Source organism: Seriola dumerili, unplaced genomic scaffold, assembly GCF_002260705.1.
Source record: "Seriola dumerili isolate Sdu_G_001 unplaced genomic scaffold, Sdu_1.0 BDQW01000073.1, whole genome shotgun sequence".
Taxonomy (NCBI): domain Eukaryota; kingdom Metazoa; phylum Chordata; class Actinopteri; order Carangiformes; family Carangidae; genus Seriola; species Seriola dumerili.
In genome coordinates, this window is record NW_019174328.1 from 3,851,827 (window position 1) to 3,923,915 (window position 72,089).

A 72,089-nucleotide genomic window follows, 5' to 3' on the forward strand; every position below is an offset into this window, starting at 1 on the left:
TGCTGCAAGGCATTTTGCACTGTGGTTTCTTATCATAAAAAGCCTCTGTTTTCAAATGCATCCTGCATAGAAATGTAGATACCACTATCACTCTATCACTTTATTTCTTTATCTTTAGAGATGACACAAGCAGCTTTTATCAGGATCTTGTTTGACTGGACAGATAGACTGTACAGCAGGCTCTGACAGCTGAGAACTACTAGATTTGCTCTGCTCCTACTTCACTGGTGCCTGGAGAATGATTAACAGAGCAGAATGTGTTGCTTTATCTCTCCTGCTTTGGATCTAAACTCCTTTTTATTCTATCTTTCCTGTCCAGGTGTGGTTTCAGAACAGAAGAGCTCGCACCCTGAAGTGCAAAGGAGCCAAGAAAGCTCTGTGGCAGTCTGATACCCCAGTCCAAGAGGCTCTCCCTCCACCTCATGCTGTTGCCAACAGGAGACCACAACTTGGCCCCATCCCTCTGCCACCTCAGGGACCCCCACCAGCCTATCCAACCCAGGTGAAGGAGGAGATGGAGGAAGCCTGCTACTATGGACAGTATCCTCCTGCCTACTCCACCATTGAGGAGCATGGACATTACGGCTCCATGTATGGCCTCCAGCAGGGCAGAGCGCTGGGCAGCAGCTCAAGCCCACCCCTGGGGGGATACTGGTCCCAGCCAGGCAGCCAAACCTCCCCTCACTCGCCGCTGTGGTGCCACTCTCCCATGGGGATGAGAAACTACAGCTCAAGCTCCAGCCAGGCCGCATCCTTCATGTATCCAGGATCAGCAGAGCAGCAGACGTACATGACTTCATCAACCTCCCACTCCTCCACCCCAGACACCCCCGATTCTGGATACTGGGATGCCAGTCTGGAGAACAGCCCACCACTGGAGGGTCAGTACTTGCAAGTGGAGGACTCAGGGAGCGGGGTTGCTGTGGAAGGCTGCGGGGAGTCCAGGCATCCGAGGCTGATCCAACACCACACCCCTTTGCCCGAGCTGTCCCTGCAGGAGATTCTAGGGGAGTTGAACGAGGACTGGCTGGGAGGAGAAGGACTGGATAACCATGCCACTGTGGAGAAAATGGCTTTCTGCTGATGACTGTTACAAGGATTTACAATGGACATTTAGAAATCATATGTATTACTTTGATTTTAGCCATTTGTGTATTGCTTCTGAGATATGTACATAGAAAAAATACCAAGAGCCTGAAACTGGATCCATGTTTTCAAAATCCTGCAATCCTAAATGTTTTTTTATTTATTCCATACTGACTACAGCCTGTTTTGGTTAATGTATTTATTCATCTATTCACTATTTATAACTTGTATTTATGATTTTCTGCACTTTTATACAAATAAATCAGTAGTAATAAAGCTTTGTACAGTTTTCTTTGCTTTTTTTCCATCCAGGGATTTTGTGTTAATTTACTACAAATAAGATTCAGCTCCATTTGTTAATGTCAACAGAGTGTAATCCATTGCATGAAATCTTCTGGTATCCAGATGTGACAGATTTTCTATCAAGCTGGAAGAAAAAGTAGGTCACACACTACAACCAGTAGATGGTGCATGTGAGTTGGGAAAAGAAGGAGAGGGCAACTGATTTCTCTCTGACTCTGACGTTGTGGGGATATGAGACCCAAAATGAAGGCTTTTGTTGCAGATTAATGAATTCTCATTTGAAAAATGTGATTATTTTTAGCTGGTTAAAAACAAATTTCCTCTTATCTTCTTATCATACAGTATGATGAAGTTTTTGATATGAAACAGTGCCCATTTGAATGTTTTTTTTCCCCCTAAAAAGTGTTTTAGGTATTTCATAGGTTGATATTTGACATTTGAAGCCTTAAAAGTGACAAAATATATTAAAAGATTCTCAGAAAGTGAAGAACATGGCTGAACACATCAATAAACTGTAGTCCTAGGTGAACACAAGAAACATGCACTTGAAGAAGCAGATAATGTTATAAAGATAGAAACAGGGTTTCTGTGAACCTGCATGGGGCGTTAGGTAGCTATTTTTGTTGGCGTTAGTCTGCCAACTAAAATGCTCTAGCTACCATAGCTAGAGTTTGTACAGAGATGCTGCAGCAGGTCAGGATGTGGATGATCAGCAATACATGCACCAGCTGCTGTAGTTTTATGACAAGAGTTAGCTTCAGCTAAGCAGCTGGCTAGCTACAAAGTCTCTTAATTGCTCCACTAATGTTAGACACACACACACACACACACACACACACATACACACACACACACTTGTACAGCTCTACATCTTTGTGGTCCCCACAAAGCTCTTTGGATCCCAAAAGCATAGTGGGCTCTCAGTTTTCAGACCCCACGAATATAGTAAAACAAGCCCATACCCACATACTACACACACACTTGTGAGGAAAAGATGTGTGTCAGAAATTGTGAATAGATTTGCAGAGAAAAAGGAAAATTAGGGAGCTGAAAAACAAAATGAGCTAGTCACAGATGACTGAAAGATAAACAGAAGAATAAATAATTTAAGTTTTAATTTATTTATTTTATGAACTGATGGTGGTGTATTTCTTTTCCTGCAATAACTGATTTGAATTTGACCACTTGTGGGTAGCAGGAATAAGTTGTGCAAATTTGTTACCAATTAAAATTTGTAGCAAACGCAGAGCAACATTATCATTCATTTAGAGTTGTTTGTGTCCATGTGATGAATGGTGTTGGATATTTACTCTCTTTTAGCTCTATTTTTGGTCTCTACAGCTCCAGAGGGAAATATCAGGCACTTTAGCCAATAAATATTCCACTATGGTAACCAGCTAGTCTCTAACTGTGTCTACCTGCTGTTTGATACTGAGCAGGTTTTGTACAATGAGTTTTAAGAGCTTTTTCATTGAAAACAGTTGCCCTGAAAATGAGAGCAGTGAGAGTGAACCAAAACAGTATAGTTGCAGGCCAGACAGTTAAACAATCCCATACACAAATGTAATAAATGTACATTTATTGAATTTCCGTATGTGAAATATATGTACATATAAAATAAAAGCATATGTGCAAAAATTATGAATGAAACCAATTAGAAATTGGAACAATTTCATATTCATACTTTATATTTCACATTATATCTCTAGCCCATACAAATATGTATGTTTATGTATGTATACTTACATTGTAGACATATGTTATATAAATATATAGCCATCCCGAAGCCTGTCAATATATGTTGATATTATATACAGTGGGTTTCAAAGTCTGAGACCACTTTCCCAGAATGGGAAGATGAATGAAGAAATTACTGAGAAAAAAATTCTAGAACTTTAATATGTAAGTTGTCTTAATAAAGTTTTTCTCTCCTTTTGTAATACAAGACTTTATGGAAAAGACCATTCTCCGTTTGGTTCTTTTTACTGAACATCAGTTGGTCCGCCATAAGGTACTGAGGGTTAAATTGTCAGGTCAAGATGAAAGAAATATCATCTTTTTACCATTTGCCAAAGCCCCCTGTGTGTATCAGCCCTCTGTTTTCCCCTGACCTGATGACCCCAGCACACATTTCTTTATCAAACATGCAATGGAAAAACCCAGGACAGTTCACAGGATGTTAGGCTTGAGGCTTCACACTGTTTCCCACAAGAGTGAAATGTGCTCAAGTTGTTTATACTGTTTTGGCCTCCTGCCTTCATCCTCAAGATGCAAGGAAGGGTGTTGTCCTTTTGTTAGTGTCTGGCGTGGGTTCCTGTTCCCAGAAAAAACACACAATAGGCAGGAGGGAACGTGACTCTTCGGCCTGCTGTAGCCACTAAAGACAGAGGATATTTTGCAGACTGTCGGCGTCTGACGTGTGTTGGGCAGGTGTTCGCCTGCACAATGCTCAACAAACAAGATGCGGACAGCTGAGGGAAGAGAAAACCACCAAGAAACCAAAGTAGGATTTCAGTAGGGACTTTCTAATGTTGATGCCAGTAGTTTTGGACTAAAGCTGCAAATCATATTTTCTTTTCTGAAAATGTGACCACTCATGTATTCAGAAACTGAGCCTTAAAACAAGCCATCAGTACTTCTGTAACTTTGTGATGTCACAACAAAACCGTCACCACCCTCAGCCATGCCCCAAGCCCCGCCCACGTGGACCCACCATCCAATTTCTTGTGAATACCTGAAATCTGCTATATTTTTTTATTGGATCTCACAAATAAACTGTGAGCCAATCAGAAGAGAGACTCAGAGATATCAAAACTTCAAATTAAACGCCAGAAAAGTGTAAAATATGGGACCTTTTAAGACAGTGAAAGACATGGGTTGATCAATCTTCTGGTAAAAGCCACACACACACAAAACTGAAACAGATGACAGTCAGTGAAGACAACTGTGAACTGTTTCATAATTCCTCTTCAAGCTGTCAGCAATTCTTGGAATAATGTTGTTAGTGAACAGACTTTCCCAGAATTGTAATGGTTCTCATTACGTTCTTTTTGAAACACAAGTGGGACATATCGTTGATCGTTCGTTTACCTACATGAGAAAAGTAAGATGACGTGATCCTTTGACAGCTCCCACAGTTATTAAACGAGTCAACCGTGAAAACACTATTATCCATCAGACCTTCAGAGGTCGGTGTAAACGGGATCTTCCCAATTAAACATGCTTCAAAGAAATATTTATGGTGCTAATCAGCTGCCTCTGTTTACTGTAAGTCATTTAGCTCGTTCCTCCTCATCTTGACCGTGTTACAGTCGGCTGTGATTGCATAACAGAGCCATTTCCTCTACAGCTACAATTCAACACGTAGAGTGTAGGATCATGCGGCTTATCATGTGTTTCAGGGTTACTAAATAATACAAAGGTCCATCCTCTTTACCTATTAGCCTACATCCAGACATGTTGTCGTTGATTCAGCTGAGCAGTTGATGTGATGTGTGGTTGTGTATGTGTGTGTCTGTGTTTGGATGTGTCTAGTGATGTTTTTGCATGACCAACATGTCTGACATGACCCACATTCTGCTGCAGACGTCTACATACTCCCCCTCTCTGCCTCTCAGCCTTGTCTGTGACTGTTACACACACATGAACCCAAAGAATGGTTATCAGACTCCTCAGCCAGAACACTGGCGGTGAATTATTATTTACAATTACATGCAAACCTACGCGCACGCTGACACCCACATAAAGTAACGAAACAGCATAAACTGTTTCTGAGGAATGGTCTCATTTTGTACCTGCTCGCCAAACACACACACACACACACACACACACACACACACACACACACACACAAGTGTTAACAGCTCCGGTGTTGAGCAAACTGGGGGCAGACAGGCGTGTGAGTGATGGTCCTCAGCTGTTGGCAGACACAGGGATGAAGCCTAGCCTTCACTAAAAATATGGCCTGTAATTTAACCAAACCCTCCCAGGGAGTCCACGTTGGCCACACGGTCTAATTTAGGAGCTCATCTGAGAGCTTTGTGATTGCACTGCGCCACTCTCTGCCGTCTACCGCCTCATCTTCAGTTTGCAAGACCGTGATTGATGGTGATCAGTGACAGGGAACAGGGAGGACGTGTGTGTGTGTGTGTGTGTGTGTGTGTGTGTGCGAGTCTGCATGTGTGTTCGTATGTGCGTACTATACAATCGACAAGATAGAATCTGGAAACTGGATAGGAGACATGGGAGTGAAGAGCTCTTGCATTTGTTTGCCTTTCCTAAAATAGAACCACTCACCGGCCAGACTGCAGTCATCTGCAAATAGACTGATGTAATACTATACTATTGAATATTTGTATTTTCATTCATATTCATTCACCGTGCATAAAATACATAATAAACACACTTTTATTTCAGCTGAAACACCGTTGTCTATGATGAGAACACACACAGTGAGTAGGCATGTCTTGTGTTTACAACTCAGCATATTGACAGGTGAATATGCTGAAATGCACAATGCTGAAAAACCAACATATATTTTATTGAAGCCTCCACCTTTAAATTTAGCTCCATACAGAAATAGACAGTTGATATTAAATGTCAAGCACATGGGAAATAAGGTCAGCAGCTCACTAATGAACTCCTGGGCAGCAGTGTCTTCTGGTACCTGCCAGCGCTAACCTACAGTATAGCAACCTAATAAACCAGATACACCGCATGAACGCAAGATGTGCCCTTCACAATCTGTCCTTATAAAATAATGGAGCTTTACATGGATAACTCCTCACAAGAATATAACAGGGATGTTCGGGTGATAGCACAGGAGATAAAAATGTGTGGATGGGTAAGGTGACATTAGAAACTTATTTTTAACAACCACAGAAACAGTATATGAGTACCATCATGAAACTCTCAGTATTAACACAAGGGAATAAAAAACATAAAATATAATAGGATCACGAGTATAGTATCAAATGTAAGTAATGTGTCATTGCCTCTTTAAGAAACTGGTTGGCTTCATGGTCTTAATGGAAAAAAAAGACTGTATTTGTTATGTGATTTAGACTTAAGACTAAGTACATTAGTGTGCTCATTATATGATGATTTAGGGGCCACCCTTTAGTAAAATGTCTCTCAGCTCTTTTGGTTGGATGATTATAAACAAGGCTCAGAGTCTATGGCCTGTGAGGCTGTAATAATTATTTGAAGGAAAACCAGGCTGTTGCATCGATAAACCAAATTATTAATCAAAAGGAAATGTTTGACACAATGATGGTACTAGATGAAAAGTCAGAGGATCATTAAAGTTTACAGAAAACATGAATTGCTGCATCGATCCATCCGCCACCCTGAACCATCCTCGTGCTGGCACTAGAGGAAAAGCCTGGGGATCACCAAAGTCATTGGGATTCATTATTTTTGGGCCATTAATGGCTGTACCAAAATTTGTGCCTTTCCATCTTTTAGATATTAAGACATTTCAGTCTGGAGTAAAGCCATGAGCCATGAATATAGAGTCCCACTGCCTGCTAAAAAAAATGTTTTTTAGGTAAGGAACCTATTTTGTGGCTGAATTTATCTTATTTGTAGTTTATTTGTTTGAATTGCAATGTTACATATAAAACGTTTCTAACTTCTAGGTGCCTCATAAATTCCTGTGATGGACACTCATATCTGCACGACACAATCGATAACATAACGAATTACATACACTATAAATCCCTGTACGAATATAATATGTGTCAATACTCAAAAATATAATTTACAGCTGTAGTGATGTGAGAACCAAAGTAACTCTGGCACAAAAAACAGTCACTATCAGCAAAAATGTAGATGAGGCAAAATCCATCCGAACTCAATATAATCTGCTTCAGATAAGAATAATTTACCCACCTTTTAATAGCTAAAATTCCTCTCATAAATAACTTTAAGTGGTGTCACAGATATTTTTCTGTTCTGTTCTGTTCTGTTCTGTTTGATGACACATGCTGTCTCCAGTGACGCACTCCAGCAACATTATTATTATTACCACAACTACTGAAATATTGACATCCTGGATATGATTTTTATGGATGCATTATCACATCCGATGACAAAATCTGGATTATCAATCATTATAAAAACATCTCTTTATGGAATTATTATAAAATATTTAGAGCTTGACTAGAATTTAAAATTAAGCTGTTTAGGTTTGCATGGGGCTGCATCAGAAGCTCATCTGGCTAAGTGTGTACCATGACCTGAGTCCTTAATTCAGTGGCCCGGGTTCAGATCCACCGTGGGCTCTGTCTCTTTTTTATTATTATTATCATAATAATAACGGAAGAAAATACCAGAAAAAATAACTTAAAACAGGTTCGCATGATGATGAATACAGATGTGTAACACCAAATAAATAGTATATAATATATGAAACATGGGCAGTAAAACCGTACAATGTAAAGTTGTGTTTAGATGAGGATACACAGCAGACTGGTGCTTGCTTGCCTTGTGTTGAGCTGGACTGGAGCTTAAAGCTTACCCACCTTTACCTATGGGAATGTAGTAGTATCGCAGTGATTGATGTTAGGAGTCTTTATAGCATCAGTGTGAGGTGCGTCTATCAGAGATCATCCCAGCAGGCTGAGATGTGTTATTCCACCTAGAAGCCCCCTTGTTGCTCGCCTGCCCAGCCCAGCACAGGGAGCCATGTCTCCGATGCAACACCTTCAGCAGGAGTACTACATGTATGAGGTAATTGTTGTTTGGTCATGTGAGCTGCTGCAGCAGCTGTCAAATGTGATGATAGCAGGAGAATCCTCGACCCCGCCCCCTGCAGATGATTGGACAGACCACAGCCGCCTAGGGACCATCAACCAAGAGATAAAGCTATAGAGGGACACACGGTTCATTTTCAACCAGAAAACACAGAGAAAGAGAGAGAGAGAGAGAGAGAGAGAGAGAGAGAGAGAGTTAAAAACCAAAATATTAATGCTGTGTTTATGCCAACACAAACTATAGCACATTTTATTTAAGAATATATAATAGTATTCAACACATTCAGCATGTGAATGTAAAAGTGTATGTTCATAGTATTTTTCAACTTTTTACCTGTTGGCAATCAGTTGTTATTGTGCGATTTCTCATAATGCTGCTGCATCCTCCCACAGAATCAGATACCAGTAATAGGAAGAAGTTGTGTTTCCTGTCGACTGTGACTCAGTTGATTATCGTGTAGTTTGTGTTTCAGTGAAGTGTGTAATACGATACAGGTTGTACTGCTGATGTATTTTGCTGCTTCCTCAATTGCACAATTTAAACTCTGACTGATTAACGGCCACACGACTCTACCAGGCACAGGACTTGTGCAGCATTTGTACAGACCTCTCAACACATGCTGACAAATGCTGTAGTCTAAACATGCCAAACTCTCAAAAACAGGCTCATACATTTACGCTGGAGTGATGTGACTTGACTTCTTAGATCTTTATGAATTTGGCATTTTAAGACAGGATGATTTTCATGATTATGCAATAGCTTGTCAGGGATTGCATCTTTATACATAATATGACTATGGCGGTTGGTGAATCAGCAATAAACAAATCTCATGGCAAATTACATGTTCTTTCAGAGTTGGAGGAGAAGTACATACTTTATTTTGTATAAAGGACCTGTAAACAGATGTGTGTTAAGAAGCTGATTGGTGAGATTTACCCCTGTATCCTTATTATCCTTGTAGAATTCAATAATTTGTTAGCTGACTTTGGGATCTCCCAGAGCTTTCAGACTTCCCCACATGCACTTGAGGAACATTTGGCCTAAAGAGCAGAGGGATGAAGACACACAAAAAAAAAAACATAGCCACGTGTGCAGGCGCACGCTCATTCCTTTTCCATTTGTAGAGAGACATGCTTTATTAAGATGGTTATGAGTGCGCTAATTCAAGGAGACAGCCCACACCTGGCCAACTGCTCCACAGAGGTCACATCTCTGTACCTCCCCTCCTTTCATAAACACATACCTCCTCCTGTGGCGTCTCCATCTGCAGCTCCCCACTCCCATCTCACATATCCCATCCATCCTACACACCCACATGCACACACACACACACACACACACACACACACGTAGATGGGCTACACATTAGCACAGTAAGGATAGATCATCTGTTCATCTCCTCAACCACAAAGTCATGTGAAAAGCAGACAGAGACTTCCCTAAATTTAGAAGCTAAAAGTTTATGACTTGGAGTTAGACTTCAGTTACAACATTTTGGTATCTAAATAAACAGGTGGCACATATTCTTGTATTTTAGGCTTAGACTTTATGACAGATGCATGTCTAGCCAAAGTGAAATCAATATCATATCAGCAGGCTTATTGTCTTTACTTGGGGAGTGGATGAGACTCACAGTGGGCTTATCATAATGTTCCTGGGCCATGTTTTCAATGTGACACCCTTACAATGTTCCAAGGATATTCCTAGGTATGTGGACTTATTGTATCTTTAGGTTATTAGTAAACTATAGGCTAATGGTACCACTGAGCCCTGTGGTGTGTGTGGTAGTCCTAAACACTGGCAAATTTATTATCTTATACTTCAGGATATTGTTTTATTTCCTCTGGCCCTAATATTCGTTAAGTTTATAGAGGGACTAACAGAATTCCTATGTATGTCTAATACCTTCCTAATATTTATGATGGTATTTCTTACAGTCCTTGGTCCACACGTCCCCACCAGGCGGAGTGTACTTTATCCAGAGCCCCTTGGTTTCAAATCCAAGCCCCGCCTCTCCACCAAGCGCACCCACCTTGTCCACCAGCAGCACAGTGCGCCAGGGAGCAAGAGCACAGGCGTGGGGTACACCGGGGAGCGGACACGGCAGACCGGCAGCAGCGCAGAGTGGCAGCGGTGGTACTCACCGGTTGTTACTTGTTTAGGAGAAACCGTATTGAGACCTCTTAGGACCGAGGGGTCCTGCTCATTTTGTCAGCCGTGAGAAGGGAACTCCTTCACGGCCAAATTTGGGAGTACCTTAACCGGTGGTGGGGAGGAGGGGAGAAAGATGCAGTTCGAGTCCGACTCCGTGCGCCGCGGAGTCCGCCTCCGACGCTGGTGATGCCCGCCGCGCGGGGATCACCGCCCAGCAGCAGCACCAGCAGCAGGAGCAGCAGGAGCAGCAGGAGGAGAAGGTCGGGACAACAGGGCGTCTGGGGCCGATGATGATGATGGTAAGGTCGGGATCATGGCTAACGGAACCGGCACTATCATGTTAAAATGCGTCGTGGTCGGAGACGGTGCAGTGGGAAAAACGTGTCTTCTGATGAGCTATGCCAATGACGCCTTTCCAGAGGAGTATGTACCCACAGTCTTTGATCATTATGCAGGTATGAACACAATTCTTCTATTTTGAGCGTCTAATAATAACGTCGTGACATGCTGAACTGCGGCTGTTCTATGTTTTATAAAGATTTATCGGAATAAATCCTAATAAGACATGATTATTGATGGTAAATTGTAATAAGAGGGAAGATTAAACATTATGATAAACATTGCCTGTTTCCTCTGCCTCTCTTTCTCCGACTGCATTGGCTTGCATCTGTTGCTATAATCAAAACCACTTGTTTGCCTTCTTCATAGCAGGGAGGGGTTGGGGGCCCCAGAGCCCCCCCCCCCCTTCCTTCCCCTTTTACACCCCCACCCCACCACCACCACCACCACCTCCCCTCCTCTTTTTCTTCTTCCTTCTCTCAACTGCTCTTTGTCATTTTTCTTGCAGTGAGTGTCAACGTCGGTGGAAAACAGTACTTGCTGGGACTGTATGACACAGCTGGTCAGGTACAGTTTATTTTTTACTCTGGCCAAGTGCCAAGCATGTCAAGGACACACACACACACACACACACACACACACACACACACATACATACATACGGTCTCACTCTCCCTGTCTCTCACTGTATCTCTATCTCGGTCTTCCAACGTGCTCCTGGGACCAATAACTATCCAACAGTGCCTCCAACACGCCCACAGGCTTCATATTCAGGCCAGACACTAAGCTGCAACAGGTGATGGTTTTCGCACATGGGTTTACTGCCAGAGTCTGGTGTGCCATGGACAGTGATGGCAGTGAAGGGGTTTCAATAGTTCTATTATGTGGAGAACAGGGCTCCTATGTCCAGTAGTGATGTCACAGGTTTGTTAATAGGGTTGCCTAATGCCTGGGCTTTTTCTTTACAATGTGCCATTCAGAGGGCAAGAGTTAAAACTGAACTGAAAATGCACTGCCCTACAAACACACACACACACACACACACACACACACACACAGAGGTAAGCATATGGACATACATGACAGACACACCTCACTGAGGGTGACAGCACCAGGACATGAGAAAGAGTCATTTCATCATTTGCCACCTGAACTTCCACACTAAAGTTTTAGGGAAAACATTTGTATTTGGTCTGAATGATAAATCAGACAGTAAAGACAAGAGTTATGATAAGTCAAATAACCAATTGACACAATTTTGATAGTTGATTGATTATAGATGTCATTCTTTAAACAAAAATGACATAAATGGACATTGTTCAGGCTTCAGGTGGGAATATTTGCGGTTTTCTTGGCCATATATGATAGTTAACTGAATATCTTTGGGATTGGGACTTTTGGTTGCACAAATCAAACAATTTAGATACACTAACATGTGTCTTTTCTGACATTTTAGAGACAAAAAATTGATCATGTGAGAAAAAAATCAGCAGATTAATTGATAATGAAAAGCATCCCTATATTGGACATACACTTTAATTGTTAATATGCACATTTTAGATGGCAGATCAGTCTTGAATGGGCATTCAAGACTAGTGTGTCTTGAATGTTCCAGTATTAAGATTAAAGGGACCCTGTGGAGTTTTTGGGCCAGTAGTAGTGCTATGGAGCAGTTGGTTTGTTTCGTGCGCATGCACAAAGACACCAGATAGATACTATTTTGTTGATTGACATTTGTAACATGCAAAAAAACATAGCTATTTACCAACAGACGAGCTGTAGAAGGTGAAAGACAGCCGGATGTAAACATTGTGCAGCTCCAGTTTTTTTGCCTTCAAGGATACACACCATGTGTTTGGGTGAGAAACACAGAATGTAAAGATGACTTTGTTTACAAGAAAACTCCACATAGCACCTTTAAGTTTGGACTCTGCAAGTTTGGAGACTGCAAGACCCATTCTGCACCCTAAGACCTCTAACCTGTCTATGCAGCAACCTAAAACTGAATGTCAAATGTTGAATAGTAAACACTTTCCACAGGACTGGATTTAACTGTGTGAAATCAGAATGAGTCACAATCTGAAACGTGAGCCGCTCTAAAAAACCGAGCACAGAAAGGTCAACCGGGGAATATTCAGCCGTTTCGCTCATCTGTTCATTCATGAATGCTAAATGCACAAGTCCATGAATAGCAAATCACAACCGCCCTCCCTCCTCCTTCCCACCCAAACAGCTACCTGTGGCTGTGTTATATTTTTTCCCTCAAGAAAGCAGATGGCAAAAGTGTTACTACTCGCTTGTAAAAAGAGGAACACAACCTTATTGTCTATTCTGGCGTGTTTGATAGGGTGTGTGTGTGTGTGTGTGTGTGTCAGAGGAGGGTTTGTTTTTAGCTGATTCAGAGTGTCTCTGAAATGGAGAAGTTCTCCCAGATGTCTGCTGTGGGTGCTGCTGGCCGCCAAGGCTAGAGTTACTGCTCTTGAAAATGCAGCCCCCCCCCCCAACTCGGCTGACCTCTTTATGTGGAGCACAAGGCCAGCTGGTAATGTTTATAGCTTCAGCATCTGATCAAAGACCCGGCGCCCCAAAGAGAGAGGGGGAGAGAGAAAGTGAGAGGAAGACAGAAAGAGGAAGAGAGAGAGACAGATGGGGGGAGGCAAATAGAGTGAGGGAGGAGGAGGAGGGGGGTGGGGGTGGAATTGCTCAGAAATTGGATAAATACGGTCTCTTAGTTTCATTTTCCTTTCCCTCTCTTTCTCTCTCTTTCTTAATTTAAACCTCTTGCTACATCATCATCCACCTCTGGCCTGTCCTACACATGTTTGATTGGCTTCATGCTCCCTGTAATATTTATATTCCTTGCATGGCTGGAGCTCCCACAATGCTTTGCTGTTCCACAAGGGTATCAGCAGCATTACAGATACATGCCGCCGTCGTGCCCTCATCAGACGTGGCTCCATGCTGTCACATTGGTGTTACATGTCAGGCCACATAATCACGACTCGGCACTGAGCTGAGTGCCACTGTGCTTTGTCTGCTGTTGATACCGCTTCCCCTCCTGCTTTTGTCTGCGCGCTGCCACGTCGCTCCCCCAGGCGCGTGCCTATTGAATTATTCCATATGGAAGGTCTGCAAAGTCTGTTTTGCTGAATGTGATGAGGGAACAGAGGGGAAAGTCTTTACTTATTCATTCATTCTCCTGCTGCTGCTCCCGCTGCACTCAAGAAAATCTAGCATCGCCGCCCGAGGAGGAGCAGGAGGAAACAGGAAGTGGATGCTAAGTGCTGTGGTACGCCATGTGCCATGGAAACGCTTTAGGGAGAGGAACTCCTGAGTTTAGACCCTGTGGGATCCGTGTCCTCCTGCCCTATTAACCCCCACTTTGTTGTTGGACTGTTCCTCATTTGCTCAGCCCTTCAAATGCACTCATAGTCAACTACACATCCTGTAATCACTTTTACCACTTCAGTTCACCCATTACCCCCTCCCTCCTCACTGTTTGGTACAGTCTGATCACCTCTTTCTGTGACTCAGCAACCCATAGTGGCCCAGTGACCCTCAGACGTCCCAGTGGGGGATGACAGGGTGGCAGGTGGAGATTGGGGGGTGAGGGTTGGAGGGTGGGGACTGGAAACGGTTTTTCCCAGCTGGGAGCCTGTCACCACTCAGCTGCTTAGACACAGAGAAACAAGAATCTTATAGACATGCCTCATCTCCCACTCTCAACTGGAGATTTTAGACTTCAGAGAAGCCATCGTACCCACAGTTCTCTTGAATGGAGAGAACCCTTTCAGTGCTGTGAGGAAGGATTGTGATTAATTAATGAGGGTAACAAGAAACTGATTTGTCATTTTAACTAAAACAAGTGTCAGGATCGTGAAAAATGCCAATCACAGTTTCAGAGAGCCCAAAGCAAAGCAGCCAAACGCTCAGCCGGGCCGCAGGCTCCAGCCTCACTTTGTGGCACTTAACTTGACCAAGAACCCAATATAAACGTATAAATTATAAATACCTACCTTATTTACAGTAAGTTATACTATGCTTACATGGTTCATATCTCAAAATAAAATGTGCTTAATTAACAGAATCGTTTCACATTATGGGAACTAGACTTAGCTGCCAGGGGTTGTTTAACAGTAAATATAAGACTACAGCCTGCGGCCAGTTAGCTTAGCACACAGGCTGGAGGTACACTTGTACTGTTGTACACAGCGAGCCTCTTACTCCTACTGCCGGCACCTCTAAAGCTCACTGATCAACATGTTATATCTTGTTTGTTTAATCTGTACAAAAACAAAAGTGTATCAACATTTTTAGATATTAAAAAGGTGGTTTACAAATACGTAGTTTCATTTTTTTTTTAAAGGCTACATATACATATTCATAAAAAAAGCTGGGCACTGTAGTTTTCAACTAATCTCACTCAAACAGGAGTAATTACAGCATTTGTTGGGAACCTACTTTCGGCGGCGGGTTAATACACATTTGGTGATGTAGTGAGTGTTTACATCAGCTGGACAGTGCAGGACTGAGTCAAAATAAACTGCAGTGTGCCTGTTCATAATAATGTCATGGTGATACTTGTGTTTTTGGACAACAGTGGAGCTCTGTGGCACAGAGGGAATAAGATATGTCAGGCTTTAGCCACACATACTACACTTGCCAGTAGGATCAATTAATTGTTGTTGTTTTTGGTCTTGTCATAAGAAAAACATAGCACATTCCCAGCCTTATCCTTTAATGACTTGTAGTCTCCAGGCTGAAGCTGAGATAAGCCCTAATGACATCATCAGGGACTTGACAAAGCTCATCCAGAGTCACAGAAGACATTATACAGCTGTTTTCACAAGCTGAATAGCGCTTATCATGGTGAGTAAACTAACCTCCCTAACTAATCTCCTTTAAATATGTCTGGACAGGTTAAGATCAAGCAACAATAACTTCAGCATCACACTCTTTTGAAATCTCCTGGATCATCTCCACCACCTCGAGCAGTGTATTTTAATACTGGAACATTCTGAGATAAAGAGTTGAGCCAGTGTTAAAAGTAGAAGTATATGATATTAGATACTTAAACTGCTTCTAATGAAGGTCTCCATTTATGTTGTACCATGTAGTATATATGTCACTGCCCCTTAAAGGCAACATTAAGCTGTCAGATTTTTAATTGACTGAGTGTATCAGTGCTCGAGCTAAGATTAATAATCGTTAATCACCATTAAACAGTCAAAAATAGCAACAAACATAAATCTTTTTTTGTTTTGTTACTCCCCAGGTTAACCCACTTCTGCAAAATGTGCAGATTCCAGATCAGAGACAGAACTTTGCAAACAGAAGCGTCTATTTCTGGGCTCTCGTTCCCACCCGGCGGCCATGTTAGAGCAGGCGGCTCTGACTCTGTTGACATAGCCAGTTGATAGAGCCCTGAGGAGGAGATAGGAGTAGCAAAGGAGAAAGATGGAAGAAAGAGAGAGCGGCTGGAAGGGGGTGGGGGGGTGGGTGGGTGACGAAGGAGGGAATGACTCACTGATATCATAGCACTCATATGTCACTGAGTCAACAGAGCGCAGTCACACAGCAGAGCTCACACAGTGGCCAAATGAAGACACTGGTGGGAATGTATGGACATGTATGGAGAGGGCTTAGCGTTAAGATTTCATCATGCACACACTAACGCCTTCTCACTCCCTTTTTGTCCATGTTCAGGCGATCATAATGTTTACCAGACACCCCTGACTACCTCGGAAAAACTGTTATGCAATGTCTCTTTGATGTACACATAAACTGTTGAACTGCAGCTAATAACACTGTTGCAGAGTGACAGACCTCTGGTGGAAACGTTCATCTAAAGCTCTCTAACAGCAGCATGAGTGTAAACATTTCTGGAGTCCTAATGAAACCATAGACTGAGCACTGGAAGATGCACTCAGTCTGTGCCTCACTGTATCCACACTGAGTTAGGGGAGCGGGACACTGTCTTTGGTAATGTGTCAGGGGGTGCACTGAGGAAACAGTGTGAGAGGCCAGCATGGTCTCAGAGAAGCTCCAGGCCTGTTTACAGTAAACTGCTGAGTGGCTTACACTGTGTTCCTTTATGTGTGTGGCTCGCCGGGGGATCAGAAGATTCACTTGTGCAAGCAAAGGTCACGAACACACGGAGACACATGAACACACAGTGTGCTTGATCCCGTGTGACAGATATCGTGTGTATATGGGGTCAGAGGAAAGCACATGGTGTATGTGAAGGCGTATATGCTTGCGGTATGTGCTGATACAAAGGGACATTAATATCTGATAAGGTTATATGTTTGATAATACGATGTTATGCTGAGAAAATGTAAATTTGCTAACTGACTGTCAGTGTAGCAAATCTTTGAGTGGAAAAACCTTTGTTGCTGTATTGCATTTATTTCAAAAGATATATTTAGGGTGGGTAAATTTAATAAAATCCACTCTCACAGTATATGGGGCTATTTGTCTCTACTTTTCCCAACTTGTAAGAACTCAGGTTTTTTTTCCCTGATACCCCGCTCTGATTTACTACCTTGACAGTGTGGCTGGTATTGTTTTCACCGTCTGTGTGTGCGTGTGTGGGTGTGTGTGTGTGTGTGTGTGTGTGTGTGTGTGTGTGTGTGTGTGTGTGTATGTGTGTGTGTGTGTGTGTGTGTGTGTGTGTGTGTGTGTGTTTATGTGCATGTCATGGAAAAATGTGGCCCTGGAGACGCCTGCTGTAGCGGTGGTAGCGGTGGTTTTGAGGACTTTGGTAGTTGGCCAAATGTTTGCCAGCGTGATAGTGTCTCAACCTGAAAGATAAAGTCACAAAACTTTAGTAGTTGAGATCACAGTGACGGCTGAGTTATGTTGTGGTCTGACCCATGAGTACTTATGTAATAATGTAGTTATGACTATTGAGTACTCATGGGTCAGATTGTCAGGATATTAACGGGTGTCACAGCGGGTGTGATCCCATAGTAACATGGTCTCTACTAGTTCATTACTGTGAAGCAAACGTAAAATCAAACAGTCGCCCGCTGAGCTGAATGAAACAGATCCTGATGCATTTTTATCTTGCTATCAATGTAGTTACTAGATGACAATCTGCAGCCTTTGCTGTGTGATGTAACATGACTGCTTGCTTTCCTCACTGAAGCTTCATAAACCGAATAATATATTTCATATGAATGTAATATTTTCTTTGATGTAGTCAGAGGCGCTCTTTAACTCAGATGAGACGTGGAGCCTCAACTATAAAGTGCTGCGGGTAACCATAGTATATATAATTTTACATTGCAATATTGGAATGTATCATGATACATTTTCAGGAAAATCTAGTTAATTCAAATGAGTAATTGTTAATGGATAACATAACCAGACAGGAGTGTCTGTGTTTTGGCTAATCCAGTGAATGAAACACCTGACCAGTCAGGGCTCTTCATCATATTGATGCCAAACATCATGATGTAAAATTCCAATACTGCTGTGTCAGTCCTGCTTATTGATTTGTAACATTGCCCACAATGACCTTCTCCCTGAGACATAATAAAAAGCTACTCATTCTGTCCAGTGTTAGACTTCCATAAGGCTGGGCCACTCACTCACTTTTTTTAAATAGTCTGAGTCATTGTAGCAGAGGCTGAAATATCTTGACTTCATTCCTTAGCATGGGTCAGGCTCCTGAAACCCTGGATCCTACAATTCCCATAATGCAACTAAGTTGTGTTTTTAATTAGATGCTCCTTGCCCCCCCAAAATAGCCATTACTTTCAAACCTCATGCCTCCAGTTTGTAAAGTTTAGATCAAATCCAAGATCACCCTGATGACAGCATTGGGGCTGGAAAGACACATACATTATACAACTGTCTCCACAGGCTGAACAGTCTGTGTCCTCGTGACATGCAAACTGAACCTTACAGGGATGGTTACCATGGTATATTATGGCAAAGTTAGAATCAGATCATTTCATTCATGCTGGTGCTTCAGCTCACTTCAAACTACACAAGTAAAAATCAGATGTGTGTAACATGGTATTTGCAAATCCTCCTCATTTGTCTCAGCTTCTCTGAAGCAGCAGATGGTTTGCAGTCATAACTGACTCATCGCATCAGGAAATTCAGTGTCAGGTAAGCTGTCAGTTACAGGAGAGTCAATCCCAGACCCTCTGGCAGTCTAAGAAGAAAAAACACCCTCTAAGAATTATTTCCTACTCGAGCCATGTCTGTGAACGCTCTAAAACACTGTACTCATTTGGAAGTAAGAGGATGAACACCTCATAAATTTTTGAATTACATCCACTTGACCCACTCTACTGAGGCGTAGTTGAGTCATCTACGATACGAGCACAGGCGTGAAGATTTGTGCCCTGTTTTCATCGTCTACACCGATCTCACATAAAGTCACTACATCTTAAATTCATTACAGTGGCAACAAAAGGTTACACCCTTGCTTGGCTGATCTACTGCCGTTTGGAGAATCCATCCTGTCATTTGCATAACAATTTCCCTTAATCCATTAGTGTGAGAAAGCCTGGTCTCTGGGGTTGTAGCAGTGTGATGGTATTGGACCGTGGTGTGTGTGTTTGTGTGTTTGGCAGAGAATGGGACACGCTGAAGGCATTAGAGTGAAGGACTGTCATGCCAGCGCTCGGCTGTCCCATCGCAACTATGTCTGGCACAGTGGGTTGTTGTATTCACTTTGCTTTGATTTCAGGCATGTGGACAGTACATTTCCAAGACACGAGAGTGAGATTGATTCACTTGGTCCCAGTTGGTCTGGTTGAGTCATATCTGATTACTGGACATCCATTGACTGGCTGTGTCTTCAAGCTAGCAGCAGCAGAAAACCGTGAGAAGAAGAAGTGAGATGGGCCATGAATATTCATATGTGTGCAAGTCAGAGACTCTGTCAAAAGGGTTTATCTTTGGTGAGGACAAGGCAGCACTTGATCTGGCGCACAAAGGACAGTCTTGCGTCTGTGAATTGGCCATTTACAAAACACAAATATCAGAGATGGCAGCGTGTCAGGTTTTCACTGTCTTGTGGCGATGCCTTGTGCTCCGCTCGCCTTAAAGGACTGCAAATGTAAAATAATCCCTAATTGTCTTTGTCAGGGCGGGAGAGTGAAGGTCATCTTCATCACATTCTTGTCCCTTCAATTCCAAGTGCAGTTTTTTATGCATAACATTATTGTCTAGTCCACATCATTTGTATGAAACAGCCAAAGAGAGCGCAGTGTAAAGTCAGCCCTCCTGGCACCTCTGAGGAGTAACAGTCTGAACAGTCTGTGTTTGGAGCTCTTTTTTTTCAACACACACATTAATAATTCATGAATAATAATTTCTCAGATGTTAGGAAATGGAAATGAGTTGTCTCCTCATTTTTTTTCTTCCTTTGTCCCCCTTCGTCTTGACCTCTAATCCTCTCCTGAACCCAACTGTCACTGTTAACCATTAGCGTCCTGTTCTCTTCCAGGAGGACTATGACCGCCTGAGGCCGTTGTCCTACCCGATGACCGATGTCTTCCTCATCTGCTTCTCTGTAGTCAACCCTGCCAGTTTCCAGAATGTGCGAGAGGAATGGGTGCCCGAGCTGCAGGAGTATGCACCCAGTGTCCCCTACCTGCTCATTGGCACCCAGGTGAGTCCCTGACACACTGTTAACAGCACAGGTCGTCATGCTCAGTTTTAAATTGATGCTTACATGTGGTATTTTGTTCGTATACATACCTGGATAATCTAGGATACACTAATGTTTACATTTTTACCTGAACCTATCCTTGTCATTTCTAATATATTGATAGGATATGAATCTTAATTACCTTCTGCTGGCATTTTGCAATAGAGTGCTGAAGGGATGATACATTTTTGTAGGCGAACCCAGAAGTTAGCGTCTCTCCTTTGCAAAAGCACAAAAACACAACGCAGACCGGTGAGTAGATCACACATCCGTGGATAAGATGTCACTTGTTAGCAATCGGCCTTTTTTAACAGACATAAAAACGTAAAGAAATCAGGACTGGGGTATTTACTGACATATTTTATGTTATAGAATAAAATGTGAAAACGTTTGACCTTGTGTTAACCACAGACCTTATTTCAGGCATCTAAACAAAAACCCATTCGAATAACCCAGAGACTTAGGGACGAGGCAACCAGAAGTGCTAAAATTCAACTAACTTCTGGGTTTTAGGACTCATTCCTGCAGCACTCTATTGTTATTGTTGAGAAAACTGTGTCACACATTGTTTGATAGTGCCAGCGTTATCTCAGTTGTCAGATTCAGAAGAAAGTAGAACCTAGCAATGGTATGTAAAGTTGAAACAATTCATCGATCGGTTGATGATCAAAAAATTTACTCTTTTGACAATTGTTTTGATACTTTTTAAAGCAAAAATGGCCAAAAAAATTTGCTGGCACCAGCTTTTGATGTCATTGTAAACTGAAGTTGGACAAAACAAAGCATTTGAAAATGTCACCTTGAGCTCTGGCAAAATATAATGAATATTTTTCACTATTTTCTGACATTGTATAGACAAAATAATGAATTGATTAATTGATTGATGAAGAAAACATTCCACAGATTAATTGATAATGAAAATAATAATCAGTTGCAGACCTGATGGTGAGTCACCACTGAGCTCAAACATCCCAGAAACACATCAATGGAACTGCACATCGAATTGCACCAGCTGCTTGTACAACCTGAAGTACAAAATGACATTGGCAGGAAAAGTGGAGACAGACTGGACCTAAATATGATTTCTGGAGCATATACTCCTTACAGGGAACAGGTCCAAGACTCATCAATTGCAGGTTATTTAAGAGAGAGGACATAGAGGAGGGTAGAACTGTCAAATCTGAAAGCGCCAAGTGCCACTGCTGATTTAAGGAGGCAACAGAAATGTGAAAGAGGCCAAGGAGACTGTAAACATAAATGAAATGGCTTTCCAACTCTCCCACACCCGGGGTGGTGATCTAAAAATCTGCCTGGCAACATCACAAGTCAGTGGGCCCCATTCAAGAACCAATCGTACAAGTGATTTAATTTGTGGCATTCAGACTGATACTGACTGATACTGAAATTCATTTGATTAAAAAGTGTGCAAAACCAATGTTCTGTTCACCATATTATCATCATCATCATGGCTTGCCAAATATACTGATTAGTTTTTTTAGATTTTAGTGTTTTTATTGCCACATTTCGTCACAGCATTTTTTACATTTCAGCAGTTGTTTAAAACGCCTCTCGCTGGCTCAGGGTCTTTATGAAGGTCACTGTACGGGATCATTCTCTATTGTAATATTCTCTCCTCTAATATCCCAGCCTTGCACATTTGTTATGGACCACTTTAGAAAAATGTTTTTTAGCATCTAATTTCATGTAGCCTAAAAACCATTCCCTCTTTATTTCTGTCTTATCTTATTTTAAAGTGGTATCCAATTGGATTGTCTATTACAGGATGGACACTGTCACACCACCACAATTTTTGATGTTAGCATTGTAGTCTGCAATAAAAAAATTTAATTAATTTGCATTGGTACTGGTACTGCTATTGAAACCCATGTTGGTAAGTACTTAATTACCTGTATTGATTGGTGTTTTGGCTATACTTTGGGACAGTTGCCTATTCAAACGTCCAGCAAACATGGAGCAACATTAGCTTTAATTTGGAGTCGGGTTTCTGGCCACCTGGAGTGTATAAATCCAATATTCACTGTCCTTCTAGCTAAGTTTTGGTCTCCACCAACTCCTGAGAGAAAAAGATGGCTCTTAAGTTGCTAAATGCTCCACTCAGCTAGTCGTTAACATTGTTTTTTTTGTATAAACTCTGTTTATCAGAGTTGAAAATAGCTGCCTGCTGCTGCTGGAAGAGAGGTTGATGAGAGCTGTGAGACTGAATGAAATCAGTAAAGCGTGGGCTGCAAACCCAAAGCAATGAGCTGAAAGCTTCTAAAATGCTCCTTAGAGCTGATGGGAACTATAGAGGTGGGTGGTAATTTCCTGGGTACATGACTACTGTCCCTTTTAAAACTTTTTCCATTGTTTATTTAAAAATGTTGATCATTGTAGCTTTAAGCAAAGGATATTATTTAAAACAAAAAGAAAGAGAAAAAGAAAAACAGATTTAGCCTTGTAGCGCTGAACTTGAGCCATGGCAAGGAAGAGTGATTTTATTAAATCAAACCTATAAAGCTAGTGGGGGACCTCAGGCTGATCTGACTCATAGTGCTTTAAAAGGGCTTGTTGCTGGAGTTCTCACTGACTTGAAGGTATCATAAAATCATATTTTCTTAAACAAGAAATGATATTATACAAAGATGCTAAAGCTGGGCTAATGTCTTGTGATCTTCAACAGATGCATCACTAACTTCATATAAATGTTAAGAGATGACATTAATCCTAAGCATTAGTTTATTTCTCAAGCGTTAAAACTGCCAATACCATAGGTCCCCTTAAAACTGTGAGCTGACTTGTGGGTGAGTTTTGGTCTGTGTTCCCTGGCAACCAAATGCCAGTGCAGCCCAGGCCCAGCGGTGATGAGGAGGATGTAGTGGGTGTCTGATTTATCTTGTGTCAGCTGATGTTTACTGCTCTTTTATCAGTTCCTGTCATAACTCACTTGCTCCTCGGGTTGATGCTGTTATGTACACATGAGCTCGATAACAGTGAGCCACGCTAACACAGATCACGCCAATAAGGAAAAGGGCTTAATGACGCTCCCTCCCTGCAAGACTGTGCAGGTGGATGCGTTTATCATAATTGGTTATTGCAGAGACGGGAATGAGGCGTTTGTGCTGAGCATTGCAATGAATAAAATAGGAGTGAGGAACCTTGTGGTTGGCTGTGAAATCGCTTTGCATAAGAGCAGGAAGTGTGGGCCAACATGGCTTTGTTTCAAAATGAAACGACACTGTAAGTTATTCAGTTCAGCTCCTTGACTCAACTCATATCTATGTTTAGAAGCATGGACTCAGAAAAGTGCTGGAATATCTGATTTTATGTTTAAAAATCGGATATCTCAATAAAAAAATGTTGATAAAGTGGTTCATTATTATGCATGTTATAATGGTAATGGTTATTTTGACTTAGCTCAGAGGAAGTCCCTGATCTCTTTCAGATTGACCTTCGTGATGACCCCAAGACCATTGCCAAACTGAATGACATGAAGGAGAAGCCTATAGCCACTGAGCAAGGACAGAAACTGGCGAAGGAGGTTTGTATGTAAGACTGAGGAGGTGAAGAAGTACGTAGCTGGCAAAAGAGAGAAGAGAAGCCTCTATTTTCACTTTTAGTGTTGCAGAATTGAGGTGTCAGGTCCAGTTCGTTTCCTGTGTGTTGATCTGAACCCAGGAATGTCTCTGTAGGAATGTAATTTCTTCAGAGAAATGCTTACAATCAGACCTCTGTACATTCTTTGCCTGGAAATGAATCCAGGAATACATCCTGGGTCATCATGGGATGTCCAGTGGAGTTCGAGACAGGAGGATGCAGATATCAAATTAATCGGTCCTGTCAGACAGAAACCGAGAATAAAAATCAATCTTTAAAAACTTACAGTCTAGATTCATTTAAAAACAGGTGTCTGTGCAGTTTTGGAAACATAGAATATGATGTAGATGGGACTCATGAAGGTTAAGGCCACAAGGGTCCATAGAACATCATTTCAAGCTATTTCTATCACTCAATATGAGTATTATTTTACCTTGGCTATCTTTTGTCGACATGGTTGACCGGTCTTCCATGTAAGTCCAGGTCAAGATTAGAAATCCTGAAAATGCGACCACTGGATTCACAGAGCCAAGTATCAATTTTTATGAAAATCCCATCACTCCTCTTACTATCTGGATCAAAAAACTACATCCACTGTGGGATGAAAGAAATTTTTAAAGGAACAGTTAAATATTTTAGCAAATGTACTTTTTCTTGCTGAGAAGATCAATACCACTCTCATATCTGTACACTAAATGTGCACTGGAGCTGGCAGCCAGTTAGCTTGGCTTAGCATATACACTTTGTCCAAAGCCAGACCTGCAACCTCCAACAAGCAGCTCTAAAGCTTACTGATTAACACAGTATATCTGATTTGTTTAATCCATACCAAAAACAAAGTTAGAAATGACTGACACACTATTTCTTGCCCAGGAGATGACTGTTCCAAGGAAAACTCAAGTCGCCCTGTTTCCAGTCTTTATGCTGAGCTAAACTAACCAGTTACTCATATTTACTGAGAGTAGCAAGAAAGTGAATAAGCTTATTCCCCAAAATGTTAATCTATTCCTTCAAATGCATTTCCCAAGTTGTGCCTCCATTTTAGATCCATGTAGCTGGAAATGACATTTCTCCTTGCTGCTTTAGCACAACACAAGAAACACGTTAACATGTCATTAAGTATGAAAATATAAAACAATAGTAAGATAAATATACATAAATACAACTAATATTTTATATATTTCAATTTTGGTGTGTGTGATACAAACTGAGCAACAATATGTGTCACTTCCAGCTACCATCTTTGAGGATTTTGGAAATATCTTTAGAATAGTAAGTGTGAAGGGTGCTCATTCAGACCATGCTCCTGTAATGAGGTGCACGTCTTACAGGGACAAGAAGCATACATAAGATCATTCCTTATTGGCTGCAGACACATAAGATACTGTTACAACATACATGACATAGGTCTTGTAAAAACAACACCCCCTGTCTTCACTCACCATCAGCAGCTAAAGTTACTCCATAATATCAACCCTAGCCAAAGCAAATGATACATTATTACACTGCTAGCCACATACAATCACAGCATTAGGTTACAGAACACACTCGGCCTTACAAGCTAGCCGTGCTGCTGCTGAGCCACTGCCTCTCTTTGTTGCAAGAGGAGTCCATAATGTGATTTGAACAAACTATATGTATATATATATGTGTGTGTGTGTATATACATATTTTTATTTATATATATATATGTGTGTGTGTGTGTGTGTGTGTGTGTGTGTGTGTGTGTGTGTGTGTGTGTGTGTGTGTGTGCGTGTGTGCGTGTGTGTATGTGTGTGTAGGTGTGTGTGTACATAATGTAAAGTCAATTTGGCTGCTCGGACAGTGGCATTTTTTTATGTTAATGGACAGCAAAAGAATTGCAGTAAGCTGGGATGCTAAATAGAGTGGGCTAATGTACATTGGCAAGTGAAAAGCTCACCAATTATCTCGTCTGTTTAATCTATATAAAATAGTCGTTGTTGTGCCACACCATTTCTTGGCAGAGACCAGTAACTTCTTCTGTTTGCTGCCTCCCCACATTAAATAGCAAATTGTTGTTTTTACGCTCTAACTTTTGTACAGATCAAACAAACAGTATCGATCATGTTAATAAGTGAGCTTTAGAGGTCCAAGCCAGGCTTAAGTTGCTGTTCCTATTTCCAGTCTTTATGCTAAGCTAAGTTAGCCTGCTGCTGGCTATAGTTATAATATGTACCGTGCAAATGTGAGAAAAGTATAGATCTTCTCTTCTAACCAAGCATGCAAGAATAACTGTGTTTCTCAAAATGTTGAACTATTTATTTGACTTAAATAAGTTTAATAACTGCTAGTTGACCACTGCATTGTACTGGATTTTTTTTTACTCATGGTCTGTCCTTTCTTTCTCATCAGATCGGTGCATGTTGCTATGTGGAATGTTCAGCGTTGACCCAGAAGGGCCTGAAGACAGTGTTCGACGAGGCCATCATTGCCATCCTGGCACCCAAGAGAAAGAAGGGAGCTCTAAAGAGAAGACTGGGACCTCGCTGCATCAACTGCTGTCTGATCACGTGATACATAAACCCCAGAGATCATTCAGCAACCAACCGTATACCAAACCTGGACTGAAGGCAAAAGACAGACAAAAGTAAAATGCACAGACAGCAGAGTGAGACAAAAGAGAGGAGTGAAAAGGACAAAACAAGAGCTAGTTTTAAGCTGCAGTGCTCTTGAAAGGCCATAACTTTCTCTCCTGTCCCTGTCCCTGTGCCGTCCATCACTGGGGTTGAGGATGCAGTTTACTACCAAAGGAGCACAAAACCCAAGTCAGTCTCTTCTTCTTAAAGACTTTTTGCCTCAAAATTACCTTCTTTTATAACCATTTTTAATCATTTTTCCTGTACAAAATTGTTGTATGCTGTCATACAAAAAAAAGAAAAACACAAAATGACATTTCAGATTTAAAGACATGCTACATTTAAGGAGTTCATATGATTTCTATGGTTTTGAAAGTTAAATATTGATTTGTGAATTTGACAAGATAAGATCAGATGTCTAAATCAAGAGCGAAAGAAAACATGCAGTTGATAAATAATTAGAGACTGATTTAAGTGACACTGTGACGGTGCCCAGGATATCTTTCTGGACATATGGGCCCAGTTTTTTTTTCAATTTATAACTCTATTAGCCCACAAAGTCTGTCTCCAATTATTTGTCAAGACCTGCAGATTAAACCATATAAGAGGCTTTGCTTTGTGTAGGGGATAACACAAATCAACAACAGTGAAATGTTGTTAATACGACAGATTTTGGACCTAGAACTGTATTATTTTAAAGTTTGAGAGTCTTGTGTTTTTGCCTTATGAAAACCCCATTGTTTTATAGTATGGCATGCCAAAACATACTGTAAGTTAAGACTGGGGCTGAGGTCTTTATCAGAAACTGTAGAGGTTTATTATCCATTTTTAAAATATATATTATCCGGAGTTTATGAATCTGTATCTCTAAAATAGAGATCATCCATGCTGTGCAAATATTATTTTGTCAACCGATAGCTTAACTTTTTTTGTTTTATCTTTTGTTATCTTGCAATAATGTGTTATCCTTTTATCACCTTTAAGAAAGTTCAGAGGAGAGAAGAAGAAGAAGAGAGATCTCATTTTAGAAATGAAACTCTGATTCATATCCAACGTCCAAAGAATCAAATGCACACTTTCATCAACATCAGGTGGCTACAGTGACCAGATACTGTATAATGCACAACATGAAGCACAGTCTGCGCCACTTAATTTCCCAGCAAAATAAAGCACATTCCTCTGCTTCTACACACTGTCCCTCATGTAGAAATGGCTGATTGAAGCACAGAAGATGCACAGTGGTCTATCAGGCACAAGTATGAGCATAGCACACCACCCTACCATGAACAGTCATAGTTCATCACATCTCCAAAAATCTGTTAAAAGGCACTGGGTGAAAACCTTGTGCCTCCCAAATGTCAACTTTTCAGGAAACGTGAGAAACACTGATCCAAACAGTTTTGAGAGCCAACAAGAAGGACTTGCAGTCAGTTGCACCAGCCATTTGTAAATTTAAATTTAACCTATTTATAATGTAAGTCTATAAGTGGAGATTTACACTACTAAATTCAAATAGGCAGAACCACAAAGTTGTCACTAAATATTAACACCCAGTAGTTGCCAGGTGTAGCTGTTGCGTAGCATTAGCTAACTGAACCAACTGACAAAGCTAATCTCACGTTACTGTTCACTCTTATATGGTTGACATTTGACCTGACACTTGATTCAAATGCTGTTTAATAATGATATCAACTGGGAAGACTTCAAATTAAACTGCACAAAAACAACACAATCTACCAGAAAATATTACGCCAATAATGTTAGCCAAAGCGAATATTAGCAACTAAATGACAAAAATAACGCAAGTTCAATATCATAATCAGATACATCCCACTCACTCTAAATAGAATACTATTAAGTCTGACATGTTTTTTCATACCTACTGTACATTTACAAAAATGAATCTAAATGAGTCCTAAAACCTGGATGTGATTTTTAGCATTTTAGCACTTCTGGTTCCCTCGTCCCAAAGTCTATGGGTTTTTTCGAAGGGGTTTGGTTAGATTATTAATTATAATTAATTAAGGTCTGTGGTTAACACAAGCTCAAGACATTTTCACGTTTAATTCTATGACATAAAATATATCAGTAAGTCGTGATTTCTCTTAAGCTTTTACGTGTTTTGAAAAAGGCTGGTTGCTAACAATTGTCTGAGACTACAGAGTTTGTAGGGGATGTTAAACGTCATCACGCCAAACACAAAAACCGATCTATTCACCAGTCCACCTTTACAGCCTTGTGTTTATACTTGCACTTTTGCAAACTATGACTAACTTTGCAAGAGGAAAAGGCTTTTTTAGTTTCTTTTGTGTAGTTCGTTTATAGTTTAGCATTAGCTTTTTACTTCTGGCAATTGTATTTAGGCTTCAAAAATCATAAAAGTGTTCAAAAGTGTTCAATTGAGAAGATTATCGTGCTGAACAAAACGTGTAAGTATCCTAAACTTTTGTTCATCTTCGAGCTTATTTTCTGCAGTAATCCAAAAGCCTGTGTAAAAATCCCATTTGCGTTTTGTCGAGTGAACCAGGGTGATGCTAACTTCCAGACAAAAATACACCACCCCTGCAGCACTCTATATCACTTGGCCCCCTAAAACCTTAGTCTTTAGCTGCTTTGTTACAGCTCAAGATGCTACAGTGACTTTCTACAGATATAGCCATGCAACAATCAAAATCATTTTGATTCAAACTTGAAATTATGATGTGATATCCCCACATGACAGCCATAAGGGATTTATATAATGTATGGAAATAACATTAGTTTGACCAGCACCCATGTACCAACATTGTAGAGACAGGTTACCCAATAAGAATTCATTGATCTGTGTAATAAAGTCACATTCTGCAACTTTTTGAACAGAAATGAAGATAATATGTGAAGTTTACTAGGATTTATAGAATAGTTTAAATATCTGTGAACCCCTAAAACAGTTTTATGCAACCAAGTTTTCAGACCTACATGTCTGTCATACTGTAGGTAATAACCTAAGGTTGGGATGGAACTTTTCTTGCAAGCCAAACATCTAAACTATAAGCTCTTCTTGTTTTTATGCATTTGTTATTGGCTTTTTCTAACTTCTTTTTTTTTAAAGATATTAATCAAAGGTGCCAACTCTTGCTAAATGACTTCTGTTAGTTTTCTGTTCTGATGAATGATTAAAAGCTTTAATGTAAATGGTGCTCCTCCTCTCTGTCCCAGCCTGTTGTGTAACTGTCTTTTCGAGCAGAGCAGCGGACTCTTGGACAGTTTTGCTTGCTTACGTTGTGTGAAGGTCCACCCTCAGGATCCAGGACCTAAGTGCCGCAGCCACCAATGCATTCTCCCGTTGATGCTTCTCTCTTCTCAATAAATGTGTTTACTGTGTTAATAAGTCGGCTCGGAGGGTTTAACTAGGAGAGCGTCAGATGTGCCCTGAAACGCATTTGTGAGATTAAATTTTGCAGTGTTTATTCCTGGAACTAAGGCCATTCATGTTTATAATGGGTCAGACATCATTGGGTTGACTTGATAAGCAGGTCAACAGAATTAAACTCTAATGCATTTTTGAATGAATACACACACATCCTCTATGTTCATTTGGATGTCCTTTATGCTTTGTTCAGAAAGTTTCCCTTTTATTTTCAACCTTTTAGTTTCTAAGTTTCTTCCATTTCTACAAATTACTTTTCATACCACCTCTGTCAATGCAAGGAGTGTGGAGCGTAAGCACCACTTGTTGGCACTTTAAGGTCCCATATTTGACACTTTTCCTGTGTTTCATTTGAAGTGTTGATCCATAAGAAGATAGATTTGTGGTTTTAAGGGCCAGAAACGAAACGAGGCATCTCTAACATGGATATTCAGGGCTATTTCTGGGTTTTGAAACCTTACACTCTGAATCATAGATTTTGTCTAAATGCCTAAAAAAAAAAAAAAAATTTGAGACATCTTCAGTTATATAACTTCCATTAGGGATGAGCAATACCATCAAATCTGGTATAGATCTGAAAGTTATATCAGGGCTAGTCTCCGAAGGCAATACTTTTTATTAGTGCAAGCAATTGTGTCATTTAAGTACCACCAAATTATTTGCCAAACTTTTTACTTATTCTTATGTATGTGTTAATCAGATGCATGTTAAAGAATGGTTTTCATGTGCATCTTATTTTTGTTAAAGTTTCTCAGTCGTAACTAAATACCCAACATAATGTCGAAATGTTGGATGTTCACATACAGAACTGTCTCGAAGATGATTCACGCCACACCATTGCAGCCACATCTAGTGTCATGTAGGAAGGGCTGTTCAACTCTTCCATGAAGTGACTCATTAATGATCAAAGTGGCTTCACAGCAAGAAGGTCCTGTGTTTGTGACCGACCATGTTGGACCGGAGCCTTTCAGTGTGCAGTCTGCATGTTCTCCCTTACTGCCACAATCCAAAGACATGCAGGTGAAATTAATCAGAAAATGCCATTTGATGCATCTTGTGCTTGTGCAAGTGTCACGTATATGCACAGCCACCTATAGCCTACGAAGACTGATCAGACAACAAAGGAAAAAGAAAGTTAGAGTCACCAAAAGTATCATTTTTATTGATCTGTGAATTTTTGTACAAGCAAATAAATATCTCACACTGATGTTTCAAAAATATTTTGAAATTATAATCCATCCTAATCAGACATAGTACCATATAGCTTCATATATCACAAAATATAGGTTCATATTGCTCATCAGCATACAGTGACATAACATAAGAATAAAATGACTAAAATAACATCACAAAATGCACCTGAGGTACAGTTCAGCCATTATTTAACATCACTCCATATTCCCATTATTTTTTAAGGTGAATTCCTTCTGATATTCCAACTGTCTTCCAGAGCTATAGGTATCTACACAAAAGGTATCAGATGAAGTAAGATTGCAACCATCCCCAAATGGAGACAGATGAAACAGCATTTCACTGAAAAACTGGCAGATGTAGACTCACGGGAGATCCAAGGGTGTTGCATGTTGGAGAAGTGGCAAGCTGCGCAAAGCTAGATTCAGACCGACGCAGTTGTCATTTTGTCGTCCAGTTGTTTAAATAGCAAATACATTTGTGCCCATCTGAGCGCGCATGGGTGTGTGTCTTAAAATGAGGTGTGGTCAGATGTATTTTTGGCGCATAGCTATCTTGAAACAGCGGAAATACCTGATCTGAAGTCTATATGGCACAGTATTTATCTGTTATTTTAAGTGCGCATTATCAAGAGAGTAATATGCGCCTGCATAGGTAGGTGCACTCTGCCTGTTGCGCGCAAGCAGAGTGAGCTGAAAATGTGCTTCAGATGTTTGGATAAGTCGAGTGGAACATTACAATCCAGCCTCAGAAGGTCGGAGCATTGTCTCTTGGACAAAAACGAGGCTCTGCAGAGAAGCTTAAATTCGACACAATGTTTCCCATTCATCTGACTAAATTTTCCCACCACATTTTCATAGAAAACCGACGATATATTTCCACTTCTCATAATATAAAAGAAAAGATGTCTAACGTTGTGATATGTGTCGTCTGTCTGTTTCTTTGTAGAGCTTTCTTACCTCTCGGGACGCACAGAGCTGCTGCGGGCCGGGACTCACTGGTCAGTCACAATATGACTTGATCAACTTGCCATAAATATCACCTCAGTGGCTATAATCACCTTTTCTAATGTATATATTCTCATTTAGGTTGTTCAAGAGGTTTGAATCTAAACTGTCAACATCCAATTAATGAATTAATTTGGTACAAAACCACAAAACTAAAATAATATTTTTTTGTAAGTTTACCTTCCACAATCAGAATACAGTAAAGCCGTAGAGTTAAAACTCACACAGCTTCAATCACCACTGCCACTCCAGCAGGCTCCAGCGCCTCATTTATGGCTGTTGCTATCTGTTTGGTTAGACGCTCCTGAACTGTGGAGAACACAGTGAAAACAAACGCACAGTTAATCTAACACAGGAGGAAAAACAGAAAAAGATTATGAAAATAAAAGAGTAAAGTCAATCATATTTGACCTTGAAGCCTCCTGCTGAAAATCTCAACAATTCTGGAAAAGTAGAAAACAAAGCGAATAAAATGGGGGTTCTGTTTTCTTTTCATTTTTAGTGTGTGTGTGTGTGTGTGTGTGTGTGTGTGTGTGTGTGTGTGTGTGTGTGTGTGTGCGTGGGATCCTGTGGTTATCACTTACCTTGCGAGCTTACTCAGACCAACCACCTTCTTGTTTGGGATGTACGCTATGTGAGCCTGACACAATGAAACAAAGCGTAACTGAAATAAGAGCAAAAACGACAACAAAAGGGTATTATTCTTTCAGGACTCTGAGTGTCTCTGTAATTGAATTACCTTCCCAAAGAAGGGCACCAGATGATGTTCACAAAGAGAGAAAAAATCGATGTCCTTGACAACCACCACCTCATCATGGCTTTCATTAAAGATGGCATCGCTCAGGATAGCTGTGCAGATGAAAATGCTGGTTACATATTCTGCTTTACTGGAGAAAATAATCAAATCAAATGTGGAAGTGTCTTCTGAGTTTTGAATATTTCGCAGTAAATGTTGATTAAATTTATTGAGGCAATGACAACAAACTTTATGTATATAATGTTTCTTACATTTAATTATGGACATACTGACCAGTCTTTGCGTAAAGTTGTGTTTACATAATCCTAAACTTTATAAAAGTATAATTGCATTTATCGCAGTACGACACAAAATGCTTAAAACTAGTGATTTTTGTCATGAGAAAGGTCAATCCTCTGCGCACTCACCTTGGGTCGTCTCCTGGTAGCCCTTTGTGAAGAACTGCATGGCCTTGGCTGCGCGTAATGGTGTGCGTAAAAGCCCCTCCCGCTCAGTGTCCTCACTCAGCTCGCTCAGTACGGTGCTGTAAGCTTTCGCCATACAAGACAACTCGGTCAAATCTTCAGCTTCCTTTGAGACTGTCTCCTCTTTGCACAAATCATCATGTTTAGACTCAATACACTTGCTCAACTCAGCACCGCTCTGTGGCGAACTGAAACTCCATTCTGGCTCTTGGTTGCTCTCAATGAAAGACGCTGCAGAACACAGTTAGATGGCCCCCTGTTGTGAGTCGTTCGGTCAGTGGTCTCAGGAGGGAAATCCCGCTTGTTTTTATGCCGACGTTGGAAACTAACATGCAACAGTTTCCAGGAGAAATTGACCACCTTTTCCAATTTCCCAAAGTGGGCCCCAGTAATGAGGAGAAGGGCTGTGTTTTAGCAGGAAAAAATCTTACTTGATTACACCTGTAAAACAAGTGAAAGGACCTTATGGTGCTCCTGCCCAGCCAAGCGCAGTGTCATTACCCACGCTTCTGCTCAAATGCTGTGAAAATTTATAAGTGCTGCCCAGTTCATCCCTGATTCATCTTGTGCACATTTGTGACGGTTATTTTCATTCACCTTAAAAGTTTTATTTCTTTTATAATATTGAGGTTAACCATTTCCATGTGACTTCAGACTATCCCACTATCTCACTGCCCTGGCATCATTGGAATAACACTACCATTTCCCAACAGAGGCATCTGATTAATGTGCAAATCAATTCCAAATTATCTCACAACTGATGCCAAGAACCAGCTGATCCTGAGACATCAGGGGAGATAATCAAGGGTCTAAGGTCACCATGGACCATGACTGCACATTAAAATTTTAGTGTGGCACAACCCTCACTCCTTTAATTTCCTGTAGCCTGTGTCTGTAGTGCACATATATATGATTATGGTAATGTCATCACTATATTACAAGAGCATCTATACCAGGGTGAGGAAAATGTCAGTTTGCAAAGTACAACTCCACTAATTTTATCAATATCCAGCTGCTGATTGAAACTTTACTCAGAACTGTTGAAATGGTTGTGCAAGGGATATATGCTGCGTGCTGCGTGATCTCCTGAGTCCTGACATCACTGTGTCAGAAAAAAGCTTGTAAAAAGCAGTACATACAAGCCAGTATCGCACTGGCTGGTGCGTGATGTATGCTTGCACTGTCCGACCTAATTGTTTTTCACTGATGTGGATTAATGGGCATAGCAAACTGCAGACTCTGAATCTGAGACAAGGATTATACAAACCTACAAACTATTTCAGTCTAAGTCCTCCCTTCATGAAGTTTATCATTTTCTGTTATTGCTGCAACTGTTTTATAGAGGAGTTGATTTAATTCTAAGGTTGTAGTTTAAATGGCTGTTGAAGTGTATTGAATTATAGTGAGAGGTGTTTTTAATATTTCATTTGTCCTCAGTGATAGAAGAATGACGGAAAAATGTTTTGGAAAACACCTCTCACTATGATGTAACATAACTGACTTTTGTTTTCATTTACACTCAAAAAAGACATTATTCTCAACTACATGTTAACACCAGTGCACCGTTGCTGAACCACATGACAGCACCGAAGGACTCTAAAGGAATCTGCTCACATCTCATATGACAAGAGCATTAGAAATAGACGTGTTGGGTTCCAATAGGCCGGACTGAAAATTTGTTGTGCTTTCATCTTCATAACAAGTCCAGGAGTGTGCATCATGGTGAACAAGTATCAGCTTACAGGCAACGTGACCAATCATATCAAACAAATCAACAGTTACATCCAACGAAGACAATCTTCTGATCACTGTGCTGCCGGTCACAGTCTGCCCCGGCTTGCTACATACTGTTGTTGCCTTTGTTTGATGTGTTGATTGGTTTCTCCTCTGCTCTAGTTTCTTATTAAAATATATCATAGCATCTCTCCCCCTGTGAATTTACTTTGTGTATCTCAATAATATGTGTCTGTTCTGTAGCCCCGGTGGGTTTATTGTGCTCCTCACTGAATACATTACAAGCTTCTTAGATGTACTGATGAGCACCCTGAGGAGCAGAACTGATTCCGCTAAATAAATGTGTGTAGCTATTTGTTGTGATGCTGATTCTGTTTGTCTGTTGATTAGTGTCTGACACAGAAACAGCACCTACATCCATGTAATACAGGATTATCTCGAGAGCTTTAACGTGCAAAACAGAGTGAGCAGAGCGGAAAGAGACGAATCAGCTCAAAGATCAATTAAGTCAGATGATCATGTCAAGTTACGTAAGAAAGCACAATTTATAAGTAAAAAAGAGGCCATGCTAAATTACAGCCTGTTCTCTGGTTCTCTGTTGAGGTTAAGGGCCACAATTGTACCACACCCACAATCATGTTGCAGTTCCAGGGAATCAAACCTAGAACAGTGTGTTGTTGTTGTTGTTGTTGTTGTTGTTTGTATAATTTTTCACTTTCAAAGACTGGATTAATAGAGAAAACACCAAAAAATAGCTAAAAGTAGACACATTAAAGTGTCCTCTGAGTTATTAGTGGAAATCCTTGACAGAAATTTTTAATAGAACTACTTGAAAAACTGGAAGCAAATCAAATCTGCTATCAGGGGACTGCTTATCGAAATAATGAGTTCATTAGGCTAACAAAGAGCCAGGCATATTGCAAGCGGTAGCCTTCAAATGACAGAACAGAACGTCTCCCTTTTCTGTGGAAACTATTTAAAATGGACAAATGAATACAGATAAGGTTTTGACATCATATTCACAGAACTGGTGTGATGTGGCTTTTTAACATACAACACGTGGCTGCTACTTGGTGGCCACCACGTGGCCTGCAGTGGTGACTGCTTTGTTCATGTTTGCATGCTGTGACAACCCTCTCCACCTGCGTACCTGTTGCTTCCTGTGTGTGGCTGCTTCCTTTTACAGGTATTAGAGGCGGGTGTGGCAAAGGGTTGCCAGTACCTGGGCTCATCATCAGACCTGGCACACCTGGGCCCTGTGTGCTGACAATGTCTTATGTGTGTATGTAATTTTCTAAACTTGCTGCTTAACCAGTTGTTGCTTTTACAAATCTAAATCAAATCTATACTTAATCTTGGATTATAACATTAAGAGTTTCAACTACACCTGAGAGTTTCCTCTACGTTTTCTGAGAACTTTGTTTTTTGTCCTAGACATGCACGGTCCTTTGTCTGTCAGACAGTTAAAACATTATGCATAAGCGACCAGCATCAACACACATCACACTGGAACATGTGGTGTGAAACACTTTGCGGTTTCTCTGATGTGGAAAAGCCTTCTGAACAAAGAGCTTCCTGTCAGTCAGCGTAATCCCTAACTCCACTGCCCACATGATATCAATTGAATCGTCCCTTTAGATAACTCTTTGTTACACCTTATCCTTGAGTTTTGGACTAAAAACGATTTCATTCACTCATTTAGACAGTTTGTTTCATGCATGTTTGTTAAACTACTAAGAAGTTTCTTAGAAAGAAAACGTTTTCCTCTAATAACTTGACTGTGTATCAGAAACATCTTTTTCCCTTCAATTTTAGGCCCCTCACTTCTCAGCGACACAGACTGACCTAATTAAACAGAGAGACACATTAATGAGACCTCAAAAGACCTGTATAATCCTGTTTAATTGATACACCAAAACAAATACTGCATGTATTCTGCACTTGTCTATAGCAATTCTTTACTTTTTAACCTCTAACCCAAATCTTTAACTTTGCCTTTAATTTTTTACAATTATAAAAGGCTTGAAAATGGCTAAACCAATCTGTGGATTTGAGTTTGACTGTAAAATAAATACAGAGTAATCTACAGTTCGATAATATACAAGTCAACTTCTGTAATGTAAAGAAAACCCTTATGTTAATTTGACTTTGTCTTTTTTATTTTTTAATTATAGAGTAATTTAGAAAATGGTTAAACTTCTTCAGACATGTGGCTCGCTGTGTCTGCCTGATCATCAGTGTCACTTAACTTGCTTCTTTTTGATGTCCCTGGGTGGTACTTTGCTTTTCCGGGCTTCACCCTCAGGTAGTGAAAACCAGTGCATCAAATTTAGATTATCCATCCTGTTCAACACGAGATCAGACCTCACCCTGCTGACTGTCTTGTGCTTCAAAGGGAAGCTGGTATCTACCCACATCACGTCTGGGCTCACTTATAGCACATTCATCAAAATGAATCTGGCACAGCAGTCACATCTATAATAGCCGCATTATCCAGTGATGGATCTGCATGCTGGTTTTTCAACATCTGGGAAATGGTTTGATGCTCCACATTAATTTGGATGTAAACGTTCTCTTTATCTGGTTCTGTATTTTTAAATGTTCTATGTGCAACACCAAATGCTGCATATCCAAAGCATCTTAAGACATCCTTGGCTGTAAAACCAATCTCTCTAAATTTTTGATAAAACAGTGTTAACCAAAATATCCATTTCTATGATGAATGACGAGACACCTTTAATACTCCACAACCCTGCAGAAGTTTCCTTTCCTGAGTTTCCTGAAATCAGTGATGCTGCTCTGGAGCTGATCCTGAGATTCTCTGCTGTGCAGAAGAGAAACAAACAGAAAATTACCTCCACTAAACAACACATTTTATCGCTTTGAATTGTTTGGTTTCGTTTTAAATGATTCAGCCTTTTGATCCTGTTAGGCATGACTGTGTAGGCACCATGAAGGGCTGGTGTGTGCTGACTGCCACAATGCTGCCATGACTAATGATGCAGCAAATTCAGTCAATTCTTCATGCATTTACTCGCTCATATGGTCTTCACAATGGCAATGAAAATGGTGACATTAATTTCATTTATATAGAAATAAATTAAGATAAACATAACAAAATAACCCGACAATGGATTGATGCTGGTTTATTATTTACAGGGTGTTAAATGGGACCGTCATCAGACACACTGTGTACACATGAGGAATGTAGTGATGAAAATAAAAACCTGAGACAAAGGAAGACAAAGGCATCTTGATTAAAACACACCAGATTTTTTAAGTGGCACTGATTTCTGTATCAAGGGACCTGCAATGCTTTACTGTCCAGCTAACTCATTTTTGATCCATGAGACCACAGTATGTTTTTGCACTGGAGTCTTTTGCATGGCTTTTTCCGAGCTCCAGGCTGTTGTCATATCATATGTCTTCCTCTGGTGACTGAGCAGCTCTGAACTGCTGCTCTGAGTGATCTCCTCTCGCAGCCATGGAGCCCTGTGGTTCTTCGGCCTCCTGCCTGCCTGACCCCCTTCAGCTGGAAGAGTCTAATTGCTTTCACGTTTCTTTTGCTCAATTTAGCAGTTACCGTGTCCTGTGAATTCTCAACACCTACAGTACTACATATTTTCTCGTCCTTGATCTGCTCCTTCACTCTTGTGTTTTACAGTTCTACAAACACTTCCTTGGACTTCATGCCTAATGTTTCACAGTTTGTATTCATCTTTATCTTTTAATAGGACACAGATGTACTGGATAAAAGGACCAATGTTACTCTCCACCCATGGGTGGTAAAACACTCATGGGTGGAAAACAACCAAATCCATGGAATTTATTAACATAAATTCAAGACAACCAAGACACTAAGTCAAGACAACAAAAGACATAACAGTGACACAAAATCCCAAGCTGAGAGGCAGCAAGTCCAGCAGTCCACCAGTAGCCTCTCCCTGCATCAGTACAGCTTGCACAAGAATCCTCATTTATTTACATCACACTGTGTGGAAATAGAGATTGATTTTGTGAAATGTTAAAATACAATAGATGCAAGCGGGGCTAATCTTAAAATTTGAATTATTATATTATCACCTGTGGATGCTATTAAGGCATTCTTTATTTCAATGGAAATATTTCAGATTAAGTAAAAAATTTATGACTGATATAATCATAAAATGGAAAAGATGGGAGTCCTAAACAAAAACCTTGAAGATGTGCAGTTTTTGATAATAAGTGCTCCTGCAGGATGAGCATGTATTTTGTGCTTGGATAACACATGGATGAAATGAAACCTGATTGGCTAATACAACTCTAAAAGTATGAAGAGAACAATAATTTTGTTTGACGAATCAACCAGCAATTTTGTTTCCTTACTGTAGCCACAAGATGGCGACACTGCCATTGTCACCACATGAGCAACTCCCAAATACTCTACATATACAGTTCATTCAAAAGAGAACTAAGTTTGTTAAAAATGTTTTATTTTATTTATTTATTCATTGTTTTTGTCTTTTTTTTAGTCCGTGTGTATTTCTTTTATTTTAAACAATGTCTTTCTCTATATACATATACTCTGTTTACTGAATATGGGATTACTGTCTATTGAACTCTTGAATATTATTCAGCAGTTATTATAAATCATAGCATCAGTTCTGTCCTGTATTTATCTTTTTTACCTTTATACAATTACAATTCCAAGAGCTGCTCCCAGATTAAAAAGAGTGTACTGTATACACACGTCCTCTCAACCAGGAACAAATTGAATTGCAAACTGAGTATGAACAGCAATCTTACAATAATTCAGGATGAGCTCAAATCCAAAAACAATGTTTTTGTGAAAGATTTCAACATGAAAAATGATCTGCACATCGCACAAAATAATGCTCATGTAATTTTCTTAGTCACCTTACTAGGAAAAATGAACATGAACCGCTCACTAAACATCCGACCAAATGTCTGTCTCACTCCATCTACTTAATATCCCGACTGATCTGCATCCAAATCTATTTCTGTACTAAGTGACTCCCCATGCCAAAACATTGTCTGTCAGCACTTATGATTTGCATTAGTTTATTTGGACGTCAGACTCGTAGCTTGCTGAAGTAAATTAAAGTTCACTAAACACTTGAACAATAGTGTAGTCTTCTCTGTTATTCACACGGCAGCTAAAACTTTCAGAATGATCCTGGTAGAATAAACTCCACCTCCTATTCCTTCAATCATTTGCAAGTAGTCTAATCATACACAAATGAAAACAATCAACATTATAAATAGTTAGGTGTGGAGGCTGGGACACTTCTCTCTCTGAAGTTTCCACAGTCTCGCATTTATACTAGAAGTGGTCTGAGAATATGGTATTGTCATCAGACCTTTCTCCTTCAGATCCAGCTGAATCACACTCATTCACCCTGGACACCTTAGGGAGTCATCATATCTCACTGTGGATTGCTTGCAGATGAAACAGCATAGACCTGGTAGGAAAGGTCCTCGCTGACTAAAATAGTGTGAATCACTCCTGGCAGAAGAATCAGTGCTAATACAATTCTCTTTCATTTCCTTTCATAAGCACAAATTAGATCAGCATCTCGGAGATGTAAAAGCTAATGTGTTCGGGCTGCTGGTGATTTCCCCTGAACTCAACCTCAGCTCCAAGCTAACTACTACATTACTCACACCACTTCCACTTCCCATTACGCCTTGTGTCATGTGCACATGAATGATCCGACTCCAGGAGATGACTTCATGTGTGGGTGAGAGTGACTATGAATGCTCCTTTCAGACATTTTAATTGTTCAAAGATTTACTTTGGTACAAGTTATGACACATATTCACTGATCACGGCCATATAATGCCATATCTAATTCTACAGCACTTGAGGTTTGAGAGTGTGGCATTAATAAGTGTTTGACTTGATTTCACTTAGGGGGACTGTAGTTTTTCTTGCCATCCTGACATTTCCACTAATTAATACCTTTATTTCTTGTTTTCTTTGTGGATAAATTACTTTGTTCTGTACTTTAAAGTCCAATTGATGAGGCCAGGAAAGCTTGCAGGTATGCCCAGATTACCCTGCTAAAAGCTCCGGGGGAAAAATTAGCTTCTGGGCCCCTCCTAACCACCTATTGGTCTCACTCTCTGTGTAATGTGTAAGGTTTTTCTATGCTTGGATACTACCAGTCCCCCATTTGTTCAGTGGTAATTTGACTGAATACAAAACAAATTAGAAATATACAATAAGAAAGCACTAAACTGGAATAGTGAAGATTTTAAAACTAGATTCTAACATGTGGCCCCTCTTCAAGACAGGGCATCAGGTATAAAGCAAGACATATCTTAAGGCCTTTATCATGTCAGTTAATATTGTACTTTACGTTTGTGCATATTCACAAATATATCCAAATTAAATGACTAAAAACCAGTTGACATTAAGTCTTGAGCTTTCCAGGTTCTAAGAACAGTTGCCCAGTTGGTTATCCAGCCTTGGGTATGATGATAATAGGAGTCATATTGGTGGGAGTAATGTGATTATTGTAGTTATTATTATACATTCTTTACTTATGACTGTCTGATCCTAATTGTGAAATTAAGTTATTCCTCCTCGCTTGGATTGTTCCCCGTGGTTTCATTGACTTCACAGGCAGAGCCACTGCTGGCCTTCTTACCTGAATGACATCAGTGAGTCAGTAGTCCGGCCTGGCCGGGACACCATCAGCATCACTTCACCTCTCCACGTTTCCAAGTAGCTGCCAGCGGACAGCCTCAGCCTCCTCTGCCCGTTCATTGGAGCCACAGAACGCCCGTCACGAGGAGCCAGCTCCAGGGCATTCCCTATCCGCGTGCTGTGTCGGAAGTGGCCGCCTTTTCCTTTTCCTCCATTGGACTGAGCCGCTGTCAGTCGGGTTCACTCACGTTGAACATCGTCCGCCTCTCCGGCTCTCTGTCGGCTGAGACCGCCGTCATATTGGCTGCTAGAGGCAGCAGCGACCACGGCAGAAGAGAAGACCCCCACCATGATGAAGAACGGGCTTTCGCGGCACTTAAAGACTAAATTAACTTTTTAAATATTTTTTATTAGTATTTAACTAATTATTGTTAAAATATTCGGGATGATACCGTCAAGTATCCGCGTACCTTTAGTGCTTTCATCCGACACCGTGGTCCGCAAAGGGGATATATGCCTGACTTCTCTTAATAGCCATTTTTTGCAGACAAAGAGAGCAGTTGAATAGGGCTTTCACAAGGCACAAGGGTAAGATATGAATTCGAGAAACAAACCATTACTTGTCACGCATGTCACATTTGTCTACGCAGCATCTTTAAACATCACTGCACCACTTGGCATATTTCTACAATCTTTTGTGTCGATTTTTCATAAGCTAACCCGCTAACCCCGCTAGCTGGCTGGTTAGCCAAAGCTAACTAAAACGTTAGAAACCCCCAGTCCAGGGAATGCTAACGTTTAGCATTTTTGACAGCTCGTAAGCCTGAACTGTAAGTTAGCCATCTGTTGCCAACTAAAAGAAAGACGTTTCTAATTTACTTCTGAAAAATATTATACATCTGACTCGAGCCACTCAGCCAGCTGGGCAATATGAGATTAGCTAACGTTATCTTCGCGGCTGTAGCCACATTTAGCGGTGTATTGGGTCTGACTGTGGATGGTTAACGTGTTAGCAAGTGAGCTAACTTGGCAGGGACCGGGGAAAAGTGGGGCCTCTAGTAAGCCTAAAGGCCTTCCAACCATTTCTATAGACCAGCTATAACAACGTTTTAGCTCGATTATTGTGGGTCTTGTATTGACATACCTGTAAGTTTGTCCGTTAGAGTAACGGAACCGTACTGTCCACGTTAATCTGCATGACAAGATCACATTCAACGGAGGCAGCTTTGAAATTGTAGGAATAACTTAAGGTTAACATTAACTCTAAACGGTGTTTGAATTTGAATGCAAGTTAAGGTATTCTTTTACACATAATTTGACGTAACTAATGTTAATTACAGATTTCTTACCTGTATGACTTGAATTTTTTCTTTATTAATTATTGAGTTAGACCTAAGAACAAAGCTACACAAGGGCAGAATAATAATTTTACATACACTGTTGATGTGCTCAAGAACGATGTAATATTGAGTTTCAGGAATTTGTTTGACTGTGCATAGTCTGCCTCTATTTGAAAAGTCTATTTTTAGCAAAAAATTTATTCTGACTCTTGTTTAGTGGAGGAAAAAATGCAGAGCTTGTCATATCAAAATTTCTATTAAAAGTCTTAATATTTGTTGAGATTTAAATGATAGGAAGAATCAGTGTTTTTTATCAGTCATTTGCAGACCCTGTATGGCTATCTGCCATCCCACATATCTTTAAGAATGCGAGATGCTGCAGATATCTCATTAACTCTGGTCTGTTCTGAGCAGAAAAGGCGTCCTCCCTTAATCTTGTCTTCTCTCCAGCCCTCTCTTAGATCAGTGTGATCCCAGGAGAATGGGTGTGTTGGGCTGCCGGAGAGTAGAAGTAGCCTAGTTCTGTTTCAGGGAGACTTTAAATGGTTGTGGACTGGTTTGCACTATTGGTGTGGCCATTGTTATCAGTCGCGACTCATAGAGAATTATATAGGACGGCTATATTTAAAAAATCACTGTTGAATTAGCTAAGTGGAGTTAATTCTTGGCAGAAATCTTCAATATGAGATGCCTAAATATTGTGAGTCCTTCTGCAGACATACAAACCCATTTCTTGGTTGTAAAGTATAAATAAGAAGAGCAAGAGTTAAATGTGAAAATTGTAACTTAGATATGCACCAAATGGAGTACGTTGTTGCAAGCTTTTGTTTAATGCATTGCTGCAAATTGTCTGATGTAAGAGTTCGAGGTCACAACAGTGGTTTGCATTTAATAAATGCACTGACCTAAAAGGTGGTGAACTTTGTTGTTGTTTGGTCAGACATCCAGTATTATTAATGTTGTCTGTTTTGGATAGCTCCAACAGTTTCCTTGATATCTCATAAGAATGGAGCCATGCTAATGAGGACACAGGGCAGATTATAGAGGTTTCAGATCTCGTTGGTCATTCCTTCAAATTTGCAGTAATTCTTACATTTTCATGGTTCAACTCCCAACATTCTGTCTCCTGGCTTGTAAGGTTAATCTTCTGAACACTTGTCATTTATTATTGTTAAATTGCGGTGACAATCATAGGGTTAAGTTATAGGCATGTTTTAATCATACTTGGTCACAATTTACGAAGTTTTGGAGATCCTGCCCCCTTTGAGCCATGTGTCTTGGTCACTGGAACTTTTCATTGTTTGTATTTTTTAAGCGATTACCAAGCTGAGGGATAAAACACACCAACCCGGATGGAAAATCCAGCCTCTCAAGATGTAACTGATAAAACATTAGCTTCACAGTTCCAGTTTATCTTGGAGGTTAAACAGCAGGGTGTGAACATGCAGTCATAGTTCGAGGGTCAGTGTTTTCTTGCTGACAGTGCAATTACAGAATAAAGACAAATCTGGCAAATTTAGTCTGTGGCTGGTAAGACTTTGTGCTCCAACAAAAATTTTGGCGAATGATAGGCAGTTGTTTGCATGTTTTGATTTCTAAAGACAGATTGGCCGGACAAATAGTTCAAGTACATTTTGAGCCATGTTGCTTCTTTGGTGAAACCTTTGATTGTCTAAGTTAGTTTGAATCTTGAAATTGTCAAGATGTGTTAGTATGCTATGGAGCCAAGATATTGAAATCATAAATAGCTTAAGTAACACTTCAGTTAAACTTTCACATGTGGGTTGTGGGTAGAGATGCACTGCTCCCACCTTCTCTCTCCTGATTGTTATACCTAATTAGTTGATTACTAGTGCTTTTGTATTTAAATGTCTTTCTCAGATTACTGTTAAATCTGTTAAACTGTGTGTAACATGAGGCATGCCATCTCTTAACTAAAAGCAGAGACATTATATGTCATTATTTTCTTTGGTTTTTGCAGAGTTTGGTTTACGTTGTTATAGGTGGTTTACAAAATTGTGTGAAAATTTATGAAAACAGTGAGTAAGGTACATTATTTATTGCAGTTCAGTCATGCCTGACTAATACATGATCCATTTACAGAAGGTGTGTATCTGGAGCATCGCAAATTATAGGAACATTTTCTAAACAAATGTGAAGCATCAATCAGTCAGTTGGCTGCAGTAAGAAGCTTTGGACCTAACCATTAAATTAATTTCCAACGTGAAGGAGTTTGCTAGGAATGGTGATTATTGATCACCAATCACTGTTGAGAGTAGGGCTGCAATAAATGATTATTTCCATTATTCATTGATCTGCCAGTTATTTTCTCAATTAATCATTTGGCCCAGAAAACTGTAAAAAGAAAATAGCACAGCACATATTTCAGCACAAAGGCTATGCCATCAAATATCTCTTTTTGTGTGACTATAGTCCAGAACCCTATATTATTCATATTCATCTCAGAACCTGGAACTGTCCAGTGTTTTGCTTTTGCTTGAAAATGACTTTCAAAGAAAACAATCCCTTGGCAATTTATTTTCTTTTGATTGGTTGATTGATAAATCAATTAATTGTTGCAGCATAAGGTAAGCATTAGCTTAATGAAGATGTACTCAGTTGGCACAGCATTATTTGTGCATACGTGGGACAGCTGAAGTTCCACACACTGTGGACACTTGCCATAAAGTGAGGAGTTATAATCAGAGCTCATGCTGTGGGCACAATGCCAGTGGTTTTCTATACAACAGGAATGGCACATTAAAAAGAGTTTCTCACCTTGGTGACATGTTGCAAATTTAAGTTCACCCAAACTGGAGATCAATTCACAGTTCTTTGATCAGCTAGGGGTCACAGTGTTCTGTGATTCCTATTTTACAGCATAAATATATATTCACAATCTTAAATTTATATAAACAGAAGTAAGTGTGTTAGGAGATTAGGACACCCATTTTAACTTTTTCTCATTAGTAAAGGCAATTTAACGCTACAGTCCTTTCTCAGTGCAGCATTGATCAGTTGACGATAACCATATGACAAAGACAAATCTTTCTAATTTGATAGGGCCACGTGTTGCGTAAGGATGTGCAGAAGCAGAAAGAGCAATGTTGGGCATTGGGATTTAAGTAGTTACCTTGTGTTTTGGTGTTTACTAAATTAAATGATCTAATTGTGTGTGCCAAGAAAACGGGCCACATCATTATTTAAATTAAGGCTTTAATAAGAAAAACATGCACTTTGTATTTTATAAGCTTTTAATGGTCGATTAATAATATGGCCAACTATTGATTAATAGGTCTAAGTTTTATTACTAAGGACCTGCAACAACACACATAGCCTCATAGTACAAGCATTAGCAACAGTAATAAAAAAGACTCTAAAATGAAAAGAAAATTTTAATATAATTAAATCAGAGGTAAATATAAGTAAATTCACCTGGCATTTTACATAGCCAAAATCAGATGCATAAAAAATTATAATATATAATTTTGTTTTCAAATGTAGTAGCAAACTCCTGGCCACAGCTTGCAGTGTGCGTTTGTGCGCGCGCGCGTGTGTGTGTGTGTTGCATTGCTGACATAGGCTTCGTTGTGTATGACAGGGAGGAAGTTTTACAGCTTTGAAAAAAACGTTTTAAACCAGCTCTAGTGATTGTCATTTTCACCCAACATATTTTTAAGTATAGTTAAGTAAGTATAATTTAATTGCAGCATATAGATATTAGTACAATGAAATTGATCAGGAAAATGATTTGGTGCTGAAAAGCATGTGGGAGCGTTGCTTTGGATGTTGTTTGTTAGAAAATATGTCTAGTTTATCTTTGGAGTTCCATCTGAAGCCAGTGGCAATCAGATTGGGAGTGTAAGGCCAGTTGTGGATTTAGGTACTGGCACTGCCGCATAAGAGAATAAGAGGAAGACGTACAACAGACCAGACAATGCACTTTCTCAAGCATATTGTGTGCTCGCACATTTAAATCAGAATAAGAGTCATTAGTCTGGTCACATTCATAGTTTAACTTAGCTGTGTGAATAAGACATTTTTTCATAGCAACAAATTAATTGTAGGTGTATGTATCACAAAAATCTTTTGTGAGTACAAACCAAGTCAGTGTGTAGGATGACTATGGCCAAGTCTGGAGAGATGTCAAGAGTTTGTTAGTGATAGCCTTAGAACTGCCCTCAGCAAATCAACTTAATCAGTCGTGCTGAAGACTGGTCTGATTTCCTGCGCATCACAGGTTCCTTGTCTCTCACAGCTGACTGTGCAAATCCATAATGTCTTTATCAATATTTGGAGGCAAAGTCTGCATGCAGCTCGACATGATGCCAGGTAGTTGGATAGCTGCTTTTAGCCCAGAAGCATATTGAATTAGCCTATCAAAAAAAAGGGAGAGAAGTGGGAGGAAGTGAGGTAGACGAGCCACAGAGGGACTAATGTCTTTGAGTTCCTGTGTGTTAGTGAATAGCACATGCAATGAATGCTGACAGGGTTGGGGATTTAAATTTGAATGAGAACTCTGATGATTGAAGTGCATATTCTTACCTGCATCATATGATTCACTGCTTGCACCTCATATGCATGGATAAAGTTTGATCATGTTATCAGTTTCTGTATAGAGTTTTCTTGAGAATGAAATAAAATTTGTTTTGTTCAAGCAGTAAATGACCAAACACAGTGTAGTAATTCACTTTTAGGAACAAAGAACTAAAACTTAAGTGTGAGGCCCTAAAGTGTTTTAGAGATGTTTCAAATTGGTAAGGTTTTCAGGTATCAGAATGTTTTTACTACAGGGATTTGGATTTACTGGCAACAATAAAATGTATACCTTAATAAATCTGTGAAGTACAGGAAAAAAAAAACTGAAACAGGAAAGGAAATGCTGCATTATGGAATCCTTCAAGGTTTTGTGTTTGGCAGGCCACATACCTGTGGTGACTTTGCTCACTGTAAAATTCAAACACAGTTTGGTGCCACTACTTCCAAATCTGTCAAATTCTAGGAAAGTGATAAATCAATGGCATTTGTGAGTGTGTATGTGCATGTATGTGTGCCCCGTCTGCTGCTGTTACAGGGAAAGTTTTTGGTCAGGTCTAGACTGGCTCTGTAATACAGTACATACCAGCAGATCAGCTGTGAGCAGATCCTGGGTTCATTTATAGCTGTGGCCTTGTGTCCCTGCACGTCTGCCTGGCAACTCCCAACTCTGCTGTTCCAACTACTCAAGCTCACCCACCTCTCAGACACTTTGGCCCCGTTACACTCACACCATGTCTAATTACTAGATACACAGTAGTCTGGGGAATTAAAATGTAGGACATTCTTTATATAGCTTGTACCTCAGTATTAAATATAGGTGCCGTTGCTGTTGCAAGATTTCTCCACCTGTGACTTAATCAGTTTTGTCTCCTGTTTCCTCCAGGTCCCAGGGGCTCCTATTGATGAAGAAAGTGGGCAACATGTGGAGCAACCTGAAGAGCAAATGCCAGACACTCTTTCACAACAACAGTTCAGGACCCAGTGAAAGCAGGGTTGAGGCAGATGCCGTCCACTGTGTGGTGGATCTTGGCCAAGGGGGCAGCTCAGGTGATGCGCATGCATCAGGAGCCTCCAGTCCATCACGGAGCCTCCTACCAGTGCCAATGGTAACATCAGGACGCCGCCATCACAACTGTGTGTCGGACATCCCTCAGATAGTAGAGATCACTATCGACAAGGACACTGAGGATGTGCGGGGAGGATCAGGGGGTGTTCCCTTGGCCCGGAGAGACTCCTATTCCCGTCATGCTCCATGGGGGGGCAAGAAAAAACACTCATGTTCCACCAAAACCCAGAGCTCTCTGGAGGCAGATAGGCGGTCTGGCCGTTTAAGGGGGAGTGGGAATCGCAGGGACAGGCGTTATGCAGTCAGCTCCATCCAGGAGATGAGCGACTCTGTATCTGGAGGACGCAGTCTGAATGCTCGGTCTTTGCGCCAGCGGCTAAGTGATACAGTAGGACTGTGCTTACCCCTGCCTACTCGTAGACGCTCCCGTTCAACTAAGAACCCTGTCACCTCCAAACGTAAGATTCACCTAACAGAGCTCATGCTGGAGACCTGCCCCTTCCCACCAGGCTCAGACCTTGCTCACAAGTGGCACTTGATCAAGCAACACACAGCACCGGTCAGCCCGCATTCCTCCACTGCCCTGCTTGATGCCTTTGACCCGGCCCACCCCTCTCCTGAGGATGAAGAGGAACGTCTACGTGAGCGCCGCAGACTTAGCATTGAGGAAGGTGTGGACCCACCACCTAATGCACAGATCCACACCCTGGAGGCCTCAGTGCCAGGCTCCTCTCTCTACAAACTGGGACCAAAGATGGCTCCTGGCATAGGAGAGGCCTCTGGGGATGGCCGGGCCTCAGGGACTGGCAGCACTGTGGGCGCTGGATCATCAGGGGCCTGTGGGCAGGTGTTGGGGGCTTCAGTGTCAGCCCAGGACTGTGACTCTGAGGAGGATTCGACCACCCTCTGTCTACAGGCCAGGAGGCCTAAGCAGAGGCACGCCTCTGGCGATGGTCACTTGAGCCGGCAGCAACCTGGACCGTGGAAGGTTCACACCCAGATAGACTACATCCACTGCCTGGTGCCGGACCTATTGCAGATCACTGCTCTGCCCTGTTACTGGGGTGTGATGGACCGCTACGAGGCTGAGGCACTGCTGGATGGACGGCCGGAGGGCACCTTCCTACTGCGTGACTCAGCCCAGGAGGACTACCTCTTCTCCGTTAGCTTCCGCCGTTACAACCGCTCACTGCACGCCCGCATCGAGCAGTGGAACCACAACTTCAGCTTTGACGCCCATGACCCTTGTGTTTTCCACTCTTCCACCGTCACAGGACTGCTGGAGCACTACAAGGACCCCAGCGCCTGCATGTTTTTTGAACCGCTGCTCACAGCACCTCTCCATCGAACCTTTCCCTTTGGCCTGCAGCACTTGGCACGAGCTGCCATCTGCCGCTGGACCACATACGATGGTATAGGCTCTTTGCCGCTGCCCCCTGCCCTGCAGGACTTCCTCAAGGAGTATCACTATAAACAGAAAGTACGAGTTCGCTGGCTGGAGAGGGAACCGCCACTCAAGGTCAAATAGGGCGGGCTTCTCCATTGCCTGTACACACACTGCAGCAGGATCACAGAACTTGAGAAATTCCTCATTAGCCAATTAGAGGCTATGCTGATATGGCTCTCTTTCTGGTGGGGGATGGAATTTAAATATAACAAGCTATACAAGATTCATTCTAATCTTTGTTTTAGTTATTACTTACATCACAGAAAATACATATGATTATATTCAGTATAATGCTGTCTGGCAAGCACATGTTTTTGTGTTGAACAGGTTGTTTTGACAGGGAGGGAAGGCACAAATATCAGTGCTTTGTGTCTTTTCTCTCCCGCTTTGTGCTAAACGTCTGCCTGATCCCACAACATCACCCTGCCTGTAGACCTGCCTGCATGCCTCCCCTGTTCATCCCAAATTGCTATTTAGGCCCACATGGCTATGTTGTACAGTTCACTTTGTGCTTTCTTTATTTTTTTTTAATTTCCTTAGCTTGTCAAAGCACCTAGTGGATACACCTTCCCAAGAGGGTTTAAGGTGTGTATGGGTTGAGAGGGCATCTGGAGGTGCTATTGGTATATTGCAGTCAGAGCTTGTCCCATGGATAGAGCTACATAAGGCACATTCTTTGCCATCTCTTTGCACGCATGAGTATCACCTGAGCCAGAGACGAGGACAGATTCTAAGAGGGTCCAGAGAGTTCAGGACAGCACATCAGGGAAAATAAGTGCTTTCTAAGGATAATACTCTAGTCCTTAAAAACACTAGTTCCTCCTTAAGCAGTAATGGTGAATGATGAATAATAAATCAGTCTGCTGTGTACTATTTAGTGAGCAATCTAAACTTGTCAACTTTCTTTCCCCGCTGTGCAGAATTGCTTTTGAAACAGACTGTAAGGAAATATTCTGACAGTTCTTGCCATGGTTACATATGTCAAAGCAGTCTGTCAGTTCTTCACTGGCCACAGGCTCTTCAACTCTGCACACTATTGTGCACATAGGCACCCAGTTCATTTTTTTCCTGTGAAATTTAGCTCCAAAGGTAACATTTGAATCGTGCTACGGCTTTCTAGTGTTTAGTTTTACACCTGCTTCTTTCAGTTAGCACCTTTGGGTGGCATCTGGCGATACAGAAAGCTTGGACCCTGTGTTTTCAAGTTGGTTATTTTTCTCCCATTTTCACCAGGCACTAGTAACATTGGTGCAGCTAGCTGTGCACTGTGGTTATTTAATGGAATGCTAACAGGTGCTTTCTGAGGAGTTGAGGGTGCGTGTGACAAGTGCTAGGTGAAGACAATCGATGAAAATTCAAAATGCCAGTGTCCCTTTAAACATGACAGTGAGCTGGTCTGCTCACACTAGTGAGGCTTGATTGATAATGGGCTTTTTCATGGGAGACCCCCCCATAGTAACAGATGGTGAATGGGCCAGACAGACAACGTCATAAAATAATCTGCTTGTGAAGATGAATTAAAACTCCCACAATTAGATTGCAGAACCCTTTCCTGCCTGAATTTATATTTCTTTTATGAAAACATGTTAAAATATGTTGAGCTGTTTTAATGAAGAGCACTGTGTCACAGACAGGAAAGAGGTCATGCAGGCTTTTCTTGGGAGTTAATGTCCCGCACTTAACAGCTAATTACCCCAAGAAATCCCCTCATTGCCCGGTTGCATTTATAGTCATAGCATTGAGTGCAGGCAACACTTGACTCTCAAGAGGTTGGTATATACTTGAGAGCTTTAGTTATGTAATCTGAATGATTTCAGTTGTGTGGGACAAAAACACTGCTAGCTATCCAGTCATTTCTGTTGTGTTCTCAGTGTGAAGAGAAAATAAGTGTAACCTATGTGCCTTTTAGAAAACCATTTGTCTTGTTTCATAATCAGTTGCTTTGTAGTCCAAACCTGGTGCAGATGCTTCAACACAGTGCACTCGGATGCTATAAAATGAGACTGAAGAGAATAACAATGAAGACGTGCATGAGCTTAAAACTCAATGGGAAAAAAAACTGTAGTGGTGCTATGTTGGTTAAGATATGACAGGTTATTGAAATGATAAGTTTTACATTAGCTACATCTGTTCTCAATCACTAATGCATGCATTAGTCCTTCGCCATATTATGGCTTGTGTGGTAGTATTAGGTTGGTAGAGGGTCCAATGCCAGCCCTACTGTAGCATATTTCAGCTCAAGATATCCATGTTTTTCCAGCCCTCACATGTGTAGGTTCTTGGCTGCAACTTGACAAACAAATCCTAATGAGAGGGCAGGAAGGTTAACTCTTAACTGTGAGCATGTTGATCAGAATAATCCAACTTCTGATGACAGTGCCTGAGTTGGCCATCAGCAACATGTTTGTCCTTAATCTTAATTAGTAGTAAATACATATTAACTGGCTTTAAAAAAAAAAGAAAAAAAAAAAGAAAGTAGTTGAACTTTGAATCAAACGTGTGCACAAGACTGTGGGAGAATGAGGTGGGTACAAACAAACAGATTACCTTAAGGCGTTCAGAGAACATTGTTCTAAAATAAATACAATTATCTGGAAATTCCATTGATGAAAACACTGCAGTTAATGTGTAAAAGTGAAATATTAAAGCTGAAACACACATGAGCTCATGATCACTGGAAGGGTTCATCTGTAAAAGTTGTCAAACTAGTTCATTTTTTAGTCTGTGTGTGTGTGTGTGTGTGCGCGCTCATGTGTCCTATCAGCCCGCACATACGTTAAAGGTTATTTTTGTTCTCATCAGTGAGGATGAATCATGAACAAGTGTCATGCATTTTCTTGCCCATGAATAGCTGAGACGGTGACCAAAGCTCTTGCACACAGCTGTGTGTATTAACTACTGGGCTAATGCTTATTGCAGTGCTCAGTGGTGCTAAAATTTAAGCTAAATTATCAGCTTTACAAACAAATGAAAGTTAGTTCCATACTATAGTATGAAGACTGCTCTTTTTTGCAACATATTCATGAGGGAGGACAAGGCCGTGTAAAGCTCCCATCTACACCCTGAAACTCAACACACCTATTTTCACATATTTATCAGGCAGTAAGATCATTTTTATGCAGGTAGTAAAAGATGTGCGGGTTAAAGGGTTAATATTTCACAAACCGATTTGTAATTTCTATACTACATTGTGGATTGATTAACGTTTATCGAACATTTCCCCACTTAAGAGTCTGGAACATTTTCTACTTGCCGGCACTTTGTTGTCAGAAATCATGAAAACCACACATTAATCACCTGTATATGTTAGAGTGGCAGGAGTGAATGTTAGGAGGAGGGGGATAAGGCTGACATTTTAGTTGCTTGCATGTGCACTTTTATGCTTCATAATTTTTAGCATCCAACACTGTCAAATAGAAGAAATACAGACAGCAGCTTCAGAAAATATTCAGACCCCTTTATTGTGTTTATAGATTTGATTTTATAAATGACTGAAATTGCCCATCAATCTACACTCAATAATCCAATGTTTTTTAAGTGAAAACATGTTTTTACTAATTTTTGCTAATTTATTAAAAATCAAAAACTGAAATCTCATTTACAAAAGCATTCAGACCCTTAATTCATTATTCAAATTTTTTGAAACTTATGAAGCTCTGAGTGAGTGAGAGTCACCTCTCAGACCAGGGCTCTTTTTATCTGGTGACTCTGTCTATCCCATTGATTCCAAACTTCTTCCATTTCACAATTGTTAGCTTTAGAAATGGTTTTATATCCTTGTCCTGACCTTTGCCTCACCATAGTTAAAAATAAAATCTATAACACAATAAAGTGAAGGGGTCTGAATTTTGAAAACCCACACACTGCTCACTGCCACTTGCCGATCATGCTGCTGCTTAGCAATAGCATATAACGCCTTACCGTGCCCCACCCCACTTGTGGGCACTAATCACAGGCTAATTTTACCATGTGGGGATATAAATTTACTGGGTACTATAAGGGCCACTTTGTGTTGCCTTATGGCTGCTGTATGACGGGAGGTGATTTTTTTTTTTTTTGTTGTTGTTATATCCAACTGCTCTCTCCATCTGGCCACATCCCTAACATCATTGTGTTGATGTAGAGGTGACTTTGGTTTAGAGTGAACTTAAGGCCTGTTTGTCCTGCCCTCTACTCTTTCTCCGAACCCTGTTAGGGCGATGTTAGGAGAGATGGAGCTGGCTCACTGAACGTGCTACAATGTGCTCACAGAGAGGGCGAGGGATTTGTTGAAGTAAATAGCACTTTAATTGTGTATTTGTGTTCTACAGTGCAGGTCTGCAAATATTAGGACAGTGACAGTGTTTTTTGTAATGTTGGCTCTTTACTCCATCATATTTGAAATGACAGTTCAGCTAAGTGACAACTTGAAGGTTTAACTTAAGGATTTGTATCTATATGGGGTGAACATGGTAGGAGTTATACAGTTACTCAAATTTAACACATTTACTTTCATACTAAAATTTGGTCTAACACGTTTTGCAGTACCAAAGTCTCAAAAGTTGCACATACATGGGCAGACACTCTGTCTGTGGTGATGTTCTGCGAGGCCTGGAGCTGCATCCATGTTCATTCCTACTTGTTTTGGGAGCTTTTTGCCTTCAGTCTGGTTATCAGGAAGTGAACGTCCTCGGTTGGACTGAGATCAGGACTTGACCTGTTTTGGCTCCTCTTGGTCCTGTCTGTGTGATAAGGATCATTGTTCGCCTGCTTTGACGTGAAATTGCATATTTAAAAAAAAAAAGCCAGTATTCCCACTCTGTCCACCCAATATGGATTTGAACACTCTCAAATGTAGGAAAAGGACTGGGAGTTAGCACTTTAACCTCATAGTCATTGTTTCATTACCAGTATGCTGCACTACAGAGTCAAAACGACTGAAAATGTCTCACTGTCCGAATACTTGTGGACAGCACTGTATGTGTATTAGTTCAAGATGGCGAGACTTGTGTGAGTGTTGCGAAGAAGCCGGTGGTCCTGAAAATATTTCACTTATATTCAGGTGTTGTAAGCTTTGTCGATGGAGGTGTATGCTCCAGCATGCTGCAGACTCTGTGCATGCGTGTGTGTTGTGTGGTAGTATATTAGTGTATGGACAGAGCCACACAAGAGGGTTCCAGTGGAGGGGAAGCAGAGTCGACTGTGAGGGGTGATGACAGTGACTCCAGTGAACAATGCCTCTCTGCCCCTGTTCCACCCGCCCCACCCCCCTTATTCTCAGGCAGGCCCGTTGCAAGGAGAGTCCCAGGACCCTCTCAACCCAGTTTTCCCCATGGGAAATATCTGATGTTAAGCGTAGCACATGTTTGCCATATAACCCGTAGATTTAGGAGAAGAAAAAAAAAAACATTGTATGTATGATGAATGATGGGAGTTATGTATTAGGAGCCTGATGAAAAGACATTTTATTCTTCTGTGGTGCATTAACTGTCTGGAACACACACATTTGCACACACCATGACATTTCCTCTAACACCTACACTACCCCAGGTATTGACACACACCACACCCTCCCACCAAGCCCACCCCAAGCCAGGGATGTGTAAAGATGGACCACATTTAGCCAGCACCACCTTTGTGTGTGACTCCCCCACAAAAAGGGAAAACAAAGATGGGTGTTTATGTGTATATTCTATGTTCTTAAAAAAAAACAAAATGCCATGAATTGAACTATTTTGACCTTATATTGTAATTAGTATGACACTATTTAGCTGCACTATGAGAGCCTCGCTTGTGGCAAGAAACCACTGGGTCTGGTCTGGATGAGAGACAGGCTGGTTATGTCGCTAGTTGTCCCTTTTTACAGCAACAACAGCAACACCCCAGGATGTAAGACTCCTACCCCCCCCACCTCGGTACGACTCATGGTTTCAGCTGTTAAGAGGACAAACAAAAAAAAAGATATTTTAAAAATTTTTTTCCTTGTTCCCATATATATTTTAGAAAGCTGGGTTAAGTGCTATATACAAACGGAAAAAGATGTATGAAAGAATTATTATTTTCATTATTACTTCTCCCTAATATGCAATGGAGTGTAGTGTAACAATGGTTGCAATCCTCTGTCACTTTAATGCTGTATGTGCACATTGGTTGCTGTGTGGATGTGGGTGCCGAGGCAACAGGACTTGACAATGATGGGAACTAATGGTTGTCACTCTGCAGCGCTGCCGTGTTCCCAGACTGCCTTATTCGTTCTGACCAATCACAAAAGCCCTTTTAAATCCAGGGCTGCAGCCACTGCCACAGGCTGACCAAGCTGTAGTCAGACGAATATCGCTGTTCCATTTTCTTCTGCTTTTCCTTGCTTTTTCTTTTTCTTTTTCTCTTCTTTTTCTTTCTTCTTTTCTTCTGCTGTCAGGTAGGATTTGGAGCGTGTAAATGGCATAATCATGTTCACATCTCACTGTCTGTTCTGTGTATCTGCTTCACCATTCAAAGAGAAAAAAAACAGTTGTTTTCCAGTATAACCTGTTCATTTTTAAAGAGCCGTATGATGCGACACTTGTAGCTGTCACTCTTGGTGCTTGGCTTATGCTTCATTGTCTTAATATTCCAAATAAAACTGTTAAGTGTAATCCACACTGGCCCATGATATAATATGGAGTATGTTTTTTTTTCTTTATCATGCTGCACTACACTAATTGGTGGTGTGTGGTTTGGTCAGAAGCCATGGTGACATCTGGGTGTTGAAGGTGATGGATCACTGAAACCAAAGTCTCAGCATTCAGTATATTCAACATATCTTACTCTTAACTCTACCTCTCCAAGCAGTACATTAGGTATAAGTTGCTCACCAAATGTGTTGATAACATGACACTTAAATCATAATTTCATTGAGTAGTTGATTCAGGTCAAATGTTTCACTCATAGTTATTCCCTTCAGTAGCATGCTTTTACCTGAGGCGTGTAGTAAAACATCCAAAAACTTATTTGCCAATCATTTTAAAATGTGCATAGCATTTACAGTTGTAACCTTTGACCCATGCAGCTCATTAGGGCAGACACCATTATTTTAAATTCTATAATTAACTTTCAAATTGAATTATTTTTCTTCCAGATGTCACAAAATGTTGTTACAATCTTAGCCAGTAAGTTTTCATCTGCAGTCCTTTGGCAAAATGAAAACAGATAAAGTGCCAAGTTGCAAACAAATGTAAGACGAGAACATGCCATAGCGATGTATAGTGAGACGGCAAAGTCAGCCTACTGAAGATGGTGTGCAAACCATGCAGAGCTACAATAAGCAGCAAAACATTGATGCAACATCTCTTTTGTTTTTTTTTGGTTATTTTAAAAGAGCAGTGTAACTTCATAAAATCAGATATTATACAACACAACATACTTTCAATTTAGCAAAACCTAGAGTGTTACCACACATATTCTTTTTTTATCAATTTAAATACCTAAAGGACAGAAATCAATTTCATGAATCCTCCTTAACGAGGGAATTCCATAAATTTAACAATTGGTCCGCACACACACAAGTACAATCATTCTGCAGATAAAATAAAAATCTTTTAATGGAGAACTCAGTACTGCAGGCCTAAGTTGTGGTTTGGTTGCTGTGATGCAGCTTGACTGACTAAAGTAAGCTAAAATATGAAACCTCAAAGACTTGTAAGTTGATGGACTGTCACCTGGACTGTAGGTCCCACTGGGAAAGCAACAGGGAGGAATGGGATCTCAAGCTGTGGACCCCAAAAAGGGCAAGAATGGCTTCACCGGTGGGCGACCTCTGTCTGTAAACCAGATAAACAACAGACACCATAGAAAAACCCAAACAGGCTTCTCTGGGTATGATTTCGAAATCAGCTATGAACAGGCCAAAACGACTTAAATTAGCTAATATTTATAAATGATTGTGTTTATTTGTGCCTACAAAAGAAGATTCATATCTGTCTTTGGATTGATTTGGATGATCACAATAGACAAATTGAGAATTTGCAGCAGTAGCTAATAGGATAGGTGGTAGAATGCATGAAACACAGATGTAGAATGAAAATCTCTGAGTTATAAAGTATTTTCGGAGCTCTACCCCCGTAGTCTTACCTACCGTGTGATTCAACCTTTCTCCCCAATAGACAGATGACCCCCCACCCCCACCCCTCCCAACCACCTCAGCCATACCCACAGTCTAACTTCCCTCACTGTGCCCAGCAGCAGCTATGCAGACAGACACGAGCAAGCTGCCTGGAACTTCACAGTTAAGTATTTGTTCATTTGAAATGAAGTATAAATAGCATGTGGGTTATCGGTTTCAAGTTAGCTACCCAAGGCTTATGAATAATTGACGTTCACCCAGGAGGAGGGTGAGCTACCGTACAGGGCAGGAAACTTTCTCTTGGCCCAAAGAGCGGACGAGAAACCAACAAAACAGAGAAAAAAAAAAACTCGTATAAACGTACTACAGTACATTAATATCCATGCTCTGAAAACATACCCTCAGGTGTCCTGTTAAACCTTCTGGCACAACCAGAATAGAAACCAAGCAATAACTCTCAAGCAATAAGTTGTGGAATCCAGAGTTGGATGTGGGTCACTGACGAGAAGAGGAGGAGGAAGAGGAGGAGGAGGGGGTGAAAGTGCATATGATGATGGTCTTGTCAGTTCATCATCAGGCCAAACCCTCCAGATTTCATCGCACTGTGGCCCAGTCAGCTTTGTCTCAGACGCCTCCTTATCAGCCCAGTGTGCCAGCCTCCACTGTATTCACCGCTCTATCTCTGCTTTGCACATTGAGCTGCAATAAGCAGTTGTTGGCTGGTTGTTGGCAGCAGCATCAAAAGACAAGTCAAGGGTGAGAACCATCACACTGCTATCAACATGAAAGGTTCTTTTCGCCTGCTGTTCTTTGCCAAGAGCCTTATTATGTATTTTTATGTCATTTGATAATGAGGGTTCACACAGAAGTGCACCACTTTTTTGGAAACACACACTTAATAAATACACTTAAAATGCCTGGTTTCACATAAGTGTTGTCACATGCACTCTGTCCTCTCCATGCTTTATTTTATGTTGCAATGTGTGGGAAAGTACAAAATGTTTTTGTGTGGAAAAATATTTCATGAATGTTGAATGGCTCGAGTTATTAAAGGAATAGTTCGACATTATGGAAAATACACTCATTCATTCAAAATCCCACTGACATCTCAAACAAAAGATCCAACCTAATGTCGTTCAGTTCATATTCCTGTTTTTTAGTAGCCTTTAAGGAACAACAATTTTCCTGATAATCCCTTGACCAACAAGCAAAGGAGATGAGTCCCTGGGTGAGTGTAGGGGTCAGCTCAGACTCATCAATAACACCAGGACAGAGAGGACAAATAAGAGGACAATTAGGAAGACAAAATGCTCACTAAGAAATTGCATTGTGTTACAGAAGCTAGTAGAACAGAGAATAGCTCAGATGTGAAGTCATGACTTTCAGCTCGCTTTATAAAGCCAGAGCCAATTAGCTTAGCTCAAAGAGGAAAAGCTAGCTATTTAAATAAAACATTTTAACTGGCTTCTGTAATCTGTACAAAAACTGAGGTGACTGTTTGTGATTTCACAAAGTTTTTCCATGTCAGACTTTTTTGTGCAAGCTTTTTTACAGATTAAACAAATAACATATACAACGTTGGTGAGAGACTAGAAGTGCTGGTAGGTGCCAAGCGAGCAGTCTCCAGTCTCAATGCTAAGCTAGGCTAACTGGCTGCTGACAAATTAGCATACAGATATGAGAAAGGTACCAATTATCTCATCTAAAGCCCCTTTTACACTGGTCAAAAAACCTGCTTAGACCTGCCAACATCAGGCTTTTGTCAGCAATGGAAAAGGGTACAATCAGCATTCACTCCCTGGTCGACTCTGTAGTAGTCACGGGTATTTATCAGCTCCATCTTCGATCAGCAGTGATGTAAATATGACACCCGGGTGTACACTCTAATGTTCGCCCATTTTCTGCGCTGTGAGTCTGTAAACACACCCGTCACTTGCCCAGCACGGTGCTGTTAAACCAGAGACACTGCAGCCACACTGTGCTTGGGCCTGCAAGAGTTAGCGCAGTCCTGAAAATAAGTTTGAAAAAATACACAATCACCGATCGAAGCGTCTCACACAGGCTCTGACACTTGGGAACACCGCCCTTACCAGTCTGCACGGCAGCTAGAGGCTCACTGTTTGAATCTGTGACTGTGAGAGTGCGTGTGTGCTCGGTAACTGCATGTGATGACATTGGGAACAGAAAGGCAAACTGGGCTGGCAGTGTAAAGGGAGTCGTTCGCCTTTTTTTAGCAGGCTTAAAAAACCTGCGTATACGTGCTAATTTTGCTGTAAAAAGGATATAACTCTCAGCAAGTGAGCAAATAAGCATATTTCCCAGAAAGCTGAACTATTTATTTAAGTTGCAACGTTTCTGGTAATAGGGTCAGTATTATTTTGTATTTTTAGCTTTTACTATACCAGTAATACCTGTGAGGCCAGTTTTACAGCCCCATTTTCTGAAAACATCAGCAGAGTGCGGGTAAAACTTTCCTCCTGTTACATTCTCTTGGGCTCATCTGACTCCTGTCTCACTTGAGAACTAGTTAGGCTTTTCATTTCCTTCACTTCTTGTGCTCTGAGCCCACATTTCTCCCCACACACACAGTGCTAAGCCCAGAGCTCAACACAGATACACACCACATGGCTCCCTGCATGTTATCTGCACGCAAACTACAGCAACACTGGCAAGAGGAGGAGGACGAGGAGGAGGAAGAGCACAGAGAGAGGGACAGGACGGAGAGTAAGAGTAAGAGACACTGCTGCGGCTTTTCCAGTACTGGAGTGCGGCCAAGCCTGTGGCGGCAGAGTGAGCGTTGACCTCCAGTTAACCTTACGCGGATGCACATACACAGACAGGCACACGCTCACACAAGGCTTGCATCCATATTTCATAGCAGAAATATATCCGCCCGACAGTATTTTACACCCACTGCAGAGCTCACCTCCCAGTGGCTGAGAGGGCTGAGAGGGCTGAGGAAGGCCGGGCCTGGAGACTGCTCCTCTTCCACCGACTGAGCCAAGAGCAACAGGGCCAATCGCACAATCATCTGGAGCTGAGCAGTTGAGGCTGCATGAGGGGCTTAAAGAGGAAGATCCATAAGTCCACTCTCCAGCTTTGTCTTGCCTTCCTACTTGTCAAATTTATGGATCAATAACACAGCTCTGACAACGTCTGACACAGCTGGATCTTTATCACGAAAAGCCGGACAGGTTACTGTAAGTGGTGGCTTTACCTCATGACCTTTACGCCCCACGAATTCCCAGACCTCCTGGAGAGTTGACGACTCCCCACCTGTCCAACATCTGCTAGCCAAATGAAGTCCAGGATCTGCTTCACATAATCTGATTATAGACACCCCCCCCCCCCCCCCCCCCCAACACACACACACACACACACACACACACACACATCCAAACCACGCTTAAACCTCCCTCTCCGACACCCCTTTTTCTTCGACATTTTCTCTACCCCTCCGCTCCAGAGAAGTTGGACCACATGTGAACAGTCAGTGAACGGCATCTGGACTGACCTCTTTTTTTTTTTTTTTTTTTTTTTTTTTTTTTGTTCTCTGGCAGAGACACTGGAAAATTTCAGTGGGCATGTCCTGTTAATTCCTCTCTCTTTCCCCCCTCCTTTGCTCTTTCTCATTCTCCATTACTGTCTCCCTTCCTGATCCCGTCTCAGTCTCTCTCTATATGTATGTATATACTATATGTGCACGCACACACATCAAAGGAATGTTTTATGTACCAACATATCCAGCTCAGACTACAGAGGTTTAGTATATATCCTAGCTACCCTCTTCTTTCCCTTTATTTCTGGTACTCTGCTTTCATTTCTATCACTTTTCTTCTCTTCCCCGTCCTTCTCCTCCATCGCAGTGTATGATTGCTGCTTGGCTGGCCTCTCCATAAACCCTGTGCTCGCTCAGCAGCCATGCTTACTCTCACCCTCGGCCTCCCCGTCGCTGAGCGAGCCTCCAGAAAGTTCTCCTCTTGCTGAGGGCTGGCATCAGGACCCAATCCATGTATGTGTTTATGGAGTTCTGACAAATTCCTTCCTCCTTGCTCCCTCTCTTGCGTTGCAGACTTGTCATGCAAGCATTATATTTAATCCCTCATTCCCGGTGCAGGCAGAAGCAGTGTGGTGGAGGAGAAATGGGGCTTGGAGCTGGAGCTATGGCCTCTGTGGTGGCTGGTGCACCATTATGGAGGCAGCAGGACAGGCAAGCAATGGGTTCAGATAGGCCTTGTGGTGGAGCAATGGGATATGTGGTGGAGCTGTATTTTCTTATAGCGGGGTACTGCCTGGGTCATTGGCACTGGGAATACTGGTCACTTTGTAATTAATTGAATCATGATTAAACTATTCCACTCCACTGGGTATTAGGTTCTCCACTAGAGGTTAGAGAAATAACTGGGGCTATGCCTGCTGTTTTGTTAACTAGACCCAGTTATACCATGACACATTGAATGGCTAAAGTAAAACAAAAATACATAGTAAAGTTACAACACACAATGGTGTGCCACATATGGTGCTATAAGTAAAAAATCAGCTCCATAACAACCCTGTTAGTAGCAACCCCTGCCTCCAGACTGGGGTCAAATTTCAGTTGCAAAAAAATCACTTTGAGCGCTACAACACTAGTTTATCACAAAGGGTTGATTCGGAGATGTCACATGACTGTACAGCAAAGTACATTACATTGACTATTAAAAGTGATATAAACTTCTTTTGACCTCAGCTCTTTACACCCCAGTTATCTGGTTTGTGGTATCTGGAGTTCAAAACAAGGCCTCAGGATACTTCAGAATGCTTGTTCGATTGACTAAGAGCATCTGAAGTCTCCTTTGCAAGTGGCAGATTCAGATAGGGCTGCCTCAGCAATGTAACTTTCCAAAACGGACGACGTGACAAGCACACCCGTTTGAAGGCCCCTGAAGGCTACGGAGCAATGTTTTTATGTGTGAAACCCATTTTTGCCCGTTCTCATTTGACACACACACACACACACACACACACACAAGATACACACTCCAGCCAAAGGTTTCACACTAATCAACTGATCGAAAGGTGTGTCAGCAAAGGCAAGGTAAGGCATTTCGGTGAGTGACACAGCATATGAACATAGATTTGTTTGTTTACAAGAAAACTCCACAGAGCACCTTTAAGAAACGACCAACCAAGTGTGCACAGGTGTGAAGGTTTACACTCTTCTTTTCTTGCTTCTGTCACTTTTCATGTGTACAACACGATGTAAACTGTCTGAAAGTTTGCTCCATTTTCTTTGCTTGAACGATTCATCATGTGGCGAGGAGGAAGATCAGAGCTTCCCCTGGAGGTATTTATCTCCTGTATTGACCTGTCACTTAATTGAATGGCTGCATGTGAACTGTGAAGTGGACCACCTTATTTAACCTGCAGGTTACCAGCACCTCTGAGTGTGGACAAGAGGTGTATTAACCCGTTCGCCTTAAGACAAGGTCTGACATCACGGCAACATAACATGCTAAGACCGTAGGAGCTTAAAGCAATGCTACCAGCCTTTACAATCCATCCTGCTCCCAGAGGCCGAAGTGGTTTTAACTTGCAATGATTTTTTTTTTTTTTCAGAGCAAAAAGCTATAAACAAAGTACTGGCATATTATCAGTGGTGTGACGTAGGTTATATGCTAGGATACAGTGTATACCTAATTATTTTCAGGCAGTATTACATATGCCCACCTTTACATACATATGATGAAATATTTTGTTTTGCAAATCAATCAGCTGTGATTCTGAATATTTGTTAGATTAAAAATAAACTAATCTCACACTGAAACACTACATTTGCTTCATCTTGAGCACATCTTATATTCATGCATTAGGCCTTTGTAGGACCAGTAATATTTGCAAATTGCCCCTTCATGTTAATTTTATAATGTTGCAAAACAGCTGTTCCAAGAGACGGTTAACAAAAGAAACCACTGGCCCATAGACTACGGGACTACTCACAAAGTGAGAAAATAGTTCATGTGTGGATGGACTAAGAAATAGTTGACTCAAGATACATAGTTATGTGGTTGTCTCACCCTATAGTCTGTGGGCCAGTACTGATTGCAAAACGTGCATCTCTTCTGTGGCTAATGTTGATTTCATAATGATCCTTACTCCCTGAAGTCAAGCAGCACAAGTTGAGTGACAACGTCCAAATACTACAGGCCTGTCATTCGCTGGATGGGCTTCTTTAAAATAAAAAAATTGGGGCATAAATTAAGAGTAGACCCACTTCTCCAGGCACCACTACACCACTGCATATTATCACCCTATAAAGTTCATGGGCAGAACATTTCAGCAAACAGTTTTACACACCCAAGCAACATTATCATAGCTGCATAGCTGTTTTTGGTTGCTGTTACTTGATATGTTTAGCTGAGCTGCCTTGTCACAAGTGAAATAACTTTAGGTCTGTCTGAATGATGCATAGTGCTGGTCAGTGTATCCTCATTCATGTTTTTTATGGGGCAGGAGTGATTTGCTTCTCAATGCATTGCGCGAACTGAATCCTCATGACTGTTGCCTTCCACTCATTTCAACACTTTCGGGTTAGAGCCTTATCAAAGGCCAGTAGGGACTCAGGTGTGAATCATGGTCTGTGGTTGATGAAAATATTCCTCAAAGTTGAAGGTGGCAGTAGATGCACCAAATGTTGAAGAGAGTTTTAGTGCCATTAACATACTTGGCATGGCCTCCAAAATTTAGTGTTGTGTTAAAAGCAGTTTTTTGAGGTATCCACTTTTCCGCATTTGCTGGTCTATTCGAGCGCGAATGAAGTCTTGTGACAAAAAAGTCAGATTCCACAACAGTCAAATTTAAACTCAAAGTTAATTTCACTGCTTCTGTGTCCAGAAAAGCCTTGTACTCTGGGTCGAGTGAGTATTAATCTCCTTTAGTACAGAGTGTATCGCCCTGATGTGTACTCTCCTCAGCTCTGTTTCATCTTTGTCTTTGGAGTCTGTTGTTTCTTCCTCAACATAATCGTCCAGCATCCTGTTTTTGGTCCATCTCTGTTTTGGTGCAGGGCATCTGGAGCATCACTGTTGAATCTGTGGCTGTGTCCCCTAACTGTTGTACCTCTTCTTCACAGCAGAGCTTCCCACAGATTCGGTTGCACTTGACACAAGTTTCAGACCCATCAGCAATGTCTCAACTTCCCTGAAGTTGCTTGTTAGAGGGATCCAGTAGTGCGAGAATCGTATTCACAAGATGTTCAATAAACATTAATCTTGGCTCAGACAGTTCTCTCAGCAGTACAGCTGCTTCCATCCTCATTTCAGGGCCAAGGGCTTGCACAATATCTTACTCTGAAAGTTGTGAGATGATGTCTTTAAAGAATGCAATGACAACTGACACAGTGGCCGGATGACCAGTGAATCTTTGATTGAGCAAACACTTCATGTAAAGCGATCACAGGTTTCCGGAAAAAGTTGTACAGTGTGCTGCAAACTCTAAAAAAACATCTATCCTGTGTTCGGTTTGACAGCATGAACAATAATGAAGTGCAGCTGGTGATTTAGGCAATATCCAGTACGTACGGTATTTCTCTTCTTCAGGATCTTCTGAACACCACCATGCTTGCCAGACAGACTTGACTCAATGTCTTGGCTATGTTTAGTCCTGTTTTCCTGCGTTCAGAGATTATGGTGTCAGTCAGAGTTTTGGCGTCCCCTTTGTCCACACAAGTCATTGAGAGCAGATGCTCCCTGACTTCTTTGGTGACTTCAGAGACTAAATGAACAACTACTGATAGATTTTCCATGACAGTGAGATCCCTTCTGCCATCCACTTTTAGCGTATACAAGACTCCTCTGTTTGGTTGACCAGTCCGTCACTGACATTGCTACTGACAGGCAACTGGTTCTGCTCATTACAGCATGTGTACTTTGTATAACGTAAGAAAGATTGCACTATTTAGGCCAGCTCATTGTTCTTTTTAATTGTGTAATCCAATTAAGACAGTAAAAGTCGACTTGCAACGTCTGCAGCATTATGACACGTGTAGCCTTCCTCACATCTGGGCCTAGACACAATCCCATGTCTTACCTCTGCACGCAGTTCATTTGACCTTATCTCTTGGTTTTTGCTCTGTAATGCATTGTCATCAGTGAGACCTTATATAGACAGGTGAAGCAAAAAGGCCCTTTTCAACTTTAACAATGAAAAGCATTAACAGCTCTATCTCTTGACTGTTATGATATCTTCAAGGCACGCAGAGAAACAAAAAGACAGAACAACAGACAAAGAGAATGATAGGAGATCAACAATACAGTGAGAAACAAGGCTGTTTTGCGGTTTCTTTTCCGACCCAGCTTTCCCAGAAGAGTGAATCAGCTGAGGGCGACCACAGAGGAGCCCAGAGGGTTTTCATCAAGACCCCGGGGACTCTTCTATGATGAGCAGTTGGGCCTGGGCTGAACCACCCCCCACTTCTACACTGGCCCCTCTCTCTCTCCATTTCCCAGTGACTCACACAGCGGTTGTCACACCACTGGGCACCAGCTGTATGACCACAACCCACCCAGGTGGTAGAAGGTTCAATTGTTAATGTGTTGACATATTTTCTCTCAGTTATAACTCCCCATACGCTGTTTACGTGCGGCTGACATGTTTTATTTTCTGTGGCAACTATGACACATGTAAATCTGCTCCTGGGATATAAACATAATATATGAGCTTTGGTGGTGGTGAATGATCTACTTTGACCTGCTCATATGGATCCACTATGGACGTTGTTGATGTTGATGCTGTGTCTAACTATCTAGCTGTGGGATACTTTATTACCCTACCCTGACCCCACAGGGATTTTCTGTGGATCAGTATCCTACCAATGCTTCGGATGCATGCAGAACCTTTGTTACGAAGCACTGCAGTATTTTGTTTCAGTGGAATTTTGAACAGAGTAATTTTAGTTTCTGTTCCTTGTAATCTCTGTTATGCTAGAAAATGTTCTTGGATCTCTTTGCTCTTTTGTCAGGAAGTCTCGCCTTCACATCCTGCATGGGAGCTGCCCAAAGCGACCGCAGGTCGTTGAGCAACTCCGCTGGAGCTGTTGCTTGTTGCATAACTTGCCCAGGAGCATCTGTGGATATGAACCTGTAACTTCTGGTTACAACTTCTCTATCTCGCCTATTCCAAAGTGTTCTGACTCAAGTGTTTGCTTTGTGAGCAAATTTTCAAATGCCATTCAATTTCTAGCAAGCGTTACAACTTAAAGGATAATAATGAAGAATAATTTTGGAGTATTACAACTTAATATGAGTTGTAAAAATATCATTGTTATTATTACTAACAATACTAAGTGAGTACAAAATTACTGTAATGGCTGAAATTCGGGAACATGTAGACAGTCCACTAGGGCAAGAAACAGGAGTCAGGTGATCATACAGATGTTTAAGGATAATGCTGGTGATATCCACATTTTTTCTGTTGTTGTATTGTGCATGTGTGTGTGTGCGTGTGTGTGTGTGTGTGTTTGTGTGTTGGTGCATGTATCCAAAGCATGTTATTTGTTCCTCTGTGCTGTTAAGTTACATTTCTTTCGTTCAAAAACTATTAAGAACACTTCAGTGAGCCTTGATGTTGCACTGGGTGTCATGCTCTTTGATTACCGCGAACACACACACACTGTAGTTTATTTTGAGTCAGACTCATGTACATATTCATGCTGCCAGAAATGCTCAGTAGAGCACCAAATGTGTATTAATCCACAGTGGAAAATAATCCCCAACAAATACACTACTCACTCCTGTTTAAGTAACATTTGCTAATAAAAACTACAGTCCCTAGCTGTGTCAGAAAATTATTTAGTCTTTTGTTTTGTTTTGTTTTTAAAGATTTGGAATGAAAGGGCTAAGGGGCTGAGAGCCAGAAACAGGCTGGGAAAGTCGGAAAGTATTGAGACACACATCATAACACATCATTGGTTTGGGTCTTTTCATAAGATTTGTTGGGTGTAACAAAAATGTAGAAATATTTGCAGCTTAATCTTTTGAACAAGCCCCCAACGCAGCCAAATGTACACAAATTTAGCCAAATAGGCCAAAGTGGGAACAAACAATAAAATTATTACCCAAATTGTTCATAGTAAACATCTGTTTAGTTTATAAACCGGCTTCATCGTTCAACTTTGACCTCCTGTACCCACAGTTTGTCTCAGTCTGGTGACTGTGGGGCAATTACAGGCATTACTGCCCTGCTTACTTTCAGATATACCCCAAAATAAAATGGTTTAGGTAAACAGGATAAGCATTAGGCATATGGTGGCCAAAACAATGAAAAACAGCCCCATGTTCTTAAAAGAAATACAATTTTAGAATTTTAAAAAATCTAACTTTGTTCCATTAATTGCATTGATGTTTTATTCTAGGACCTATTTGTGAGTAAGGCTGGTGAATGACCTGCCCTACACAAAGTCTTCAGAGAGGCAAATGTAAACATATTCTAATTTGCTATAGATTAAACTGATCACATTATATTAGTAGTGTAGTTCATTTGGATCAGCTGAGAGGCTCCAGTTCTTCCCATGGTGATCCCTGGGTGTCTTAATCTAACCATGTGCCCTTGCATTACATGAATACAGACTTATCAACACTCTCCATTTCTTGCACTGTATGTGCAATGTACTGTATGATGCGGTCAGTATCAGACGATCTGCCGGATCAGTGAGCTTCCCCGTGCAGCTGCAGCCATGCTGTTAGACACCCTGCTTCAATGCAACCAGCCATTCTGCTCCCTGTTGAATGTATATTTGTAGAATGATCTGTATAGTCTACTGTCCACACTTTGTTTTGCACCACTTTGTCTTCACACTGCATGTGAGGTCCTCATGTCTTGGGTCAGAATAGCGTACTGTATGTTAAGTCTCTGGACCAGTGTCGACATAGATCTCTGTATTTATTAGTGTGGTTCTGAATGTTGAAGTACTGTGGAAAAAGAAAAAATCAAAGTACAGGGGATTATGTGTAATTTATTTGTGTGAGCACTGTAAAATTCTTTGTTAATATGAATCAAAACAGTGCTGTTCTGTTTGCAGAATTACTGATTTACATTAGGAACATGAAATTATTTAAGCAGCTTTTCTTTGCTTGTTTTGATGAGACGATTTAAGGTGTCATCCTAAACGAAATGCAGCGATGAATCACAGGCCCAGTGTCTTTTGGTTTATCTCTGCGGTGGGTGTCGCATAAAGACATGGACAGTTCAGTAGGGTCGCGTTGTGCTCGGGTGTGTGAGGAATGGTGTGATGGTGGAAGCCAAGCAAAGAGGCACAGAGTGTTTGAGTCTGCTTGTGGTCGAAAGCACAGCGAGCCCTGCAACAGGAAATGACAGAACTCGGCGCAGCGGCTAAAAATAATGCCCGTTGTTAAGGGAGAACAGAGCCGGGGAGGCAGCGGAGTACAGCAAATATTATTTCAATTAAACCACAGTCCCGAAACCACGGCCATCTTTTCAGAGAAAAACCCAGGTGGCTGCCAGGGGATAAAATAAAGTGAAGAGAAGGAGAGGTGAGGAGTTGAAGCTCTCGCAAACAGAGTTAAAGGTTGGGTGTGGGTGATGGTGGTGGTGATGGGTCGGGTGGTGGGATTATGAGTAAAATTCCTGTTAAGTTATGCCACTCTGCAATGACTCAGAGTCGGCTTTCTTTTCTTTTCTTGGGTCTTTTCACAATATCCTCCACGCCTCCTGCTCTCACTTCACTATTGTTACCAAATGAGGGAGGAGGGGGCATGGAGGGCTATAACATTGGCATCAAACTGACACTATCGCCACTCCAGTTCACCTCCCCCTTTTCTAACCCCACTCACACACTCACACACACACACACACACACACACTGGCAAGCTCTACACACCCTGGCACTCAGTGGTGCCGAGCTAAGAATGGAGCACTCCTTCAGCTCACGCAATGTGGTGTGCTGAAATTTCCTGCAATAAAAACTTGATTGGGAAGATACCCATTAAAATGTGTGAGGAAAGAGGAAAGAGCTGAGAGCCTGCCAGCCAACAAAGAATGAGATCGCAGAGGAGGAGGTTGGTGGATGGGGGGCGGGGGCTGTCTGTAGAGAAACGTTAGCGGGGGGAGGTTGAGGGATATTCTCATTGCTGACCACTGGCTACCCTGCCACCCCTCTGCAAGAAAAAAAAGAAGCACATTTTGGCTTCTTTTGCATTCTCTCGCACTCTTCTTTTTCACTATTTTTTTTCAAATGCTGTTTTCATTTAGCACATGGCAGCGCTCCCTCAAACTCTTGAGTTTCCCAAACCAAAAGCTATTTCCTGATTCACTCCCTCTCTCATATAATTATTCTGCTGGCCCGTGTTTCTCCGTTCTTTTTTCAGACTTTCTTTTCCAGCACTGCCTGTTCTGTACTCAGGGTGACATCACAGCCTCAATGGGGCAAAGGCGGCCAGGTTCGTACTCTAGGGGTCAGAGGTCAGGGCTGCTCCCACTTGTTCACACATACTTAATGGCTATTTGCACTGGCACTGCGTTAGACCTGATGTAATCTTATGAAACACTTTTGCATGGGATAATGAAATTTGCCTGAATCACGTGTCCTCAAATACAGTCATTTAAGGTTAGGAACTTGATTTTAGTAAAGAAAGTCAAAAGTGCTAAAACATGCAAAGTTTCATCGACTGTACAACTGGTCGTCTGTATCTGTATTTGGGGGTATGGGTGTATCGCAGGAGAGCAGAGCTGGGGTTGTTAAAAGACTTTTTCTGAGCTCAAGCGGGTCACATGGTTAATATGTTAAGGGCCCTTGTTAAAGACTGCAGTATTCACCCCATAAATGGCCACATTGTTCCTGTTCACACACACACACTTGTGCACACACTGAGGCTTTTTATGCCGTAACTATTCTGAATCACTCGTAATGTGCCCTCAAATCTGCTGTTAAAAGTGCGCACTCGGCCGCATTACCAGTGCATTATAGCCACTCGACCTATGTTGTGTATGTTTTCCAGCCCCTCTCCGTGTCTTTCTGCCGGTGGCATTAAGCTGCGTTAACACTCACCCCCACCCCCCTTCCCAGCTGTGTGCCTCTGTCCTCGTTCCAGCTGTTTGGGTGTGGCTGCTGCTGGCACCATGAGAAACCGCCACAAACTCGGGGACATTATGCTCATTAATTGACTGCCGGAGACGAGGATGTAAAAAGAGAGGCAGGCTGCAGATAGACATATACGCAATAGTTATGTACGTAATATTGCATGCATGTTAACACAATCCTTTGGTCATGGAACTCATATGTACTTTAGATTCTAATCCACTGTTGCAAGGTATGCGGTGATTCAGAAAACCAACAAACTGACAATTAAATAAGGATATTGGGTTTTAGAGCTGCACTGATCAATATTTGTATAGTAGCAGTGGCTCCAATTACAATCTATAATATAAAAGGTGTGCTTCATAGGAATGAATTATCACCCAAATCTGCAGCTCTATGGAGCACATTAGCATCTTCAAGCTCACTGTGTTTCTGACCCAAAACTTTACTGTTTTGGTTCACTCTGAGCGTTCTCATCAGCCGTGTTCCCATCAGCAGCAGGCAGCTGTTTCCAATGATGTACATTAACTGCCTACAGCCTAACAACAGACAGACAAAACAGCAAGCTTTTGCACTATACACTAGCTTTTTAGCACTATGAACAAAGCAGCTTAAGAGTCAGACTTCTTTTCAAGAGATGCTGGAGTGCTGAGCTAAAAGGAATATTGGATATTTTTGAATATTGGAGTTCCATTCATCAGGTGGCCATAAACATAACTCAAAATGATTGATAATGTTGCCTTGTGCTGGCTGGATGTGTTAATAGGCAATTGTTTGCTAACATGTGAGCACCAATCCCTTTTTAAATAAAGAAACTTGTAAAACACAG

The 72,089-nt window shown here is 41.2% G+C and overlaps 4 protein-coding genes across 4 annotated transcripts in view; 3 read left to right on the plus strand and 1 right to left on the minus strand.

Moving 5' to 3' along the window:
* Positions 1–1,084, plus strand: part of LOC111220777 (homeobox protein OTX2-like) — a 2,253-nt gene extending 1,169 nt beyond the window's left edge. Inside the window, exon 3 of the mRNA XM_022743996.1 lies at positions 320–1,084. Within this exon, the coding sequence (XP_022599717.1) occupies positions 320–1,084 (765 nt within the window). The remainder of the gene's footprint in view (positions 1–319) is intronic.
* Positions 1,085–10,216: 9,132 nt separating this feature from the next.
* rhoq (ras homolog family member Q) lies at positions 10,217–29,681 on the plus strand. The gene is made up of 5 exons (XM_022743628.1): positions 10,217–10,754; positions 11,147–11,205; positions 20,108–20,272; positions 23,754–23,849; positions 26,279–29,681. Exons 1-5 carry the CDS (start codon positions 10,613–10,615, stop codon positions 26,438–26,440), a joined length of 624 nt encoding a protein of 207 aa, XP_022599349.1. The 5' UTR covers positions 10,217–10,612; the 3' UTR covers positions 26,441–29,681.
* Positions 29,682–32,329: 2,648 nt separating this feature from the next.
* On the minus strand, positions 32,330–42,067 carry LOC111220778 (GTP cyclohydrolase 1-like). The gene is made up of 6 exons (XM_022743997.1): positions 41,965–42,067; positions 33,274–33,561; positions 32,849–32,958; positions 32,694–32,749; positions 32,521–32,552; positions 32,330–32,418 (listed from the first exon to the last, which is right to left on the minus strand). The coding sequence occupies exons 1-6, from the start codon at positions 42,065–42,067 to the stop codon at positions 32,330–32,332; spliced, it is 678 nt and encodes a 225-aa protein (XP_022599718.1).
* socs5 (suppressor of cytokine signaling 5) lies at positions 42,004–53,610 on the plus strand. Its single transcript, XM_022743663.1, has 2 exons — positions 42,004–42,304; positions 48,479–53,610. The coding sequence occupies exon 2, from the start codon at positions 48,498–48,500 to the stop codon at positions 50,187–50,189; it is 1,692 nt and encodes a 563-aa protein (XP_022599384.1). The 5' UTR covers positions 42,004–42,304; positions 48,479–48,497; the 3' UTR covers positions 50,190–53,610.
* The last annotated feature ends 18,479 nt before the right edge of the window (positions 53,611–72,089 follow it).

Bases quoted from the DNA above. Each gene is read 5' to 3' on its own strand.
- rhoq (XM_022743628.1), top strand. From the start codon at position 10,613: ATGGCTAACGGAACCGGCACTATCATGTTAAAATGCGTCGTGGTCGGA. The intron at 11,206-20,107 runs GTACAGTTTATT...GTTCTCTTCCAG, and splicing joins TGTATGACACAGCTGGTCAG to GAGGACTATGACCGCCTGAG. The intron at 20,273-23,753 runs GTGAGTCCCTGA...GATCTCTTTCAG, and splicing joins ACCTGCTCATTGGCACCCAG to ATTGACCTTCGTGATGACCC.
- LOC111220778 (XM_022743997.1), bottom strand. From the start codon at position 42,067: ATGGTGGGGGTCTTCTCTTCTGCCGTGGTCGCTGCTGCCTCTAGCAGC. The intron at 33,562-41,964 runs GTGAGTGAACCC...TGTGTTCTGCAG, and splicing joins AGAGGCGGACGATGTTCAAC to CGTCTTTCATTGAGAGCAAC. The intron at 32,553-32,693 runs GTAAGTGATAAC...CTACTTTTCCAG, and splicing joins GGTCTGAGTAAGCTCGCAAG to AATTGTTGAGATTTTCAGCA.
- socs5 (XM_022743663.1), top strand. From the start codon at position 48,498: ATGAAGAAAGTGGGCAACATGTGGAGCAACCTGAAGAGCAAATGCCAG.